The sequence below is a fragment of the Hirsutella rhossiliensis genome, assembly GCF_020360975.1.
Source record: "Hirsutella rhossiliensis strain HR02 chromosome Unknown scaffold00011, whole genome shotgun sequence".
Classification (NCBI taxonomy): domain Eukaryota; kingdom Fungi; phylum Ascomycota; class Sordariomycetes; order Hypocreales; family Ophiocordycipitaceae; genus Hirsutella; species Hirsutella rhossiliensis.
Genome location: NW_025408677.1, coordinates 1,271,527 through 1,343,615, shown reverse-complemented (window position 1 = coordinate 1,343,615; position 72,089 = coordinate 1,271,527). Strand labels below are relative to the sequence as shown.

At 46.6% G+C, this 72,089-nt stretch overlaps 3 protein-coding genes across 3 annotated transcripts; 2 read left to right on the top strand and 1 right to left on the bottom strand.

The window, feature by feature from the left end:
* Positions 1 to 20,964: 20,964 nt before the first annotated feature.
* Positions 20,965 to 22,014, top strand: HRG_08927 (Pol; the record flags this gene model as incomplete). Its single annotated transcript, XM_044867398.1, has 1 exon — positions 20,965 to 22,014. One exon carries the CDS (start codon positions 20,965 to 20,967, stop codon positions 22,012 to 22,014), a length of 1,050 nt encoding a protein of 349 aa, XP_044717419.1.
* A 4,072-nt stretch (positions 22,015 to 26,086) lies between these two features.
* On the bottom strand, positions 26,087 to 26,974 carry HRG_08926 (uncharacterized protein; the record flags this gene model as incomplete). The annotated part of the gene is made up of 1 exon (XM_044867397.1): positions 26,087 to 26,974. The coding sequence occupies one exon, from the start codon at positions 26,972 to 26,974 to the stop codon at positions 26,087 to 26,089; it is 888 nt and encodes a 295-aa protein (XP_044717418.1).
* Positions 26,975 to 29,570: 2,596 nt separating this feature from the next.
* HRG_08925 (putative dead deah box helicase protein) lies at positions 29,571 to 35,408 on the top strand (the record flags this gene model as incomplete). Its single annotated transcript, XM_044867396.1, has 14 exons — positions 29,571 to 29,733; positions 29,843 to 30,282; positions 30,370 to 31,445; positions 31,526 to 31,680; positions 31,745 to 31,794; positions 32,061 to 32,189; positions 32,242 to 32,416; positions 32,586 to 32,781; positions 32,840 to 33,264; positions 33,332 to 33,689; positions 33,772 to 33,985; positions 34,129 to 34,925; positions 34,974 to 35,136; positions 35,370 to 35,408. The coding sequence occupies 14 exons, from the start codon at positions 29,571 to 29,573 to the stop codon at positions 35,406 to 35,408; spliced, it is 4,380 nt and encodes a 1,459-aa protein (XP_044717417.1).
* Between the last annotated feature and the right edge of the window lie 36,681 nt (positions 35,409 to 72,089).

The window sequence follows — 72,089 nt, the reverse complement described above, 5'->3', positions numbered from 1 at the left end:
AAGCTAATATAGTAGCCCTAAATCCTAATCGTTAAGTTAGTCGGGTAGGAACCGGGTAGGCTATAGGGTAGAATCTAGGGATATATAAGATTCTCGCCGTAAGCGCAGCGCCTTATACTAACCTATATAATAACTAAACCCTGCTTAGTAAAGCTAGGATTCTAGCGGAAAAGGACGTTAAGTATACTATACGCGATAAGCGCGGCGATAGCCGCGTAAATAAAGAGATTCCGATGCATTGCTTAAATCTATAGACGATACTAACGAGCAGCTTATAGGGGAGTATTTAACCGCTTACGCCCTCCGCTTAACCTTATTATTAATATTAGTACTTCTTAATTTAGCCACGCGGAGCACCGAGAGGCAGGTAGTTCTATTTTTCTCGGCGCGAGAGACTAGTAGCAAATGGCCGCTCCCTACGCCCGTTGCGGCCCTCTATCGGGAGACCTAGATACCGCTTATAATGCTGCTGCTTATAGACGCCCTAAGGCGTGCCGCTGTCCGCTTACGCTCCCTAGATGCCTATACCCTATAACTTCCCGTATAAGCATCCTCCTAACGCCTAGTCGGCAGTTAATATAGGAGTATAGTATACGACCGTCCCGCGTGGTCCGGAAGCAGCAGGTCTCGCGACTGCTACGTCTTTACTAAATAACGGCCTAAGCCCCGTATTACGCGCCTAAAGTACTTAACTATAGTAGATAGCTAGTTAATTCTAACTACTAGCTAGAGTGACTTTTCTAGAGAAAAGCACGGGGCTAGGGGGCATCTCGTAGTTATAAAAGTAAGGTCGCATAGCCCCTAAAGGAGCTCGTTAGAGATTAATTAATTGCATTACTAGCCCCTGTTCTTTACTCTCTGTTTCGTTGTGTGTGCGCGCCTTACACCCTAAGACTCCGGTCTAACCCCTAGCCCCTCCGTAGCCCGACCTAATAGGAGGCTTAGATAAGACTTAGGAGGCGAGGGAGTTTCGTAAGTAGCTCTAGGCATGCCCTAAAGATACGCTTATCGTCTATACTAATAGCTCAAAGAGCGAGGACAACGCCTACTAGTATAGGTACTCGTTATAGCTAGGTCCCGATAAAGCCGCCTACGGTAGCGGTTAGATTCTACTTGCCGAGGTATACGACGTAGAAGTCGAGAGCGCCCCCGAAGGACTCCGAGTAGCGCTCGCATAGTCCCCGATTACTCCGGAGCTATATACTAGATAATAGCATCTCTACTACCTACTTACCGTAAGGAGCGGATATAGTAACTTTACCGACTACTATAAAAGGTTCGAGTATAAAGAGGCCCGCATCGAATGCTCGTGCGGGAGGATAAAATCACCCCTATACTACTTCTACTACTAGAGGGTAGGCGTCCGACACCACCTAAGGTTAGCTCCGACGGCGGATAAGGCTATTAACTAAGCACTAGGATCGGGCTTTAATCGGTTCCTCGGGCTAGTAACGGGGGCAGAGTTCTTTAATCGGATCTACTATCGCTATTAGCTCTAGGCAGCCCTTAACTAATATATACTCTCTTTTATTTCCCTTTATTTTCTATTCGTAAGCTTTCGAGGGGGCTTATAGTCTATCTAACTACGCGGGCTTTCTTAGTTACCTAGCTATAACTAAAGACTAACTACTATTACGGCTTTGCTACTATATATAGACCCCGCTAATAGGGGAAGGGATACGAGCATCCGAGCGGCCGTAGAGCCTAAGAATTACTAGATAGATAGGTAGAAGTAGGGAACGCGGGACGGGTTCCCTACGAGCACTCTTATCTTATACTATACCTAGCCTAGCATGTCTTTTACCCTTATAGGGATGTCCTAGACGGTAATTAATACTACTACTACTACTACTACTATAAATAGCCGTACCTCCGGCCGCCGGTAGGTCTATTAGTCTTAGTATAGTCGTCGGCTCTCGAGGAAAAGGGTATTAAGATAATACTAAGGAGTTTAATCTTATTAAGCGATAGGCTTCTTTTACTATAAGCTTCGATATTCCTTTTAACTGTCCTATAAGCGGTAGATTAAGACGGTTAATAGGCCTATACTCTATATAACTAGCTATATAGTTCCTCTACTAAGTTAATCTAGAAGGTAGTAAGAGAATAGCACTAAACTAACTAAGCGCCTGCTAGAAGAAGATTTATAATAATAATTACGCTTTAAACTAGACTATATATATTCCCTTACTCCTTAGGCACGGAAGTTACCTAATTTCGTTAAAATCGTAAATTTCCGGGAAGTAGCCTAACTATTTAGGCGAAGTCGGTGCCTACCTAGGCGGAGATAGAACGTTGTTACCGGTAATATCGGGGACCTATATATCTTTATATAAATCTACCGTTAGCTCGTTGCTATCGCTTAATATAGAAAAGTCCTCTAAGATCTACTTAGGAGGACTAGCTTTCTAATTGCTTAGAGGCTATAGTATTTTATCGCCTAAATCTTACTCCGACTTAGGAAGTATATTAAAGCTCGTTTCTACTAGCGGAATACGAGAAGTAGACTACGTAATAGGCTAATCTATATACCGTAAGATTGCTTTAGCTGTTCGAAGATTATAAGCAATATTAGTTATAAAGAAGCCTTAGCCTTCGTTCGTCGTAGATAACGAGTCCTATTTTTACGGCCTTCTTAACGAATCTTTTAATAAGCCTTTCCGTTTTCGATTTCGGATCTAACCTTTGCGTTTTATACTTTAGGTAGGGGTTAGCTATTTAGCCGTTTTCTTATTTATCGATGATTTCGATGTAGGTGTTTTCCTTAGAGGGTTTCTTAGGGGTAGTTCTATATTATAGGTCTCTAGAGTCTTAGACGATCCTAAAGGTTGCCCGCCCTTAGTATGCGTTGCCTTTTACTATATTAATATCGTTGTTACTATATTCTATCGAGGTATAATATCTACGTTCCTTACATATCTATTAGAAATCCTAGACCGCCCCGTGGTGTCCCTTTAGGTCTACCCTAACCCTAGTATAAAACGGTGCGGGTTTATAGATAAATCTTTTAGCGAAGTTAGATTATTTCGAAGACCTACTAGAGGCACGGACTAGAGGAAAAGCTCTAAAAATTCCGGGATAGACGGTCTATTAGCGATATCCGGTACCTTAGGGTCTAAGTCTATATCCCTAGTAAGCTTAGTAGTTTCTAAGGCAAAGCTCTCGGCTATAGGAACTATATGCTCTATCCGAATTACTATAATCTTTACCGCCTACTCCTTTAGTCTCCTCTCTTTCTTCTTTTTAAAGGAAACCGCCTTAATGCTAGCTAGCCGCGACGACCTTTTTATAGGACCAGCTTTCTTTAATAGAGAACCTGTCCGTAGTCGGAAATCTTTTTTTCGCGGCGCTTTTTCTAACTAAAACACCTAATATATACTAAGTAGCTCTAACCGCGGTCTAGGTCCTACGGTCTATAGACGTTTCTAAGCTATATCTAGCTTAAGTAGCCTGCCTCGTTTCTAGCTAGCGTTTAAGAGGATATCGGTAATGCTCTTATCCGGCTATATACTAAAGAATGCTCTTAAGATGTCTCTTTAAACGTAAAGCACTAGCACGTCTTAATAGTTTTCGAAGGAATTAAGGTGCTCGAAGTAAAGTAATTACGGTAAGAAAGACCTTTAGTAAAGCTATATTAAAGCCCGAAAAGAGGGCTTTCCGCTACGCTAGAATGCTAGCTCTTCGGGCTCTAAGAAGTCCCGAGGAGCGCTCCTAATACCGGCCTTATAACCTTTTTTAACTTTTACGTTTATAAATCTAAACTTTCTAGCTGTTATGCATAGTAGCCTAAGGTAGTGTCTATTAATATATGCGCTAATGCCTTTAGTATCTTATAAAGGAGGCTCTAACGATAGAAAGGGGAAGTATCGTAAGGTAGTAATAAATAGCTATATATATGCTAATCTTATACTTATAGGCCTTTAGAGGTTTCTAAATTCTCTATAGCTCGTTTATATCTATAAAGTATCCGTCTAGTCTGCCTTAAGGCTTTTAAATAAGTATATACAGCTGCCGGATATAGTAATAACTCTCTTTGGCTTAACTTAAACGTGTTTTTTAAGAATCTTAGCTCTAATACTTAAGTACCTTATATTATCGTAGAAAGTATCGATATTCGGAATTATAACTATAATCGATAAAATATTTCCTTCTAGGCGATCTCTATCCTATTATCGAACTATTAAGGGAAATAGGGGATTCTTTTTATTTATAAAATCCTTCTTAACTTAGTCTTTATCGTAGATAGAAAGTAGTAGAACACAACGCGCAATACGTTATATACTTAGATAGTTAATTAGATAGCGTAAATCCTTAAGACCTGCTATTATATCCGACTATTAAGACCTTATATAGTTCTAATAGTTAATAATAAGATTATCGTTATAGGCTATAAGGTGCTTCGCCTAGTTGCCTATCTCGAGCCCCCCCTAGAGACCTATAAAAGGAAGCATACCGTCTATAGTATCTATAATAGGTTTTCTTCGTATAACGAGATATAATATCTTCTTCTTATACGGAGAGAGCCTATTTAGCCACGAATCTACTATAGTATATCGGCGCTCTTTTATATAGTAACGTATGTTTCGGAAGACATCGCTATTAGACAGCGCTTTAGGTTTCGCTACTTTTATTAGCAGGAGTAGTCGACACGGGGAAAGAATAGACCTACGAGGTATACAATATAGTCGCACCCTATATATATAATTATCCCTATAGATATAAATCGCTGTTCGGATCACGTCGCTTAGAGCAGAGCAGTATATTGTTATAGAGGGTTAGGGTAGCGATTAACGTAACTAACTTAACCTTAGCCCTTAGTTAAGTAAGTTAACCGATTAATAAGCTTTTCCTCCGTTAAGTTAATTAACCTTAGCCCTATATTAAGTTAGTTAACGTTACGTTAATAGTTAACTAGCTCCCTATGCCCTATCTTAGTGCTATAATCGCTACCTTAGAGTTAAACGACCTAACGTAACTCTACTCCTACCCTACCTCTTCCTCCTATATCTATATTAGTAAACCCTAAAGCTATCCTTTAACTACCTTCTCCTCGACCGGCTCCCTAGCTATTACTTTATCCGCCTTATTTAATAGTATTAGATTAACTTCCTTTATAATACCCGCTTATAACTATAACCGTAGTACCTAGTAAATAGTAATCGTACTTACCTCTAGCCGACTCTAAAAACGCGTTACTATACGACCTACCGCTAAAAATAGCCTTTTATACTCTACGCTTATCGCTTAAACCGTTATAAAGTCTATAGCTATTCGCGAAAGCCTAGGGTACTTAAACCGCTACGTATACTAATACTTACGCGGATTACGAATATCGCTATCTATAGGTAATAGGTCCTTCTACTACCTAGTATACTTATCCTTTACTTTATTAATATTGTTTTCTTTATAAGGACGTATTTAAGCTTTATCTTTATATCGTTTAAATAGAGAATAGTACTACGTCCGTTAACGCTTTATAGCTAGTTTATTATAATCCTTTATAGAGATATTTAATATCTTATATTCTTTATCTTAAATAGACTATACTATATCTTTTGCCTTAGAAACCTACGTTAGCTATCTAGACTATACTATCTTAAAATAACCCTATCGATAAGTAAGGTATAGTGCTAGTACTATATAATATATCGGAGTCTTATCTAGCTTATTATAGTATTTATTAAGCTTCTTTTAGCTAAGATTAATATTAGCCCTAAAATACTTAGGGTTAAGATACTTATCGATCTTAGCTTTAGCCTTCTTTAATTCCGCTAGTAAGAATTTATATCTTATAATTATATCTTATATATTACTATAGGACTTAAAATATCCTTACTTACGCTTCTATTAAATCCTATTACCTTTAAGCGCTTTAACTATATCCTTAAAGCTCTATAAAATATCTATAAACGCCTTTAAAACGGACTAGTCCTTATTATTTAGTTTATTCTCGCCTCGATATATAGTAGGTATAACTATACTTACTTTAAGCCTCTTTAACTACTTCGACGTATTATCCTTTTTCTATTCTTACTTATACTTTAGGACTAGCGTCTTAAGATAAGGTCGAAGCCTTAAGGCCCGCCGGATTATATATAGCTACGATAGCTAGCGCGTTTCGTTATCGATAACTACCTTAAGGGGCTTCTAAATTCTTATACTTAGATCCTTAGATATATTAAACTCTAGCCGCTAAATACTATAGAGAAGTATAGTAAGTATATTAGATTAGTCGATTATAACTATAAGGTTATAGAGCTTACTAACTAGGCCTCTCTTTCGCTAAAGCTTATACTCGGTTATAGCTAAGACGTCTCTATATTATAGCCGGGACTTAAATATATCGATATCCTTTTTAAAGAGAATAGCTTTAACTATAAGGTTAATTATATAGCTAAAGTAATAGCCCCGTTATTCCTTACTAAAGAACCTAAATCTCTCCTTAATAGTATCTATTATAGTATTATTATTTAGTATATTATTAAGCGTAAAGTACCTTATTTTCTTATCTAGGATCTTATATAACTTAAGTATTTCGATAATCTTATATTTAATATTAGCCCCTAAGTATTAAACTATTAGCTTAGGCACTCTAAGAATAAGCTTATAGGACTTACTATCCTTATTTTAAAAGAAGTATATAACGCTATATAGAGCGTGCTAGTTCCGCGACCCCTAACTATTAAACGAGATATATATTAACCTAGGTAAACGCCTTAATACCTTAATAACCTTCCCCTTATACTTCTTAAATTCGGTAACGGCGCGCTTATAAACTATATTATAACTAATATAAGTATCCGCGCTTATAATAAATAGGTTAAGGTACTCGAAAATAGCTTATAGCTTTATATTTTTAGGTTCTTAAAATAATAGGTTGCTCTCGATAATCTATTCGACTACTAAGCGTTAAAAGATATTCCTATTAAAGCTCTTAATAAGGTAATTCGTAATAGCTTGCTCTTAAGGCGTATTTAGATTAAAGTTAAAGGTATCCGTTATCGTTTAATATCCTATAGACGGTTTCTTTTAAGACGCTAGTATAGAACGTTTTTTAAAGGGATCTTAGAGCTTATAATAGTCCTAGAGATACCGCTTAGCATTTTAGGTACTAATCGAAATAATAATACTAGGCTTTAGCCTATTTTATTCGATATAAACCTTATAAACCTATCGCCGATTTAAGCCCTTCTTAATATTAAAGCCGTATTCCTATACCTATAATTTTATACTTCGGCTTTACTAGGCCTATATATAACTATAGAAATACCGTAATAATCGATCTTTATCTCGTTAAGCGGCGCGGGCCTTAGCTAGCGTAGACGGCTTAGGTATAGATAGAGCTAGCGTTAAGGGAGCTAGTAAGAAAGAGGGAGGTAATACGAAATCTATAGCCTCGAAATCTAAACTTTTTAAATATATTAAGCGGAAGAAGTAAGGGTCTAGAGAAGCGAGTAGTAAAGGGAGGCTAGGCTAACGCTAGTACTAGAATAATAGGACGCGAGCGAATCGTATCGGACGCGTTAACGTATCGAGCCTATAACTAGTTAATATATTATATATAATATATATATTTACGATATACCTAGGTATATATAGAAGTACTCCTTAATAAGCACTAACCTTAAGGTATAGTTCGGGCTAAGCTACCCGGTACTAAAATTTCCGAATATCGCGGCGATACCTAATTAACCTTTGCTAACGTAACTAACTTAATATCGTAATAATATTAAGTTAGTTAATTAGTAATAATTAGCTCCGTTAAGTTAGGTTAAGTTAGTTAACATTAACCTAGTTAATAACCTCGTAATTGACGTTGCGTTGATCGCCACCCTGACCGTCACGTTGCGTTTGTTCGACAACTTGGACTTACCTGTCTTGCAAACACCTGATCCTGCATTCCAACTTCAGGCATTCGATCTTGTTTTCATCTAGCCATGTCTGGCTACGGGGGGGTGTTGGAGGACTCCAGTGGGATCTGGAAGGTTCCATGGATATGGCGACTCCGTCGCCTGAGTCTATATAGACTCGGATCATCATCATATCTATAGCTAGATAGACAAGCATCAATAGATTGCTCACTCATCCTTTCCAATCCGCAGGTGCGGACAACAGATCCCTTCGACCTGGGTGCTCATACCCCCCCGCCTAACCTCGCCACACTAGCCCGTGCGGCTCAGCTCCGAACCAGCTCCCCGGCACTGATCCGCCCGATCGGTGTCTCACCGAGTATCGGCTCCGATTCTCACTTCTATCGAGCCCCGTGAACTTTGCCAGAGCCATGATCCCATGGCAGTGAACATGGACCAACCTGAAGACGGCACGGCCTGGATAAGAGACTGTCAGAGGGAGCAGACTGACGGTCTAATCCGCACACGTATAAACTCCGGTGAAAGAGGCAGGTCAGACACAAGGACTTGAGTCAGGTATCGATACAGTAGAGGAACATTGCCCTAATCGGGATACACGGGAATTGGCACTGATTCAGGGCCACCACGGGTCCCAGATTGGTATCTATTCGTATAAATACCCCCTCAATGTCGCACAGATAGATAGAAAACATGCATCATCGTTTGGACTCAATTGTGCCTGCCCTTATCCTTCCGCCCGCGCTCTCAGCTTGCTGAGAGAGACACATCATGGGCGGATTTGAACACAAGCTACCTAGATAATATATTTACAGGCGACAATACGGCAGGAAGGCGGTCCGTCATTGACGGATCATGTCACCGACATCACCAAGACATCTCTATCTGGCAGATGCAGCACAGCCGCTGTCAGGTCTGACGACGGTATCGGGACCTGCTCCGAGTCGATGTCCTTCCGTATCCAAAGCATGCTCCTGACCGGCCATCCCGCCTCGTTGGTCTGCGTCGGAAGTATCCTTGACCAACTGCTATGGCCTATCGGGGCCGTCACGATCATCCCGTCCTTCTTGCGCGCGTAGGGCTCTGCAATCGCTAGCACCGCGCAGTCCTTTAATTCCTCGTCGTTCATAACACTGAGCTGTACCGTGTCTCGCTTGCGTACGTTAAGCTGGAAGATACCTAGCTTTCTATGCATGGCGTGGTGGGTTGCGCAATCGACAATTCTGGCTGAGCGACTCGTGCGGTCCTCCGTAGGGCACGCACTTTGGCTCCGCCGCAATGCACTCCCTATGGTGGTGCCCCGGCTTCGCGCATCTACCGTAGGTCTGCGGTTTCTTATATAAGAAGGCCTTGTGACCGATTTCTTGGCAGTTGTAGCATTGCACTGGTCCTTTGCGCGGCTCGAAGATACTCGTGCACGCCGATTCCCTAGCCAGGTCAAAGTATTGGCCATCCAGTAGTTTCTTCGCATCGCTCCCCTTTATAACGTAAATAACTATTAACCTATACGCTTTTCCTATCTCTTTATTGCTTAACCACGAAATCTTGGCAATAGTGACGTTGTTCTCCACGCCAAGTGCCTCGGCTGCACCCGTTAAGACGTAGCCTTCTGCGTCTAACACTGCCGTGCGATTGGCATTGTCGACCTTGACTGGGTAGAGTTGATCCCTTATGACCCGCGCTCCTATGACCGCCGTCTTCTGCGCAGCGTCTTTGACTCTCTGAAGTTCTGTTTCATTCCTGCATATGATCTTAACACGTTCTGCGTTCCGCGCGTCTTTCACGACTGCCGCGCATCGCCACCCTTCATGACCCTCCTTCGCCCTCATCTCGGCCTCGACGGCTTGCCGGATTTCTCCCACCTGCGCTCTGCCTCTGTTCTAATCTTCGACTCGTCATAGGTCGATTGTGCAATAGAGCGTGTCGCTGAACGACGATGGTGTCATGCGCGTTGATGGGCTGCTCAATGGTGGATCTGTCATGCGGCAGACTACCCAGTTCTGTCGCAAATGGCTTTCGACTTGTTCACTTGTCCAGCAATGAGTGCTGAATGTGAGCGGGTTTTCTCTCAGACCAAAAAGGTCATCACGGATGAGCGGAATCGCCTCAGCTCCAACACCGTGGCAGCTATCGAATGCCAAAAGCACCTACTTCGATCTGGCATGCTATCGTAGTCATGCTCGAGGAGCACTTTTTTTCCCCTCGTCCCAAGGTCACAGGCGGACAAGATATAGAGATCACTTAAGCAAATCGGCTCCCGGAGTCAAGTAATGTCAACCAACCAAGTAAAGCACAGCCATTTCTTCGAGTAAACCAAGTCGAGTAAACGGATCCTTCAACCAAGTCAAGTAAGGGTGTCATTTTCTGCTTTACTTGGTTGATGGACACACTGGGCGCAGTTGGTTCGTCCTCTATTCCTCTGGACTTGATCCAGGCTAAGTATTCGGTTTGAAGTGCGCGGTTATTATCTCTATGGATAACGCAGATCGAGAGATTGAACTGCCGTTGGACGTAGACTTCAAAAGATGTCAATGCGCCGAGAACGCTTTCTTTGGTCTGATTATCCAGGAGATAGATGTAGACCATGTCGGTGTAGTCGTCCTTGATTAGCATTGCAGATCGCTTGCCGTTGTAACCGACTTTTAAGGCGAACACATCAATGTAGATGTGCTAGAATGGTCGAGATGCTTTCCTCTGTGGGATTCGCCGCGAGATAGTGCGTCTTGCCTTTGCGATAGCGCAGTCTTTGCATTCGACCGTGATCGGGCCTTTGATCTTGGCTCCGATTGTTTGTTGAACTAGGTGCACGAGGGCTTCCGACCTAAGATGACCTAGGCGTTGGTGCCACCGTATGGCTTCTGCAGCGGACTCGGGTCTCTGCTGCGCGGATGAAGTGAAGGCAGTTGCCGACTAGGTGTGCGATTCGTAATTGACTTGGTTGTATTCGATGATAGGCTGGCGAAATCGCCTCTCTGTGCGAAAGATCGTCTTTCCGTCTCTTGAGACAGCGCCTGTTGCAGGGTTCTAATTGTATCCTTTTTTGAGAAAGAGATCAAGAGATGCAACGTTTGTGTGGAAGTTTGGGATATAGGCGACGTTCTGCAATCTGAACTTATCTAAGCTTCCGATGCGGATAAGAACGTCTCCGTATCCGTGGATCTTAAGCAGTGTGTCTGCCGAGAAGGCTGCTTTAGGCTTATCGCAGGACTTATACGTGCCTTCCGTAAAGCGTACCGAATTGTTGCAAATATAGAAGTCCGATCCGGAATCTATGATAAACGAGTCACGGAGCGGATAGACTGGTGATGTTGAGAAGGCTGACTTGATCTGTGGATCGGGTGACTGCTCTTGCTCCTGGTCCTTCTCGCCTTGGTTCTCTTTGTCCTTGGCTCTGAGTCTAGCGAAGGTAGTACCTCGGAATTCCGGTGATTCTTATCGAGACTCTTCCTTCCTCTTACGATTCCTAATAGACCGTTCGATTTTGCCCTTAGTAGTAGGGTCTTTGAGCTTCTGATCGATTTCTTCCTGGACTTTGCTGTCCGGAGACCATCCTTCAGGTCGTACCGAGTTAGAGAGATATGGACATTCTGAGTAGAAATGCCTGTGACCGCAGAGGCACGGTGGCTTTCCTCCTTGGTTTCTGTTGGGTTTTAATGCCCGGGTTATACCGGATATATCGGGCTCCCCTTTACCTTAGAAGGTGGAAAATGCACCTTTAGTGTCTGAGTTGCTGGTGGTTGATCGATATGATCGCTCGAAGATCTCACTAATCTTGATTCCGTTAGGGAAAGTCTTTTGCTAGTCGTCGTCCGGATTAGACAGGGCATTTGCTTCTATCTGATTGATCTAGACTTTAGAGAAGGTCGAGTCGATTGCGTTTATAGCTTTAAGGAAATGGCGAGTTGGTCGCAGGTCTTTTACGTCGGGTAGGTCGAGATTCTCGGCTTCGTTTAGGACGACTTGCCACTTCGAGATCCACTCCTCGATTTTGAACCGGCTGACTGCCTTAAGCGTAGCGTAGTATCGATCTGTGACTTTACTCTCCCGAGCCTAGTCGGTTAGTTTGACTCGGTTTTTGAGGATTGTGAGTTCCTTTGCCACATTATCTTCCTTGGCGATAATATTGTAGTATTTGCCAACGGTCTTTACGATGTGTTCTTGTAATTTTGCGAGGGCCTTCGTTTTATCCTTGTAAGTCTAGAGCTGGCTTCGATGTCGCGCCTTAAGGATCTGAAACTTAGTAAGGCTGTCCCCTTGCAGTTGGTGTATGCCAGTGGCATTTTCCTGGACTTCTCCTGGCGTTGGTTCGACTGGCAGTCTGGCGGCGTCAGAGCCGGCTTGCGCGCAACGGCAGGGTCAATGAAATCCCAGATTTGTTGATTCTTCGCAAATTTGCGAACAATGCTGATCTATAGATCCCAATTACTGGGGCCTTTGAGGGTGACCCGGGAAGAGACTTCGAGGTCGTCAGCGGCCATTTTAATGTGCTTACTGTTGGTGAGGCAAACGCGGCGGAAGCAACGTGAGTAGTTGAAACCCGGCTTAGCAGACCGGGCTCATAACTGTCACACAACAAGAGGCACGGATAGTATGGATGACTAAGCAACGATCGGGAAGGAGATCCCCTGTGCATCGGGCAACGAAAGACTCTTGATTCTCTATCTAAGTGATGGTGAAAAGTTGGCTTCTTATACTTGTGGTTTTGGGCTGAGTGGCGATGTTGCCACCCAGGCAGCATAGATGACGACGTCACCTAGAAGGTTCGAATCCATCACTAATATGGCATTACGAACTGCTTGCTGCCTGTTAGGCAGCACAGTGAATGAGCGTTCCGATCTTGACATGTCGTCAAAGTCTAAAACCGGCCTATATTCCGGGGATGCCGCAACTTTGTCTTCTTGGATCTCAGGATTACCCGACGCCTTGAATCGCGAAATTGGCCAATTTCCAGTGGTTCTCCAACCGGACAAGATGTTTCTTGTTGTCAGTCTCGTTTGACGTGCCGTGGCATACGCACGTATAAAGTTGACCTTGTCAACAGGCGTGGAATTCGTCAAAGACGCCAGTCCGTTAAGCTCCTTCCTGTAGGCTGCCTTTACAGCATTTAAAACTCCATTGTCTAATGGCTGGAGGCCATGAGAACAGTAAGATGAAAGATAACAACTCAGAAAGCACGTAGCCATCCACTTATTCTATCGTTAATCAGCAGGGCCTCAATGCCATAAATATAAAGGACGAACAGTTGCATGACTCCTATATCCATCCAGAATAACAAGCATGGCCTTAGAGTCGTCTTAAGGTCGCGTCTGAGGCAAATAAACTTCATCAAGCCATTCAACGGCAATGCGGTTGTCCGTCCATCCACTTGGTGAAGTTATGTAGTGCCAGTCCGCAAATCTCCGAAACTCCTCCTTAAACCACTGTTTCTGGAGGCTTCTATCCTTAAATATGATGCCTGGAGTCAAGGTGCGCCCGTTGGCGGTGATGGCCTGTAGAAAAGTGGTCTAACCGCGGGACTGGGGTCCATTGAGAAGAGTCTTCCGTTTGGGGTCCGAACTTCTAACCACCAGACTGTCTAGACTTAGCAAAGAAATCGGGTTAACTTATATCGCTTATGGAGAGTCCATTGCAAACCAAAGCCCGACATAATCCCCCATTCATCAATGTTCACGGTGTTCTCTAGCTTGATCCACCCGTACTCTTTCTCCCTGATGTTAAAGTACCAGTGCACTGCTTTAGGAGTAAATAAGTCGAATCGATTAGCTTCATAATGCCTACCGACCTTGCTTCTAAGTTTTGGATGACGTTAAATGAGCTTTTCTACCCGATGACGTCCCAATTTTGAGTCGCAGCCTTGCTTTTTTAGAACGGCAACTACGTAGGCGCGAATTTGACTCTAGGACGGAAAATAACCCAGAGATTCTTGGCGAAGAGTCCAGGCATCCAAGTTAGCCCCCTGGTCTCTGGATAAGTACTTTCCAGGCTGATTCTGGTCAGTTAATGCCGACTGACTCCGCATTCTGTTGGAAATAGTCCTCTGGGGTATCCCTTATTTCTGACAAGCCCGGCGCTGCGACAGACCTTTATCAGTGACATCGAGGATTGCCTCAGCTATCATGACCTCTATATAGATCGAACAAGGCCTTTTTGGATGCATTAATGACGGGTGGTAGAGGATGAGCAAGAGTGGAAAGCAAAGGAGGCAGGAGGAGATTATGGGTCGAAATTGCCATTTTGCGATGCCAGGGTCTCACGGACCACGACACCTAGGGTCATCAGCTGACTTCAAAAAATGTAGGTACAGTCATTTCTATACCTGCTACAGGTGACGGCTCATGAAAAGCTTTAAGATTGAGTAGATTCTGTATAAGTGAAGTTGGTCTAATTGGTATAGAGCGGCAACATTTTGGCGGAGCATAAGGGGGGGTGAGCAGAGGGGGTGAGCAGAGGGGGTGTAAGCATGGTACCCTTAAAAGTGTCTGTCGACTAGAGAGAGTTTAGTCCCTCGACAGCAACCCAATTGCACTCTATATGCACCATCTGTCGCGAAGACCATTGCGCCACGCAGGCAAAAGTGGAACGCGCGCTCCGACAGGTGCGCTGCAATTGATACATATGACTGACAACTGCGTTTTCCGACATGTCGAGAAGAAGGTCCGAACGAGTTGAGGTCTCTAGGTATCTCTAGGTCATATAGCTTGAAACCAGGTAAGAAGGGAGGTCTGCAGACTGTTATCTCTTCTTCCTAGACCACTGAGGGGTCCGGAGGATCTCCTATTCGAACGGGGACCTTTTTAGGAGTCCGGTATATCTCTTACTGGCTCGAGGACCTTAAGAGACTGAACTATCGACCTAATAGCTTAGAAAGCTATTGATCGGGGAGATCGAGCTAAAAGTGCTGACGTAGATGACTTACGCGGCCTTTAGTAAGAGGCAAGAAGTGCCCTCTTCCTGATAGAATGTATATTCTACCTGAACACGGGATATGAATATAGGGAAGGCATAGAGGGATATAAAAGGGGAGGGTTAGACGGATATAGGGCAACTAAAAGAAGAGCAATCAACACACGGATTCTCGCATACCATCTGATTATATGAATCATAATACTCGACTTTCGAAAAGTCCCTTTATCTACTTTTATGCCTACTTTTGCTCTCTCCTTCGCGAGAACGTGCGACCTTATGCTTACCTGAGCGCTGCTGAGGTAACCTCGTGCATATGCATATAAGGGCCAGCTCGGTCGTATAGTCTAGTCTTTCTTTCTTAATCCTTAGCTTTGAGTCTTCGTTCATAGTGCTAATATATCTTTATAGCCGCTAAGGCTCGTATGTGCCTAGCCGTAATAATAGAAACCTAAGTTTCTAATAGCTACCTACTAGGCCCCGCCGCCCTATAGCTTAAGCTAATTTAACTAACTAAGTCACTATAGTATATAGCGCCGCGCTAAGCTCGTCTAGCTAGCGCTAAGGCCCTCTATAAGAAGGAAAATAAAGTCGTAAAAGTATAGAAAATTTCCTTTTCGAACTAAATAGTAGTTTATAAAAGACATTTACTATAGAAGTTAAAGGGTACTATTTACCTTAGGGATAACATCCGCTATATTCGGCACTTTCGAAATATCTACTATTATATAGGGTGCCCGGTTAATTATATTACGAACCTATTAGTTTTTAAGAAATATAGTTAAATTAACGTAAAAGATCTCTAAGCCTACTATAGAAATTTTCGGACGCGCCGTTATTCCTATATAGACCTTTACGATATATCCTATAGGGAGAGTTTTAATCCCTACGATTCTTTAGGTAGTTCTTTCTAATCTTTTACTTAAGGAGGTAGGCTTAGCCTAGATTAGTGCTACGGCTAAGTCCGGCGCGGCGACCTTAATAGGGGTAGGGATAGAGCCAACTAGCCCGTCGCTATCGACGCGTCCGACACGGCCTGACCTAGAACGACGTGCTAAGACGCGGCCAAGAGGTATAATAACAATATACGGAAATAGAAAAAGGCCCTCTAGGATAACTTTATAGCCGCCGAGATAAATACTAGAAAGTAGTTAAATACCTAAGACTCTATAAGGATACTATAGATAATAAGGTGCCCTATCGGAGGAGAGTAGATAGATCTATAACTAAGGGGCAAGGTAGAATAAACCGAGGAGCTTCTACGTATTTTCGGTCCGCCTCTACTAGCAAGAATCAAAGCCCTTTATAGGTTTTATATACGAGCAGTCCGTATTAAAGTCTAAATATAAGCTACTCCGAAAATATACCTTTCCGTTTTAGGTGTAAGAGTCTTAGCCCTAGAAGGGCTAGAGTAGTAGGCGCGCTATAGAGGCTCGTATTTACGGATGTGGCAAATAGGCCGGAATAAACTAAGCGATAGTATTATTAATTAACTAATTACGGGCTATATATAAGAACGTTTAGTTTAATAGCTAAACTATCTACTAGAGGGTAGAGATGAGACGACCTATAATGACCTTACTAAGGCGACCTATGCTCCACCTTTATAAGATTCGAAGTCTAATAAATAAAGACACTAACGTAGGGCCTAATGTATTTAGTCCGTACTGTAAGGGGCTACGCCCCGATGTGTAGATCTGGCATGGCCAGACTAGTCACGTGCGAGCGCCACGGACACGACTCCTAAAGGGAGCGATGTAGACACGTCTCCCCTTTACACTCTTTGTAGCTCAATTTACATCAATTACGCCCAGCACCTGTGCTAACAGTGCTGACCCTGTAACATATTGAGCTACCAGTTAACAAAAGACAGGACAGACAGAAGGACAGACAGCAGGACAGACAGCAGGACAGACAGCAGGACAGACAGCAGGACAGACAGCAGGACAGTCAGCAGGACAGACAGCAAGACAGGCGATAGGCTAAACGACGAGACGGACGATCGATCGGACGACGAGACGGACGAACAAGATGGAGGACAATAGTAGTTATGCAGGGCACCGCGACCGGCGGCGCAACGAGCCGATGGAGGAAGGAGCAAGAGCTCTTGCAGATCTTATCTGGGATCGCGGGAGACGAAGAACTGCGGAAGATGTTCACCGGGCTAGGCCTAGCAGCGCCACCGTTGACACCCAGCCCGGGGGTGCTCAGTACCCCGGCGATCTTACCCGTCGAACCGAGGCCGGAAGCAGCCCAGGAAATGGACCGTGGCAAGAAGCGCAAGCCGATGACTTGGCCGAAGTGGAACGGTCAACCCGAGTCCTTCCACTTCTACCTCGACCGTCTGGTATTTAAGTACAATACCGACGAAGAGGAGGGCCTAAACGGCAATAACAACGTCGTGTGGTACGAGATCCTGCAGACCTTGCCGGATCAGATGATGAGGAGAGTCGAGGGTTTTTGGAGGCAAGAGAGCGCGAAGGGCAACCCAGACCCCCGGAAATTCTTCTCGCACCTAGCCCAGACGTTCGGCAGCGTGCAGCAGACAGAGAGGGCGCAGGACAGGCTGCACCCTCATTCAACGAGACAGCCAAGAGTTTGGGAAGTTCCTCCTGAATTCGAGGAAACATTGACCAAAGCGGGCGGCGCGAGCTGGGATAATGCTTCCAAGCTCGCATGGCTACGGAACTCGATCTCTCCTGCTCTCCGTGAGCAACTAGTCCCGGTTATCATGCCGAAGGACTACAACGAGTACATCCAACGTCTACACCCGATTGCTTGGGCGTTCGAGCACACCGCGAAGTTTAAGGCGTTGCAGAGGAAGCAGGGCTCCCGCGGGCAACGTGACCAAGGGCAGGCATCAGGCATCGGCAACATCCAGGTCGCCGGTAACGACAACACCCCGGCACCGTCAGCAACGTTACCCGCCGAGCAGAACGCACGTGACGCACGCGACCATGACGGCGACGTAATAATGACGGTTACACGCACTCAGGGCAGGGTCAGAGGACGGGCGAACGGCCAGGGGTCAAGTGGAACGAGCAAGACGGTTCGCTTCCAGCCTAGGTCAGGACGGAAGCAACGGGCGAGGTGGGTATCCGAGGACGAACGGAATAAACGCCGTGACGAGGGTCGTTGTCTCCGCTGCGGCGACAACACCCATTTCATTGCCGCTTGCCCCTACTCGCCAGGACAGGACCCTAGCCGGTCGAGGGATGTAAAGTCCGCACCGCTAGGATCATGCCCTTGCTGGAAGATGATGGTAACGACTCTAGTGAGGAAGAGTCAGGACTTAGCGAGACCCCATCCCTCTCGGAAATGCGTAGCCTCGAAACAAAGACGGGTCTCGAGGCCAAAGAACGGAGCAGTGGCAAAAGAAGAGAAGTTCTCAGGAAAATGGAAGTTGGTCCTACAATAATTCGAAGCATTATCAATAGGACCAATCTCTTCTCCTCACTCGTAGACGAGGGATGCCAGTGCTACGCCGCGGTTGACGAAGAAGTCGTCGAAAAGTTGGAAGTTCCTATAGTGGAAATAGCACCGCGAGCTATTACAGGAGCATCAGGGGCAATGGAAGGAGCAACGATTAGGGGCCTCGTGTGGCTATCAATGGAGGTCAACGGCCACATACAGACGATCTGTGCCTACGTGGTGCCCCGATTGGAATTCCCCCTAATCCTAGGAAAACCCTGGTTATGCCACACAAAGTCGTACTCAGTGCCCCACGAGAAACGACTATGGCATGAACCTACACAAGACTGGGTAGATCACCTCGGAGAAGGAGAATATTCTGCGAAAGCCAAGGAGTTCGAAGAAGCAAAGCACGTACTAGCCAGTACCTTTGTGGGTTACTTTGAAAGGATCCGCAAGCAGGAAGGAAGAGAGGCAGCTGCCACGGCGATTTTCGCTATCAGCATGAAGGATATCGAAAGGGCGTTATCACCAAAGAAACCCATGTCAGAAGCAGAGCTACGCCGAACGATACCCCAGCGGTTCCACGATTTACTGCCTCTATTTATGAAGAAGGAAGCTGATAAGCTGAATCCTCATAAGCCAGGCATAGACCACGAAATCAGAATCAAGGAGGACCCGAATGGCCAGCAGTTACCACTACCGTATGGAGCACTATACGGTATGTCACGAGAGGAACTCCTGGTTCTTAAGAAGACTCTACGAGACCTAGTGGATAAAGGATTTATCCGTGCAAGCAGTTCAGAAGCAGCAGCTCCAGTCCTGTTTGTGAGGAAACCAGGTGGCGGGCTGCGATTCTGTTGTGACTACAGAGCGTTGAACGCAATCACTAAGTCGGACCGTTACCCCTTCCTCTAATAGGGACACACTTCGCAACCTAAAAGATGCGAAGTGGTTCACTAAGGTCGACGTGGTACAAGCGTTCCATAAAGTACGGGTTGCAGAAGGAGACGAGTGGAAGACAGCGTTCCGCACCCGGTACGGTCTCTTCGAATGGATGGTTACCCCGTTCGGGCTAAGTGGCGCGCCAGCAACCTTCCAGCGGTATATTAACGGTATCCTACGAGACTACCTCGACGAGTTCGCCTCTGCTTATATGGACGATATACTTATCTATTCGAGCGGGAGCAGAGAAGACCATTTCCGGAAGGTACGGTTAGTTTTAGAACGCCTCGCCGAGCATGGACTACACCTAGACCCGGAGAAATGCGAATTTGGAGTCAAGCGGATTAAGTACCTAGGATTCATTATTCACGCAGGAATTGGCATTCAGGCAGATCCCGACAAGATACGAGCAATAGTCGAGTGGGCAGTCCCCGTTACCCAGAAGGGGTGCGCAGTTTTCTAGGATTCGTTAACTACTACCGGATATTTATACCGCAAGCCTCGGAAATAACTGCACCCTAACAGCACTAACAGGAAGGGGACTAAGTTCAAGTGGACGGACGAGCACGATATGGCGTTCCAGACACTAAAGACGCTATTTACGAACGCCCTATTCTTACTCAATGGGATTTCGAGAGGCCAACCTTCGTAGAAGCAGACTGTAGCGGCTGGGCGCTTGGGGCACACTTACGCAGGAAGTCGACGGACAACGCAAGCCAGTAGCGTTCCACTCGCAGAAGCTATCACCGGCTGAGCGCAACTACCCAATCCATGATAAGGAAATGCTCGCTATTATTCGTTGTCTCGAACAATGGTCAGCCGAGCTACGAAGCTGTGATAACTTCGTTATCCTTACCGACCATAAGAACCTCGAGTATTTCATGACGCGCCAACAGCTCTCGGAAGGCAGGCACGTTGGGCTGAATATCTCTCGCGTTTTAACTTCCAGCTCCAGTACCGTCCGGGACGGAAGCAGTGGTGCCAGACGCGCTCTCTCGCCGCGAACAGGACCGACCAAACGAAGCGGATCACGAAGCACGAGATATGCAGCTTATTCCAGAAGCAGCCCTACGTACCTACGTCGGAGTAACGTCGACTCAAGCGGGAGAAGGCGAAGAAGAACACACGGTTTTCCACGACCCAGAGCTACAACAATTATGGCAGCAAACGGCAAACCAGGATCCAGTCTTTACAAGCGTTTATAACGCGGTACGAAACGGATCTCGGTCCCTCGACCCCAAGCTTAAGCTGAAGGTACAAGTCGCCGAGTGCTTTATTGATCCTCGGGGGCACCTACGACTACGTGGCCGCTTATGGGTGCCAGGCGCACCGATCACGACAGAAGCAGCAGCCAAGGCAGCACCGCTAGAGCAGGAGTCGCTAAACGAATTACGGGGCTCCTTAATCCAGAAGGTTCATGACTCCCATGTAGTAGGCCACCCGGGACGGAAGGGACGATAGAAGCCGTATCCAGGGACTTCTACTGGCCGCTAATGCAACAGCATATCCGACGTTTCTTGCGTAACTGCGATGTCTGCGGCCGTACGAAGATATGGCGCGAGCATAAAGGGGTCTACTTAGACCGCTACCCGTACCGGACCGCTTCTTCCGCCAGATACAGATGGACTTTATTACGGACCTCCCTTGCGAACGGTAACCGCTGCCTCTGGGTTATCAAGGACCGGCTAAGTAAGGAAGTTATACTCGAACCGATGCCAACGATGGAAGCGGAAGCATGTGCAGAGCGTTTTCTATGGTGCTTCGCCCGCTACCACTGGTGGCCCGACGCTATAACGAGCGATAGGGGCTCGAATTGGGTAGGCCGCTTTGGAGGCACATGTGCAAGTTACTGGGGATCGACCAGCAGCTAAGCACGGCGTACCACCCCCAAACCGACGGAGGCCCTGAGAGGATGAACCAAGAAGTACAGGCATACCTCCGCGCCGTGATTAACCAGAACCAGAACGACTGGGATAAGTGGGTTCCCGCGGCTCAGATGGCGTTAAACGGTCGGGTCAATACCTCTATAGGGATGTCCCCATTCTTCGCTATACACGGCTATGAGCCGAAGTCACCAGTTCCCCTCGTTACGGAAGCATATGCGGAAGAGTATCCTCAGCATTCGCCAGAAACCAGGGCAAAGAAATTTGTTACCAAACTACAACAGATTACGGACCTCTGCCAAGCATCAATGGCGACAGCTACGCAGCAACAAGAACGCTTCGCTAACAGACGACGGAACGCGGCAGAACGCTTCGAAGTAGGCGATAAGGTTTGGCTTGACTTACGGAACTACGCGTCAGAGCGACCTAAGAAGAAGTTCGACTGGCTGCACGCTAAGTATACGATAAGCAAGGTACTCGACCCGTACACGGTTGAACTAGCAGACCTCCCGAGGGCTGCTATAATAGGTTCCACGTCGACCAACTCCGGAGAGCGGGGACGGACCCAATGCCTGGTCAGCAACGCACAGACGCTCAACCCCATCTATCCAAGTAGACGGGAGGCTCACCAAGTAGTAGAGGAAATACTATGCGCTAGGTGGAAGAGAACCGGCCGCGGCCGTAGGCGGGAAGTCCTTGTACGCTGGCAAGGTTGGCAAGACCCGACCTGGACCTCTTTAGACAATATGCAACAGACAGCGGCCTTGGATAAGTACGAACAGAGATACGGCCCGGCTCTCGAAAACGATGGACCATACCAGCACCGACGAGTGGCAACGGAAGCACAGCCGGCCCAAATCCAGGGGCAAGTCGAAGGAATACAACCACAGCTGCAGATACAGGGCAAGAGAATACGCGGACCACTACGGGCTAGGACTAATGGCGACGCCCCGTCGATAGTAACGGCACCAGACCCTATAGACGACGGCCTACGATCGTTGTAGGGGACCAGGAACAGGAAAAGGGCACCAGCGCCAGAGAGGAGTAGGGGCTAATGTGGGGCTACGCCCCGATGTGTAGATCTGGCATGGCCAGACTAGTCACGTGCGAGCGCCACGGACACGACTCCTAAAGGGAGCGATGTAGACACGTCTCCCCTTTACACTCTTTGTAGCTCAATTTACATCAATTACGCCCAGCACCTGTGCCAACAGTGCTGACCCCGTAACACGTACAGCTATAAAGGAACGACCTTGTCTATATATTAGGGCCGTGCATAAGCTAGGGGGTATATTAGATGCCACTAGCACCTCTATAAGTTATAGGATCCACGTGCAGTACACTTGCTGGAGTAAACACTTTACTTTTAGTTGCACGCTATATTAGTGGTCTTCTTCTTAAGCAATTAACTCGAGTCTCAGCGGTGGAAGATCCTGGCCTACATGCATTCATGGATCGATACACAATGTATTGTTGCCCCTTGAGTTGTGATAATAAGTGGCGCTATTTGGCATGGTTTACAAAGCATTTGCTGCGTCATCACTCCGAAATACAGTAGCTGAAACAGATGACTCTTTTGGTTTGAAATCGGTCTAGTTGTCTAAAACCGGGTTTTGAGCACACACTGCTACACTTACATTTATCGAGGTTCTTTGCTGTAAGGAGCACAATCACAACAAAACAGAGAGTGAAGAACGGGGGCTAGTAATGCAATTGTTGATCTCTAAAGAAATCCTCCAGCGGGCTGTGGTTATCCCCGCATCCTTATAGGTCCTACCGCGCGTCGCGATCCCCACTTCGGTTTCAGATGACGCAACCCAGGTCTCTAAGCGCGTGACACAGTCCACCCACGTATAGGCCCGCATTTGCGCTAATATCCTCTAGTTCTTTTTTTATTTCGTCAGTTATTTTGCCATAGGGAAGCGGGACTGGTAAAATAATGCGACGTAGTCTAGTCGGAAATAATAGAGTTAGGTTTATAAGCTTAGATCCTATCGTAGATATAACGGAGTCGTCTTCCTATTCCTATTCGTTATAATCGTCTAAATTAGCTATTAGGGTAAGAAGCTTAATACTTAGAGAGAGCGAATCCTATAGTCTTATTAACGAGGATTCTAAGTATCCTATAAGGAAGACCTACGGGATATATAGTCTTATTAGCTTACCTAAGGAAGCTATAGCTTTTAAAGATCCCCGAATTTCTAGCAAAGGGGGGTTATAATCCCCGACTAGTAAGTTAGGCCAGGTTTCCGCCTTAATAGTTAAGTCCGTAAGTATATCACGAACTTAATTTAGTGCTTTAGCTATTGTATTAAGTTTAACAATAGCCGTACTAACGGTATCGTTAAGGCCCGGCTAATAAAACCAGTGCCAATGTAGTGTCTAGAGTCTCTAGAGAACCGAGAGGAGTAGATTAGCCCGCGCTTTACGTAGTCTATAAATTTCTAACGATGTTAGCAATAACGGGTTTAGCGTATGCGTAGGCTAGGCGAATTTAGTTAGATTATTAATTGAGAGCGAGAGGCGCTGAATTTTCGGGAGGTAGAATAATAGGAGGATATCGGCCGCGTTGTTAACGTTAGGGTGGCGGTATTCTTATGCCCTAGGGGATAAGGTGGCATGGCGGAGGTGTCGGAACGTAGGTAGCTTATATTCTTCTAATAGCTCGCATAAGGCATACGTGAGCAGTTTCCCTATAAGTTAAGTCTTAATAGTAAAATTAGGACCTAGATATAGCGATGCTAAATTAGGTAGCATTGTTAAGAGGACTGCCACGACGGCGTCGACTATGCTAGATTGCAGCTCGTTTATCTAAAGCCTAGCATATAGTACCCCGGTAGATAGTATGAGTTTAGATGCCTTGCTTATCGAGAGTGTAGGAAGAGGGAATGCGGGTGGCTCCTTGATTTTAGGATTCTCTTTAAATCCCCGACCTATAAGACGTAGAGTGCGAATAAGGCTACGCAGCTCGGGCCTATCGAGAATGCTTCGCAGCAGTAGCGTAACCGGCGGCGTTTGATATAACGCCTAGGCCGTCTCGATAGCTAAGTAGAGATAAGGCTTAGTAAGAGCGCGGATACGTTTGTTAACTATGCTAATAGAGCGCAAGTCGGCGAATAGGACTAAATCTAGAGCAGAGAGGAATAAGTCACTTGGCAAGTCTATAAGGGACTTTGCTACTATCTTTTCTGCTATCTTTTCTCGTCCTATAGAGCGAATTAGTGACCTTCCCTCCTATGCTTAGCCATAAAGCGGCTCATAGGTTAGGAGGAAGAAGGAAAGTTAAGAGAGGTGGCTTGTCGATATGCGGCGATTCGTGCTAGATGGGAAGGTTAAATAGGTACTAGCACGGATTAACTAAGTGAGGATATAGAGGATAGTGATCGAGGTCGCCCTTTGAGCCCTTTATTATGCACACGCCGGAATGACGCTAGTAGCATGATAATACCTTTGCCTAATACGGTTAGACAGGGAAAATTCAATCGTGCGCTGCTCCGGATGTACCGAGAGAAAGGCCGAAAGGGTAAGTGATCCACCAGATCTGCTGATTCGCCGGATTTTGGTCTCTGTCAGAACCAGAGGTTCTAGGTGATCCTAAAATAGGAAAGGCACGACTGTGATGCAGTGGATCAATCGTATTAGGGAAGGCAGGCCTCTTAGGCTTGCAGAGATGTGTGTATTGCGTGTGTGTGTGTGTGTGTGTGTGTGTGTGTGTGTGTGTGTGTCTCACTCAGGGGCGCCCCCGGGGCCCCTTTTTGGGGTCTCTCAGGCTCTCTTGCAATGAGTCATCTTCTTATCTCCCTATCGCACGTGACCCCTGCTCCCGTTGTTCTGACAGTCTCCTTGCATTCCATAAAAAGGCAGGCAGGGGGGCCAACGGGGCCAATGAGGAGGCCGACCGCTACTCCACCAACTACCAACTGCTCCCAAAACGGAAAAGACGGAAGGGGGGGGGGGGGCCAAACGGATGACCTGCCGGGCTCAAGGGAAGAGCGAGCAAAGGCTGGGGGCCGGGGTCCACGTTGATAAGTCCTCTCATCTCTTCGTTCGTTCCTCACCTCGTTCCTCTAGGCAAAACGGGATTTCGGGGGTGAAAAATCAGGCAGTTTTTTTTCCTTTTCCGCGTGCGCTAATAAGTCCTTTTATTCCTCAAGGCATTGTCTTCAGCCACGCAATAATTTCTCGGGCAGGGGGGGTGCTATAACGTTCTTGCATTCTATCTGGAGTTCTATGGCATTGCGTTTTGCAAGAACAAACTAATAAGATGACGGGCCTGCCGTGAAGAGGTCCTGGTCATCGCGTCCACCTGCAAATAGATCCGGGGTCAGATCCGGATGACACGCGGAGGCCCAGGCCCTATGGACAGGCTATTTTCACGGTCCAGAACACTCCGTCTTTTCGTTAGTTACCCAAGTTACATTCGCACATGGATACAATCGCCGCGGTTTTCCTTGCTACCAGAACTTGATAGGACTGAGGGCGCTGTGTGGCAGGCCGCATACGGGAACTTTGCCGTCTTCGCTTCGGCTAAGCTTCCTGCCTCTCTTTATCAGAGATGATCTCCTATTCTGACCGTCGCCTCCGTACGCTAGGTTGCCTCCTGCAGCCCGCTTGTCGCACGCCTGTCTGCTTGCCCGGCCCAAGGATAGCTGACTTACGAGTGGGCTTTCTGCCTGGCCCAGCCTTGCCCACTGCTGCTCGATTACGGCTGGACGGCCGAATTTCCATGATCTCAGGGACAGGCTGTGTCGCATTCTTCGGTCGGCCTCGGAGACATTCTGCGATCATAGGGTCGAGGATTTGGCGGTAGGGATTGTGCGAAGTTGGCTCCCTAAGGTGCCAACGAGGGTGAACGTCCCATTTCGTCAAGGGTGTTGCGATTGAACTTACTTCTATTCAATTCTGTCTGACAGCTCTCAACATACATATATACATAGTGGCACGTCCGTGCCACTATCCAGTGACTTACCACTTGTAACTGCTGCCTAAACATGTCTTGGTCCATGTCTCATATCAAGTCAACAAAGGGCATGCCCGCTTCTAATTTGTTGTAAATTGTATGGCAGCAAGGAATCCCTAGCTGTGCTGAAGGTCGGCAAACGCCTGCAGAGTCCACATGTAGTCATTTCGTTCCAGGGCCTCCGCAATGACCTTCCACTTACATCCACACTTGCGCGATCGTCTTTGGCGGAGACCTGCGCCTCTTGGCATACGAGGTTCGCCGTACCGGTCGCACTGAAACACATATCTCGTCTTCCTGGCTTGGTTGCCGGAGCCATTGCGTCTGATAACACCAAATCCATTATCCTTCGCGAATTCGTTGACATGGAATTGAAAAGCATCGACCGATACCGCGGCAGGGCCAGGGATTGACGGGTTGGGGATAGGAATCCAGGCATCTTGACTGGTAGACGCTGTATCTGACAGGCCGTCCCAGTCCTCGTACTCGTAATCCTCTTGTTCCCGGCTTGGCGGCGGCGAGGGTGACGTTGGTAAGACCGGCGGTGATGATGGGTCTAGGGCTCCTGGAGCAACTCGGAGCGCAGCAGGTGCCGGGCAATGTTGAGCCAATTCGCGAGCTAGTAAATTGTCGAACTGGGCTTGCTCTTGGGCAAAATCTAGGGCAGACCGAAAACGGACCGTGCTTCTCGTACGTTGCTCGGCATCCCCTGAAGTTGCTTGCTCCCGAAGGCGCTCTCTCTCAAGCCTGTCGGGGCCCGGAACCACAGGGGTGAATAACCGCTGCATGCCACCGCCGCGGAAGCAGTCGTCCAGAAAGATTCGCGACTGCCGAAATTCCCAATAGGGCTCATCGACTCCGCGATTACCATGCGGTTTAGGAAGGCTGCTGAAATAGCTCTCCGGCCATGTCGCAAATAAGTTGTATAGGGCGTTGTCGTCGCCATCGCCGTAGTGAAGCTCGGGGTCAAACAAAGGATGGGGTGAGGGTGCCGCGATTGTCATGTCGCTGCTACTATGGTCGCTGAAACGGGCTGCCTGCTAGAGAAGAGTCTTTGCTGTACTGGCGACGGTAAATTTAATGACCACGATACAAACGGCGATGCCGTTAGAATGCCGCCGTGTTTTAACGATTCATACAGTTAAAGACAGGTCATTATTGAGATCTCTGAAAATGGGGAGTCGGCCACTGCCATCGAGGCTATTTCAGCAGGTGCTAAGTTCATCCCGGCCTTCTCACTTCTGTCTGGACATATGTACATAAATTCATGAAAACAGATACGTACCTGGATTAGGCTCTGACGTGGCTATGCGACCTACTTCCACCGGTTACTCAAACGACGCAATTGATCCAGAATGGCTTCAACCTTTTATAAGAGTCGTCAAAGACTCCGAGAAGCTCAAAAAGCCCCTTAATTCTCGATGACCACGGCTCTCAGAATACAAGACAGTCCGTTTCTTACTTCAACAAACATGACACAATTTCCTCTAGTAGGCCTCCGAATTTCACGTATGTGCGGTACCAACCTTAGATGTTATAGTTCTCAGGCAGTGAAGCGCTACCACGCCAAAGCGGTAGATTTTATCATCCGAGACCACCTTGTAAATACAGGCAAACTCGAATTCCTTTCATACATCCTGCGAGTACGACCACAAGCCTTCAAACAGAGTACCCTATTCCCTGGGTGGGTTATAGCTTGTTCACTGATTTCTCCGTGAAGAGTGCTCCCTGTGTCTGTGGTAACCGAACTCCTGGTGAACAACCCGTGTCCTAGGCGGGTTGCGTTTGTTCGGCCTTTACGTGATTGAGGCCTATCCTGCGGCCTGTAGCCTGGGCCGCCCTGTAATAGTGAGTCTATTCCTAACCAATTTACTCTTTAAAAACATAGGGGCTTCTTCACCAACTTGCTTCAAGTAGCTCAAATGGGCAGGTTTAATAATAGGCACTACAATGAACCCCGGGGAAAGTGTTAAGCGGGGCAGCGTAGTTATTAGCACCCCTGGCATAGATTCTAGATTATTAACAAAAGGAGAACTGTTGGTCTACACTGTACTTCGTAGTCCATCCCAAGGTCTAGTGAGACTCGACTAGACTGACCGGTTGTCCTGTACGAGGGTCGCAGACTAACAGTCGAACTATTGGTGGTCCAAAGACTTATTGACATCAAGTTTACTTGGCATCAGGTCTCCAAACTATCGCAACGCCATCGGTGCGTGGACCGATTTCTTACCTCAGGGGACCAGATCAGCGTCCTCTATAAGCCGGGTGTCGAGCAACAATGGTCAAGTAAGCCGATAACTATCCACCTAAGAACATATGTGCGGGGATTTTCGTTATTTGCCTGGACTAAAACCACGACCATGACACATGTGAGACTCGCCCACATTTAAACACGGTTTGCTGGGGGGCTACTAAACATGACAGTGGATCCAGCCGATTGTCGGTAGAGGTCCCACGCAACGTTCTGGGACATTTGTATCGATGTCTTCAAAAGTGTGCAACCTCTCAAGAACAGACTCATTAGCGCGGTTTAATTAATCAACTTGTGGCAGGCTGACCCCCGATCATGCCCATGATTGCTTTGAGAGATCCCTAGAATCAGGGCAATTGGCCGTCGGAATCGCATCTTGAGTCAGGTTCGGCGCGATACCAAACAAACTGCAAAGCCAACAATGGGTCGTGATAGGGGAGTAGATGGTCTTTCCACTTACGTGGATACTCATCGAAAGAACGTGAGCGGAATGTCAAACTCCTCAATTGTCCTTCACGCTCGATCCTGCCAGAAGTCAACCTGGTTTCCCCTGAAGACGTAGAGGGCGGTCATCTGTGGTATATCATCCAAGAGTGGCTCGCTGGAATACGTTTGCCATTTCCAAGCGTTAAAAACGCTCACTGGATCGTCGATATTACGTGCTGTATGCGTAGCTGGCGTTTGTGCTTAGAAATTCAGCCACTAATCGATCTTGAAAACTGAGGGGCTGTCCGAAACTCTATCTGCGAACTTGCGCCAGCGGAATTTTTTTTTCCGCCGAATCGCGCGACGATGAGGCCAAGGGGTAAGGACATCTAAATGTAACCAGGCACTGCCCTTCATCTCGCAGACTTCGCGACGGAAAATACCCAACGCAGTGAAAACCCCAAAAATTCGATCGTGTTGGCCTTCACGACCACCATGACGGCTATAGAGCCGTATTGTCCACGCCGGGGATGGCTAGGGATGGCAAACGGATCGGCTGGTAAACAGAATGCCTCAGATCGACGTCTATTGGACGGCTTTGCTTGTCCCCGTAGGGCTGCAAACGAGAAATGGCAAACGAAGCTCAATGACGAGGGTGAGGCGAGCAATGGCGTCCCCGCTATGTCGGCGAAATGGTTGGCTGGGAGGCGTGCTCGCTTAAGAGCACACCTCCAGTCATCCCGTAAATCCGCCAGGCCCGGACGTCTTTGTCATCTTCACATCACCCCGAAATACAACACCTTTCTTTATCCTCTACGGCCGCCTTCACCATGGTCTGACCCTGCGCCATATATCTCCCCCTACTCGTCCCAGAGCAGCTGCAAGATCGAGGCTTCCAACGCAGCCTGTCGCAGCCCATCACAATGGCACAGAACGGAGGCGAGGCAGAGCTTCGGGCCTGGTATCAAGCCATTTCGCCACTGCGCGTCGACCTTGTCGGAGATTTTGCTGGCAAGGAGCTGTTTGCCATCCATGGCGATTCTCTCTTGCTTCATTGTCTCACCGAAGCGAGGGTCGACTTCACCAGTATGTTGACGTCCGCGATCGCTCTTTTCCTCGTCCTCTTGCGCAATCCACCAGCGTGACAGCTAAGAAACATATGTCGAGGCATATGCAGGCCGCTGACAATGATCAGACGGATTCCAGCTTCTCCACGCCATTCATGCAGTCGAGAGCTTCTTAGCCCGTCTAGAGCAACGTGGATGCAACTTCCACATCCTCTGGTTTCGCGATCACGAGCACCTGTGCGTCCCTGAGGGTGTTTCTGGGGATGCCGCGTCCAACTGCCTTCGTCTGTCGCGCATCATCCTGATCAAGCACCTGGAGCACTACGCCCAATACTCTCGCAAGCCGGCTGGCGACCCGCTCGTGTTTGAATACGACAATGTCGACAGTAATGCGTTCCAGCAGTACCTCGCTCAGAATGCCGTGCAATTCTTTCTGTGTCTCGACGGCTGCGCCCTGGATGGATGCGCGTCACCTACCGGTGTCCAGTATCTCGAGTTCATTCACCACATTGCCTTTCACGGCTACAGCGTCGCTCTTATGAACAGCCTCGATTTTGTGAGCTCCAAGGTCGCTCACCTTCTCCTTCTTTTACGGCACCGTTCTTCCGGCTGGTCCATCTATCCTAATCCCTCCGTGTCCGCTAACGCACCCTAGGTTCTGGTATCGGCCTTTTCACCCTCTTCCTGTGGCAACGAGATTCGAATTGAAAAACCCCGACCGAGTCCAAGGACACAAATCCTGGCCGTCTCCGAACTTGAGCTTGACCTGGGGCTCGAGCCTGGAAGCTGGTCCCCTTGGGCCGATGGGAAGCCGCTCTCGGTCAAGGACGCAATCTCCTTCACTGCTCTCTGCAACATGCTCTTGGTTAACTCCAAAAGGGGCATCAGAGCTTGCGCCGCCGCCTACGTCCTTCACCTCTCTGCCCTGCGACACTGCAGTCTCTCGCAGAGGTCCTGCATGGTGACGACTCTCGACACGCATGAGCAAGAATGTCTCGACGATTTCTTTGCATTCTTCGCCGACATCTGCATCAGCATCGTCGAGAGCCTTCCAATCCAGCAGAGATGGGATGCCTTCGATCTTCTAGACGGTCGAGTCATGCGGCAAATTTTCAAGAACTTGGGATCCCTTGCGCCATCTCCGGGCATAGTCGGCGAGGCACGTAGCTTCGCAGAGCGAATCTATCTCCTAACCCAGGTTGACATCTCCGACTTGATCCCACCAAGCTCTGTCGATAAAGCAGCCGAGACAACGAGCCGAGCTTTCATTCAGTCGGAGAACGGGTCAAACTCGCATGTCATGCCTTTCACTCACCCCGTCCTCGACAAATTCCTAGAGCCTGTTCGTCTCGTCACCGAAGACTCGGTGAAGCCTACCGGAAATCCAAAGGTATTCCAGGAACTTTCTCACTGGCACAACGCAAAGACTCCCATCGATCCTAAACATGAACATCGAAGACCCCCAGGTTTCTTCGCCCAGAGAAGAAACCAGAGATGGATGGCCGATATGATTGCATACTCGGCCAGTTTGACAAATGCGTCGGGCAAAATTATTAACCCGGAGACCATTGTGGCTCGTTCTGACGCAGACACCATTCCCGTCAAGCCTGGCAAAAAGGCACGCTCCGGGGAGGAAAAGTTACCAAAACAGGCGGCTCACCAGCCCCGGGCCAGGAACAAAAATCATCCTGTCAAGGGCGGTCGAGAAAGCGCCGGGCAGAAGCTCAGAGAGTACAGGAGAGAAGATGATCAACAAACTGGACGCAGTGATGGTCTTTGGGACGAGCGCTGCCACGAAATCAAGCCGAGAGGAACCTGATCAAGCGCTTCCTCAAGGCCGACAAGTATCTCGCTTGTTTATCCAAGGAAGATACAGCCATCATCGGAGCCGAAGTGACCCTGTATACCTGCAATATTCTCGCGTCACTGATTCTCGACGAGAAACGAAGAGGCGCTGGGCCATCTGGTAAGCCAAGTCGTGTGGGGATTGCAGACCGAAGCGTTTGCCTGCTTACTGACTTGCATACCAGTGATGAGTTTGTTTGCCATGATGTGGTCGAGGACACTCGAGATTGGCCTTGTACAGCTATCCCCACAGTGTCTCTCGCAGCTCGAGAGTTTCTCAAGGCACTTCACATACCACTTCCGACCACAGTGGCTGCGACTTCTTCAAGGAGCGGGCGCAAACTGCCTTTCCAAGATATTCTGGCAGCGTCGGCGACCGAGACTGAGCTTTCACTCCAACCTTTCGAATTCCAGCTGAAACACTGCGGTCCCTACCTTGAGAGAAGTTTTGATCCGTCTATAGACCCTCGCGTTCCAAACTTTCGACCGGACGCATGGCAGAGAAAGGTTTTAGATGCCATCGATGCCGACAAAAGCCTCCTCGTCGTCGCGCCTACTTCGGCTGGAAAGACTTTCATCTCGTTTTACGCAATGAAAAGGTCCTGCAATCGAGCGACGACGGCATTCTGTGTACGTAGCACCTACCAAGGCTCTTGTCAACCAAATCGCCGCGGAGATCCAGGCGCGGTTCTCCAAGTCGTACACGAATAATGGCAGGTCGGTCTGGGCTATCCATACGAGGGATTACCGCATAAACAACCCAACCGGCTGTCAAATCCTCGTCACCGTCCCGCACATTCTGCAGATCATGCTCCTGGCGCCGTCCAACGCAGAGGGCCACGTCGTGGTCCCGAAGGGTGAGGAGGATTATCTTTGATGAGGTGCACTGCATCGGCCAGGCGGATGACGGCGTGGTATGGGAGCAGTTGCTGTTGCTTGCTCCGTGCCCCATCATTGCGTTGTCGGCAACTGTCGGCAACCCGTTGGAGTTCAAGGCTTGGCTGGAGGCATCCGAAAAAGTCAAAGGCGTCGAGTTGGAGATGATTGTGCACTCCTTGCGCTATTCGGACCTACGCAAGTTTACTTACAGTCCGCCTAACGAGAACTACATCTTTAGGGGGCTTATGGCCGCCGAGGGACTCCAGATTCCGGGACTGGACGAAGGAGATGGGGGACCGTCGCCCTTCTCATTTATCCACCCCGTCGTGGGCCTTGTCAATCGGTATGACTCTCGAGCTGGCGCTTATGTCTTTGTGGGTCGTGCTAATGAGTATTATCAGCAACCGCGGAACTCTTGAGGATATTACTCTTGAACCGAGGGACTGTCTTGCTTTGTGGCGATGCATGTCAAAGCACCAGACGACAAGCTATCCAATGGACGAGGCCCTATCTCCCTTACGTGTCTTTCCAGCCATTGCGAAAAAGCCAGATGTTGTCAGATGGGAAGAGGGTCTGAAAAGGATCCTGGAGGCATGGATGCAAGATCCCCGATCACCGTTCTCTGCTGTGCGAAGCGAACTTGGGTCGGCCTTCTTGGAGCCGGACTCACCTTCTCCAGATGGGGCGTCAGTCGACTCAAGCAGTTTTGGCGTCAACTTCGAGGTCAAGAAGAACATTCTTGACTCGACAGCGCTGCCGCTTTTGACCGACCTTCACCGCCGTGGTGCGCTTCCGGCAATTCTCTTCAATTACGATCGAGATCACTGCGAGAGAACACTTCACACTCTTCAAGATCAGCTCATGCATGCCGAGAGTACCTGGAAGGATTCAAGTCCAGAATGGAAGAAAGCTTGCCGAATATGAGAAATGGAAGAAGGCAAACTCGCAGGCGAATCGGGGTAAGGACAAGACGAACAGTGCTGCCAAGGGCCGTTCTCGAGACGAACCTGAGCTTTCTAAAATCGATTTGATTCGTGAGTCGAGCACAGAAGCCAGCAGGTGGGAGAGCTTTGATCCGGAAGCACCACTTGACTTATTCTCATTTGCGAATCGGACGAGTCTGCTTGACTCTGAGCTTGCGACCTTGGTCGGACGCCTCAGAGACGCAAACTTGGACCCCGGAATCATCAGCGCTCTTCGACGCGGCATCGCCGTGCACCATGCGGGCATGAACCGAGGATATCGGCAAACGTAAGTCATCAGTATCGTCATTGCGAGCCTCTCCAACCGGCCGGCCCTCCATTGAAAGTATAAACTGACCAGGCTTTTGCAGGGTTGAAATGCTCTTCCGCAAAGGATTCTTAACAGTCGTCATTGCAACCGGAACATTAGCCTTGGGGCTCAACATGCCGTGTAAGACGGTTGTCTTCTTCGGCGACTCGATCTTTCTGACCGCGCTCAACTATCTCCAAGGAGCCGGGCGAGCTGGTCGCCGTGGCTTTGACCTTCTCGGAAACGTCGTTTTTACTGGGATGCCACCTAAGCGAGCATTCGAAATCATGTCGTCGAGACTGCCGGACCTTCGCGGCCATTTTCCCATGTCAACAACCTTAGTTCTGCGACTCCTGGGGCTACTACACCATACAGGGAACTCTGAGTATGCCGCGAGCGATGCGCTCTCCTCTCGCAGACACGCTTATACCTAGGTGGGCCGTCGGACCAGATGGCAATTCAGCACCACCTGCGATTTTCAATTGAGTATCTCCGACGACAGCACCTCCTGTCTCGCGACGGCACCCCTCTCAACTTTTCTGGCCTGGTTGGCCACCTCTACTTCACTGAAAATGCCGTCTTTGCGTTCCACTCCCTGTTGAAGGAGGGTTATTTCCATCAGATCTGCAGAGCTATTTATAGCAATCCTGAGGGCGTTCTCCTCAAACTGGTGCTTGTTCTGGCACACTTATTCTGCCGGATACCAGTTCGCAACAGTAGCGATGAATGGATTGCCAGCATCGTCCACAAATCCCCTTCAGTTGTTCTGCTGCCATCGTTGCCGGGCGAGGCGGAAGAGCTTCTCCGTGACCATAATCGAGAAACCCTCGAAATTTTCCGAGCATACGTCAGCACCTTTGTCGAGCAGCACCTCAGTGGATCGCCGGACACGCAGCTCCCTTTCACCGGTTACGAGATCCAGCAGCAGCAACACGAGCAAGATGCGCCCTCGATAATACAAAGCCTGCCACCGACGAAGATTCGATCGTCGTTCGCCGCGCTCTCGGGCTTTACGGATGACTTCAACACGATCCATGAGCTCTGTACAACAGTCCGCAGCGGCGTGTTTCTCGAGGAGTCGGCAATACCGTACATTCGCATTTTTCCCGACGATACCGCAGGTGTCCCATGGAACGCCTACCTCTATGACTTCTTCAAGCACGGCGATCTGACAGCGTTGGTGCGAGACAACGGCATCAAGCGCGGCGATGTTTGGTTTCGTCTTAAGGATTTTTCGCTTATTCTTGCAACCGTTGTCACAAGCCTCACCAACTTTTTAAGTCTCGATCCAGCTGTCGACGATGCCATGATGGTGGATGTGCAAGGCATCGACGACATCATCCAGGAGGACCATGACGAGTTACATAGCTCAACGCCTGGCAATACGGCGAGCAACGCAGTCCCGGACCCGGCCCCCTCTGTCACGGTGAAGAAGACGAGCAAAAGAAACCTGTGTTGGACTCCTGGGAAGATGACAATAGCGACGAGGAGGCGACGAGGGAGCTCCAAAGGCGAGGAGACTTGCACTTGCCGACGGGCAACCCAATCAAATCTACGAATGACTCTTCAGATAGTCCACAGCCACCATCGGAGCCAGCTTGGCAAAGCGATGATGAAGACAGCCTGGTGCGGGTATTGGCAGCATTCCGTAAACTGCAGGAAGAGTTTGACGAAAAGTTCCGGAAGGTGTGGGCATGAGCAGTGGCGACGCATCTCAACCAGTGTAGCAAGCATGTTCGATCGGAACTTGGTGCGGTGAGTCTACCGTATTTAAGGCGATTCGATAGCCTGATTCTATTATTGCATTGAGTCCAAACGCGGAGGTTTATAGCTATAATACCACCCTCTCCATTCGTGTTTACAGTCTTCTATTGGAACAGTGCGTGGGCCGACTCAAACCAGTCTCGTCAGGTCTTTATGCTACTTCGCTTTCCGAAGCCATTTCGGTTTGCTTACCCTTCTGCCCTTCGACAGTCCCTGTTTCTCTGGCCGCAAGACCCAGATAATGGCGCAGCCGACAGGGCTCGCGATCCTCCAAGGGACACTTATAAAGCTTAAGGGAAGCAAGGGTGGGTGAATCAGAGAGGGAGCAGCCTATAAATCTCCAGTTTGGCGGTGTCGATCGCCAGCGATTCTAGTTCGAGCCCCTGCGAGGCATCGACTTGGATGAATATCTCGGGAGAAAATACTGGGTAGTCGGCCCGCAGATCGGAATGTCGAGGTGGCAGCTCGTCCAAGGCCAATTTCTCGGTAAAAACCATGGGTTACAACGCCAGGTGTCGTCAGGTCGTCAATCCAGTCCCGGAGAAAAGCAACCTCGCAGTCAGTAAAGGCACCAAACATAGACACGCCCCATGAAAGCAGATGAATGAGAAAACTGCGTCCGCTTTCGCCTTTGCACACCCATGGCCTGGCGTCTCTTAGGCGCCGCAGGAAGTCCACCTGCCATTCGGTCCGAGAGAACATTGAATGTTTCAGAGTTAAGCCCCGTGCCGAGCAATCAGCCGCCGAATTTTATGGAGCGATCATCATAGATCTGGTTAGGAGCAGTAGCCTGGCTTGAAAGATGGCTAGGACGTCAGCAACAAGCGGGGAGCCGGCTGGTGAGCTTATGTCGGAGGGCAAGTTCTAGGACAGGGTGAACTCGGCCTGCACACGCTTCCACGCTCGGGATTCCGCGGCATCCCTCTACCGGGCCGCGACGGAGAGTAGATACTCTGTGACGATGCGATTCGCCATCGTGGTGTGGCCGGTGTCGGCATTGTCGATGGCGATTGACGCGCGAAAGCCTCACAGTGCTAGCTCACCCCGGCAAAGGTCTTGTCGCAGCCCCTAGGTAGGACTTACGGCGAAATTCTAGGTAAGTACTGAGATGCACGTGCCAATAGTGCACCTGCTACGTGCAGAGCAAAGTAGTAAGGGTCGAACTCAATCTCACGCAGTCGCAGTTCCTTGGCATCCAATAGGCTAGAGTGACGGCCCTGAGAAAGGACAGAAAAAGACATCATGACATCTATCTCCCATCGCCATTTTGGCGTCTCCGTCTCTGTCATGCACCTTTTCGTTCTCGCCATCGTGATTATTCCAGGAAGCAGTCAGGAAGAAGACTGAAAAGATGGTCAATCTAAGCTACTTCGTACTATGTAATTGTAAAGAAACGGTCTCCTCGCCTAGAAATGCCTTGACTTGTCTCCTCGAGGAGCTCGGCCTGCTTTCGGTCTACGAACCGCCTATCGACACAAAACTTATCCTGCTCCAACATTTCGTTTGTATGTTTGGCCTATGGCGGATCCTCACTTGTCTTCGTGTCATACCTACCTGCGCCTGGCATTGCGGATAGCCGTATCGGCCTATTCGTGACATTGACTCTAGTCAGCGATGTCATAGTCAGCCTTATCTCCGGTATCATTAGCAGTGGCTTCAGGCGCAGAAGAATGCTCAGTTAAGAGCCCATTTTGATGTCTATCAGCGGCGTTTTGTTTGTAACCACCGAAATATTACCAGGTTTTGCTCAGAGCCGCAACCATAGGCATCATCAGCCCGTCTGGAACGAGATTGAGCTGTTCGGGGCAATCAAAGGCCAATCCTGGTACACCTTTTGTTGTCGGGGGTACAGATTAGTATATTTGCACATTATTCCATGACTGGCATAATTATAATTACTTTTAGGATGACCAGCTGCAGATGGACTGAGAGCGCTTCTGCGATCAAGCGACGATGGGGCCGCATTGACGCGTACTGCGCCGTGATATTCGTCTGTGGAGGAATAGGCGTCGTACAACTTCTTCTTACGACGTTAGCCAGAGATGCGAGCTCCACGGAGAGACCCAGCCGGCGCCGTGCTCTGGGGAAACCATCCCCTTGTGAAGCGGCCGGGACCCTAATCTAATGAAGAAAACGCCAACAATTCCGTCTGCTCGCTCGGAGTGTCGTCGTCTGGCCGTTACGCTCGCGCTCCTTTTTGGGTTGGATGCATCTGCCACCAGTCTAGTAACCCTTTTATGGACAGCCAATTGCTTCCAACGCAAATTTTTTTTTGCCAGCCGGAGATCTCGGTTCTCTCATCTTTACAACGTTTATTATTTCTACCATCTCTATTCTTTTGGCGGCCAGTTTGGCGCGCTGGTTCGGCAACTTCAACACTATGGTCTACACTCATCTGCCCTCCGCGGTTGACTTCGCCTTCCTCGAAATACTAGGACCCCATATGGCCATAGCTCTTATTTGTCGTTCGTGAGAGTTCCCAGTACATGGAAGGTGCCCGCGAGGCTCATTCCTGGGTGGCATCCTCTTGCCCGATGAGATAACTGCAATCATGGGCGTCATCGACGCGGTCAAACCCAGGGCGTCGAGCTTCGGCTCTATAATTATTCATTACCTTGTAGAGCGAATTCTTGTTTGAGTCGCTTTCATGAAGGCTGGGATCTTGAAGGCTGAATATGACTTTGGCTTGCTGGGGGCATTTTTCAATCAAAAACTAGCGGGGAGCAGGGCAAAGCCTACAGGGTGTTTTAATGTTGCATACAAAACTACTTCTCAAGCGTCTTTAATTGTCCTTTGCAGCTGCTCCCCGATGACGTCTTCCCCTGTGTCTGATCGTCAGAATTCAAGCCGTTGTCGGCCTGGCCATGGGCATCATGTATCGGGCTCTTGGCACGATGAGGGCTGTGATTGAAGAGAGGCTGCAGAGGCTGGAGAGAAGCATGAATGAGCTAACTAGGAGGGAGAGGATTCCTCGCGACTAGTAGACTCCTAAATAAGTGTTGTGTGGGGCTGGCTAAGAGAGGGGGGGAACCCTCACAACAGGAATATATTGTTGACATCCAGCTTCTGCACCTCACTAGTGCCCAGAGGCTTATTATGAAAAATTCGATTGGTTTTAATTCCCGGCCTCCGCTTTTTAACTTACGGATCCTCAACCTTGAGGGCGTGCATTCGTCCAGAAATAAATAACACTCATTTGCCACGTGCCCCTGAGTGCGGACACGGATCTTCGTCTTCAGCTCTCAAGCCGCTACCGACTCCTCAGAAAAATCTCGAAAATATCTTGAACGCACTCAAAAGCAGGAGAGGTTGCCTGTCTTTCGGGTAAATCGGCAATCCACGCAAAACTGGCCACGATCATGATGAGGATGGGACCGGGCGACAGAGACCCGATTGGATGCTGGCTTTTGTAGATGAAGCATTCGCCATCTCACTGGGCATAAAGATGGCACGTTGCTAGAATGCCCAATGAGCCGTCTTCGCCGTTCCCTCGATGTTATCCAGGCAGATAACGACAATGGTCTTCAGTCCTTGATCTTTGGTTGTTCCTTATTAGTTCTTCTTGGCTCGTCCTCATGACTTTGGTTTCTTATAGGCCCAAGTTATCTATCCACCCACTTTCATTAACTGTACACCCAAAAAGTGGATTAACTGTGGCTGACGGCCGAAGAGGGCCGATACCGCCAATTTGTATGCACACATTCTCTACGATAAGTAGAGCCAGGTAGTAACAGTTCTCCTTCAACGATAAGGCACCCAAAATTGAAGCTATTCGTACTGCGCTTTCTATGCTGATGAGACTATTCTTTGGTGTTTACAACAGGCCTCCTTCTTCGAGTGCACTACGTGCCTGATCCGCTTCATCTAACTGTGATTCCAATTGATCCCATACATCCTCAAGGGCGGCATCGTCCGTGAGGCCGGCGACGAAGATGCAGTCTTGGGTCTCCCGCCGTACCGGCTGATCGTCATCATCAGAGACTGGCGTTTGACGCCCGGCGTTGATACGCCCGTTGCATCCGTGTGCCTGCCTCGTACGTATCGCCGTTTTCCTCGATGTGCCGCAGCCCTCGTTCCGTTGAAGTCATCGCGGCCGTTACCGTACCCGTCATCGCCGCTGGTGCCGTTGAGGAGGAGGCAGTCGTATAGCCTCAGCCCGCTCATGCCGTTCAGCGATCTCGTGATGTGACGGATCCCGCCGCGTTGATCTTGACCGCCGTGACTCTTCGAGGTTGAGTGAGCCCTTGGGGCGGCCCTTAGCCCTGATAACTTGTGGCTCGTATGGTGCCCGAGTAGGGCTTGTGCCCTGAGCGCTTGTATCGATCGGAATATACCAAAATGGGTCGAAGTCGTCGAGTGTAAGGGAGGTATTGGTGTTGATAGACTCGAAGATTCGATGGCAGCACGGTAGCCCTCGACTAGTAGCCCAATTACAAGGACATTGACCTGGCGGCGGTTTGGCCCGTTGACTTCGGGGTCTAGAGGATCTTGCGATGCTCATCTATTAGTAGCTTTAACGCATATGACGATACTCGCTCGCGGATCGGCATATACGGCGCCTGTAGGAGAACGTTGATATCTTGTGGAGGTTTCGATTCTCTATCGCTGTGATCTGAGCAGCCTGATGGCCAGAAGCGTTCGAATCGTTGGAAAACGGTCGTCAAATCGCCCGTACAGGACCAAAGGAACTTCTTCATATGAGTGAAGTCCCTCGACGATCGAGGTCGTTGTACGCCCGAAGTGGCGATATTGATTAACGAAACAAGATACAAACTTCTCCTTCCAAGGCGTTAGCCACGTATTGCAACAGTATTGTATAGCTGCAAGCGGGTGGCGGCCTGGTGTCTCAAATTGGCGTAAACGTTCGTTGAAGCTATTCACATCTTGTGACTTGACGATCTCGTTCCACTCTTGTAGAAACGCTTGGAATGCCGGGGCCCGTACGACTCGATTGCCGATTTTTGATGCCTTAGGGAAAAATTGCTTGCATTTCGCAACGACATTCTGGTTAATATGCCACGTGCAGAGAAGGTTAGTACTGTTTTGAAGCTCGCGAAAGCTATCTAACGCCTTAAGCAACGCAGTATCTCGGTCCGTGACAGTGACCCTTGGAAATGGGATCGACTCCTTCTCGCAAAGGACTAGCAGCAACGAGATAGCCCAATAGTAATGGGACTCGGTCTCGCCGTTCAAGAAGATAGAGGCAATAGAGAACGTTTTGTTATCTCGAGTGGCCGCGCAGATATTCAATAACGGCATATTGAATCGGTTCGTCTTGTAGGTACAGTCGAGGACGAGGACATCGTGATGCTGACGCCATCGATGGAAGGTAGCACGAGGCGCGAGAAATAGCCCAGTTAGCCGGCCCTGGGGATCACGACTATCTCGATGAAAGAAGTCGGACTTATCTAGCCGGTCGTAGAGAAACTGAAGAGGCGTACGGCCAGCTAGTTCTTCCTGACGGTGCCTAGCCAAGGCGTTACTCACGTCTTGAGCCGTGATACCGGCTAAACGAGGATCGTCGTGAACCAGGTCACGAAGCTCGCCAGCAATATCGGTCGGCCGGGTATTGTTATTAAACTTCCGGATAATGTCGTCGCGATACTTCTGGATAACAAGCGCCCGGTACTTCGGAAAGACCATCGGGTCATCAACAAGGCGATGATTGTGAACATCGTGAAGATAAGAGATAGTCCAGTAACCGCGTTTTTCCTTCAACGAGAGGCGAAATTCACAGTCTGTTTTCTGGGTTGCTGTATTGAGGCGACGACGAGAGATATGAGCAGCTTTATCCTTCCGATTTTCGTAGGCCGGCCTTGATACAACGAACAAGTGCAGACTTGCGTTGGCCAGCGTTATCCCGCTTCGATGTTCGAATGTGTAGGGCGTAGCCCTCAGCCTCAACAACGGTATCGGCGGCTTCCATCGCGGCCTGGAAGGTCGGGAATAGTGTCTTCGTAAGCGACTCCATGATTCGGGCTCGTAAGGGCAGAAAACGCGGTGCGAATAGCTTCAGTTTTGATGGTATTGCTGATAGTTACGGTTACAGGATGTTGTTACGCAAGCATCACGAACTGGCCAGCTGGCCGGCCGGGAATGGGCGCACCAAAATTAGCGGCATCGGCACTGCGCCTGACCCAGCCACAGTTGATCCACTTTTTGGTGTACAGTTAATAAAAGGAGGTGTATAGATAATTGGGCCCTACAGTTATTACAGATGGCTGGGAGAAGACACAGGAACGACAACCAGCCATCTGTTGGAAGGGGCAAGAGTCTTGCCCCTTCCAACAGATGGCGTGGAAGACAAAAGGAGAAGAGAATTCCCATCTCGCCTAGATTGTGTAGGAGGTTATAGACGGCTGGATGGCTCACGAGAAGACTGAAGACTCCCACTAAGGCCCTAATCTACAACGCCTCGTATAAATCGAGGCGGACGTGCAAAGAGACTTAGGGCCTGATCCACGACAGCTGAATAGGGAAAAGGCGGACGGGCATACCGGCTAGAACAGTAACTCCACTCGAGTTAGCCGTATATTTCGGTTTAATTAAGAGGACGTATCCTCCTCCTTCTATAGTTGTATGTCGACCCCTGCTTATAATATATCGAGCTAGCAGGGGCCGCGTAAATGCCTGCAATACGAAAAGATACCTAGAAAGACGTCTCTTTTTGCAATTTTTCGCCTGAAATTAATTTAGGCGGTTCCGAAGCTGTTTCCCGTTTAGGCGGCGCAAGCGGCGTAATGTGTAGCATTTTAGGCGTCCTTCTAGGCGCTCTACTAAGCGACTTCTATCTACACGACGATAAAGCTAACGATAATTATAGCAGTCTTTAGCTTGCATGCTAAAGGCGGCGTTTTCGAGCTTTTTAGATAACTTCGAATTTACGTCTATATAGCTTTTTATTAAGATATTAGACGGCCGAGTTAAAAGTGCTAGTTATTAGTGTTCCTGCGGATTTATTATGCAACGGGCGGACTAGTAGGGTGTAGGACGGTATAAGAGAGCGTACCTACTAAATTTTAGTAGGCTAAGTCTCTCCCTACGTCTGTCGAGAAGAAGGTCCGAACGAGTTGAGGTCTCTAGGTATCTCTAGGTAATACAGCTTGAAACCAGGTAAGAAGGGAGGTCTGCAGACTATTATCTCTTCTTCCTAGACCACTGAGGGGTCCGGAGGATCTCCTATTCGAACGGGGACCTTTTTAGGAGTCCGGTATATCTCTTACTAGCTCGGGGACCTTAAGAGACTGAACTATCGACCTAATAGCTTAGAAAGCTATTGATCGGGGAGATAGAGCTGATGTTGCTGACGTAGATGACTTACGTGGCCTTTAGTAAGTGGCAAGAAGTGCCCTCTTTCTGATAGAATGTATACTATACCTGAAAACGGGATATCAACTTGGGAGAAGCTTGGAGGGATATAAAAGAGGCCGTTTAGACGGGAAAAGGGCAACCGGGGGCAGAGCAATCATCATATGCATTCTCGCATACCACCTGATCATATGATACTCGACCTTCGAAAAGTCCCTTTATCTACTTCTATGCCCACTTTTGCTCTCTCCCTCGCGAGAACGTCCGCCTTTTTCCAGTTCAGCTGTCGTAGATCAGGCTCTTACTCTATATTAATTTAGCGCGCAAATCCATTTATACCGTCTTACACCCTTATTAGGTCGGTTTCTTACTGCCTTTAGCGCTAGAATGTACTCTCGTAGCGACCGTGGCAGTATTTCTATACAGTTAAAGGCATCGTAAGTTATAACTATGCCTCAATCGTTAGAGATTAAGCTAACCGGCTAGCGTTAGAAGAGTAAATAGACCTTACGCCTAGCCTCGATTTATACGAGGCGTTGTGGATCAGGGCCTAAGTCTAGGCTAGGCGGGTACGAGTAATCTGTCTTACGAGCAATTTCCCTACCTAGGCTACTATCGGTCCTTTTCCTTCCGCAAAGGCTAACTGACCTTGCTAAACGGCATACGAGAGCTAGTATATCTTAAAATAAGGCGTGTGTATAAATATAAATTTTACGCGGGTATAAGTATATATATATTTAGTTAACATCGTTAACCACGGAACTTACGTTAAAATATAAGGTATCTATTAGTCGTTTACTCGATGTTTAGCGTCTAGATCCACGAGCTAACCCGGCTCTACTATCGTATATTGGATTTTCTACTCTATAAGCTAGCGCGTAATTATAGCTAATATAAAAAGCATTAGTAAAGTAGCAAAAAAATATCGAAGTTAGGGATCCCCTATATACACATTAGCAGGGTTTTCGACCGAGTTATATCTAATACTATAAGGACTTATAAAATTTTTTAAAGCATCGCTTTAAGGCTTTAATCTTAGCAAAGTTTGCGCCTATCTAGCACTAGCCTACCGATATATAACCTAATCTTAGTCTTTTAATAGTATAAAGGGCTCTCTATTAACGACTATAAGGAGCTCGCTCTAGTCTATTAGCATATATATTAAATTAGCATAAAAATCGTCATCGTTCGTTTAATTCGCGACTTAATGCTTTTCGTTTAACCCTACTATATATAGCATCCCGCTCTCGGTACTTTTAAGCATATTGCTTTGCCTCTAGCAAGCTAGGGGTAAGGATTTAGGTAGTAAAGTCTCGGCTAATAGCTACCTTAGTTCGGATACTATCGGTCCCTTTACTCGTGTTAATAGTGCTATAATCAACAACTACGCGAGCAGCGATATTACTCTAGGCAGTCTAAGTAACGGTATTATTAATATACTATTGCATGGCAAAAATATCGGAAAGCTAAAATTTAATAAAAGATAATATCGGCATTAATAAGGGGCTTCGTCGTCGAGGCACCGACTAAGCCGAACTAGTACTGCAAAACATTAATGCTTTCGTCGCCTGGCTAATGCAGACACCGCGTATCGCTCGAAACGACTGTTTCTTCGTCATAACTGCCCAGCTCCTTAACACAACGGTGCAGGATATTTCGGAACGCACTAGAATTCCAGCGCCTCTACCGGGCGAGCCGGGCGGTATCTCGATTAAAGACATGGTCGAGGCCTTGACCAGGCTCGGTCTGTGTTTCCGCGTATGGCAGAGCCAGCCACATAGCGGGGGAGGTCCGATTAGGCACCGACCTCGACCGTAATAGGATCCGGGCGTGACTAAGTCTTAAGCCTTTGTGCAAGGCGCGCCCCGGGTTGTTGGCGTGGCGTATATCCGCACTAATAGGACCGGATATATTATTGTTGGTCGGTGATTGGAAGCATACAACAACATTTTATTCTTCAATGATAATTTGCTAATAAGGCTATTCTATTAAAGAAACCCTGGCCGCCCTTACAGCCGCTATACCGACTACCAAGCTTACCCGAATGGCGTAGACGTGACTTAAGAAGTACGCGCCTTAAGGATTCACGGCGTCTTCTATATCGATACTTAAGCCTCTACGCTTAAGTTCATCGATGCTTATAGACCAGCAGTAGAGCGAATGGAGATCGACGAGGAGCAAGCTTACATAGGATAGTCTAGTTTAAACGGTGGCGTTAAGCTAATAGAGGTCGACGACGATAGAATCGCCGCTGAAAATAAGGAGACCGCCTCTAGCTTAAACGTCGCCGGCCTATAACCGGATTTAATAAGCCGCATTTAAGCAAATCTACTCTCTAAATCTATATGTCGCAATGTTATTATTGCCATAGCGTTTCTCTTTTACAACGGCTAGAGTAAGCATCCTAGGGCACTACGTGATATTAAGCCGATTATAAATAACTAAATTTATAGTAAGGAACCCTAGAACCTTAATATAAAGCTTTAAATGCTAAGTTGCTATAGCTTTATCGAAGCGAAGCGAATATGCTAAGTTGCGATCCTATCTTATATCCTATCTTGCACCTCGAAAGCCCGCTGCACCGCTAATTCCTATCACTGCGGAACGTGTTTCTGCGGACGAGTTTCGCTAGAATAGTCTAACTTACGTTAAACTCAAGGAGCAGATAGGCAATAATTCGGGAAATTTAGGTTCCGGCGCCGCCGGCCTATCGCAAGTCGAATTAAACAAGCTAAGGGAGGGCGAATTTAATGGCCTCAACTGCACGGATATTCTGCAAAAAGTGGCGAAACAGGCACTCGATAGCAAGGAGGTACAGTCAACTAGGGCTATAACGATTACGTGTTATAGCGATAGTCTAGCCTTAGCAATAAGATATATATATATAAGCTAAAATACTGCGCCATACCTTACACTTTAGTCTTTAGGGCTGTGGTGCAAGGCGTATAATCAGCCGAAGGCTGCGAGTCTAGCTACCAGTCAAGCAGTCACCGAACAATCAGTTTAATCCGTCTAAAAGTCACGGCAGGACAGATCCGTCACGATCATGTCTTCGGTGATGCTCTGCGACTTATGAACTATAATGGCGTAGCATACGATTAGGGGAAACTGCGTACGAGGGCAGAGCGTGGGCCCGACGAGGAAGTCCCTGTCTACCGGCCGAATCGGGACAATCTTCCTGCTATTTGCGGTGGTTAGGAATACCGGCCCCGGGTACTTATTAAACTCCATTATGATCACGCAGGGAGGGTCTTGAATGGGGTCAGCTCCAGGCGCCCAGGCGATATCGTATACTATAACGTTACTACGTGCGTCGTTGCAGAGGCCGACTAGCTGCCAAAGGTTAGACGTCAGCAACAGACGGGCGCTAATGCATACGGGAATCTATTTCGTAAGGTTGCCTGCCTTATCGTTAGGAGCAGCAGCAGCGCTAGAGCCAACGATCTTAGCTATTACCTAGGATAATAGGCCGGCCTAGGCGGTCGGTAGTGGTTATATTTGTTCTCCCTGTCTTTCGTGGCGTATACTCGTAGGGAATTGACGAACCTGGCAAGCTCCTGGTTGTCCAGCTTCGCCTGCACACGGCTGGAGAGGAGCTTCTAGGACTCCTGGGATAGATAGTGCAGTCGCCTCGGTAGATACCTTCTCCAGCAGCCTCCGAACCTTGAAAGTTGCCCAGCTAAGATATTATATGCGTTAGTAATATAGTTTCCCCTGCACGGCGTCCTGAACGATGGTCGCGCTGGATAGTGGCGATCTTGACCCTCGCCCCGGCTGTGAAGGGCTATCTTGTGAGTCCTTCCCCATCGGATGGGTCGTTCGCTGCACGGGAGGTGAGGGAGCTATTGTTCGGAAGAGCCCTGAGCTTCGTTGGGTTGGCGACAATGGCGTCTCCAGCAATACACGCGGTTGGCTAATCGAGGATTTAAATAACATCCTCGCTGTATGACATTGCCGTACCCTCCAGTGTTCGGAATGGTCCGGTATAGTATGGTATAGAGGTCAAACTATACTATACTATACTATAATACTCTTATACTATACTATACCGGTAAGACTAGCAATACCGCTAAGGCCGTTATAAACGAGGCGGATCTTAGAAAGAGGGAAAGTTAAGTATGCTATTATCTACCGATTTATTCGCTTTTATTCCTACTATCCTCGCTATCCTTACTATCGTTAGCCTAAGGCTTTCTATACTAGGCTCGTAGATACTTATAGGCCTCTAGTATATCTTCCTTAAGCCTACCCCGATAATTAACTATACCGAGCTTCGCGCTACTAAAAAGTCGCTCGCACTTATCTAATATTAGTAAAACCGCTAAAAGATTAAGAGTAAATTAGGCGAGATCCCTCTATAAGTCGTAATAGGATAGTTAGTAGGCGATAACCTTATTATAGCCTACCTCCTTATCGTAGAGTTAATTAGTAGAGATATACTACTTATATAAATCTATAGTAGCGGCCGGGCTATTTATACGAATCCGCTTATATTCCCTCTACTAATTAAATACTAGGTCTAGGACTCTATCCTTCCTAACTAGTAGTAATAGTACCTTAATAAAGGATCTTCCTTTATACTCTATCTCCTAGAGCTCCTTAACTGCTAGTTATATATAATTATATTACCTTTATCTTTCTTTATCGCTTTAAAGAACCTATTCTTATCTAAACTATACCTACTTTTAATATAGATCGAGTACTTAAGCTATATAGTATACTAGTAGAAGATTAATATCTTTAGGAAATTAATATTACTAATTCTATTATCGGTTACTATAGTACTCCTTATACTTTAACTACGTAGTATCTATATAGCCCTATAGATATTCCTACGTAAAGTTACTATCGTCTACCTTATAGATATTATAGTAATAGTCCTTAGTCTTATTAATCTTATAAAGAAGATAGTTTAGCGTTAAAAACTAATTAGCGAGGGATATCTTATTTCCTTTAATAAGTATAGTCGCCGTATAGAAGTCCTTTAAAGCGAGCTCGATCTTTTTAAGCTTAAACTAGTACTATCTATTTAGCTTAAAGTTTAATATCCCTTAAGACCCTTTCCTTAGTATATAACGAGCTAAGAAGATCTTTAATTATTCTTAAATATTTAATGCCCGCGTAATAAAATAAAACTATAAGTTCTAGCGCGTAGAGTTATTCTAGATAAGCTTAAGCCTATCGAAGTTAGAGAGATCGCCGCCGATAATAATTATAGTAAACTCCTTATACCTTTATAGAGTAAGCCGGATATACTATATAAGGTTATAAAGCCGGCCTAAATATCTAAACTTTTTCTATAACTCTTTAACCTTTATATAATTACCGCGCTAGTAATACTTTTTAAGCTTTACTAGATACTTCTTATAGTTTCGACCTATAAGGAACGCTTAGTAATAGAGATTAATAATATAACCTAAGTAGCGTAATCGGCGATAGCGACGCTATTATAGCGTTATCTATAGGTAGAGCTCCTTAAGTATAAACTTAATAGCGGTATTATTTAATAAAGCGTTATCTAGTATAAAGTATCTAATTTAATCTCCGTTAATATTATATTCCTTTAGTAATCTAAGAATAGCTAATCTAAGGTTCTCGCTACTATACTCGCCTTATACGCGCCGTATTCTTAGAATAGTACTATATCGCTTACCGGTAGTATTAATCTATATAGCGACTATACCTAAGATCGCGTATAGATTCGGCGAGGTCTAGAGGTTAAAGGAGACTAAGATTCTACTCTACGAACGCTAAAGATCTTCTTTTAGCTATTACTTTTTTATTAAGAACGTATTTATAACCTAGCCTTTAAAGGTTTTCGCTGCCTTTAGGAGATAATTAAGAAGTATAGGGTTAAGGAAGAAGAGTAGCTCTTAGAAGTACTAGTTCTCTAACTAGAAGAAAGCGATATAGTAGTATATAACCTAGCGAATTAAGAGCTCCTTAAACTTATTAACGGTATCTTTCTAAAAGAAAGTACTAGTAGCGGCCGCGCTCTTTTATTACTTTAATATAGACGCCCGTAACGTAACGTATCTCCTTATACTACTTTATAGGTTAATTTAGTGCCTTTATTTAAGATAATTCCTTACTCTAGATATACTATTAATAACGAATAACTCTTACTTATACTTTCCGATCGCGTACTTATAATAGTAATATACCTTTTTCTTATCGCTATCTCGGATATAATAAGTACTATACTTTTATATATATAAGCTAAGGCGAGCTACCTTCTTTATTATCTTTATACGATATAAGTATATAATATAATCTTATATAAACTCGTCTAGAGGCTTAGGATAACGGATAGAAGTAGATAGGGGCGTCGAAGTAGGAAAAGATAGCGTAGGATACGATATTAGAGATCTAGAGCGTATTAATACTAAATATATTATAAACGAAGATAGCGATATTAGCGCTAGAGATTCTATAATTATAATAAATACTAGCTAAAGTATAGTAGCTCTTAATTAGTCGATCTTAGTTTATCGTATAACTAGCCTAACGTAAAATATTTTAGGACTAATACTATAGAAGTAATTTAATTAGAAGGATTATTTAAGCTTTTCTTATCCCGATAGCGTAATCGATAAATCTAGCTAGCAATACGTTAAGCTATACTTTACTCTATAAGAAAGAGCCTATAGAGTTATATATAATTATAAGTACTTTCTAGTACGTACTAATACTAGCCTTAACCCTTTTATACCTACTCTAGGATAGCTACCTAGTAGTAAAGTCGAAAGCTATCTATTCTATATTAGAACGACCTAATAAAGGAAGCTAGGTCGATAATATAAAAATAATAGTATTTATAGCTTTTATAATTAAGTAGAGTAAAATAACTAGTAGGAAAACTAGTTAATAGGCCCGTATAGATAATATAGAAGTTATTATTATAATATTATCTAAATTCTACCTCGTCTCTTACTAGCGGGTTACCGTAGTAAGCCTCTAGCCTAGATCTATTTTTAGTATTACCGGTATAATCTAGTATACCGGTAATACTATAGTATCGAGATTTTATTAAACTATACTAGGTCTTAGCGGTATTTACTATACTAATACTAACTTATACCGGACTATTCCGATTACTGCACTCTTCTACGGCCGGTCGCTTGCTCCTCCGAAATTTCTAAGCACGCTGCCTCTTATACCTTTGCCTAGGAGCTTGCTACCTTTGCTTAGGCGATCGAAGCTATGCATCCTTCCTCCTAGTAATTTTATTATAGCTCCTCCGCTCGCGCTGTCTTATATATCGTAACGAGCCTAGAGGCGAACACTTAGAGAACCTTAAGGTAATTTAAATAGGCTTACGAAGAGGGAAGCCGAACTCTAGTTTAATTTATTCGTGTTATCTACTATCGATAGAACCGTTAACCTCTACCCGATAGTAAGTATCGGATACGGCGACCTAAAATATAGGTCTAGGAAGACGATTCTCCTTCCCGTCGCTATAAGAAGAAGAGTTATAAAGATAACTAGGTGCGAGTAGCGGATATGCCTCTACCGTAGGTAACTCTATAATCTCGCCTTGCGCCTATTCGTCGCGACGGCCTACGCCGTTATATTAAGTTTCGGTGTCCTAAACCTCCGAGGTTAGCGAGGTAGGACGTAGAATCCTATCGAGGGCACGGAGATAACTAATTTATCTATAGGCAACCGACTTAGTATAAAAGGGACTTATATCTTCCCGAGTCGTCGAGGTAGAGTTAGTCGATATAGCGGGCGAAGGGCCTTCGTTAGATCGTCCGCCGCTCGTTGGCTCTTAGAGAGCTATAAGAATAAGGAGAGTAATAGGGAAGAAAAAAAATAGGTAGGTTGGTGTCTATGCTCCTTTGCTTTCCGCACGAGTATAGAACGGGCTTCCTAGGTTAAGCTTATCTATAACCCTTAATATAAGCTCTAGTAAATTATCCCGTAAGTCCTTTATAATGCGACCTTAACTACTTCGTGCTAACTTTTAGCCGTGTTAGCTTATATACCTTCCTCTTATTTCGGGGTTATAGTCCGCTATTGCTTAGCTAATACCTATAAGCTACCCCTTAGGGGGGGACGTCTACTAGTTAGCCTAAGCCTTTAACTATCCCTTATATTAAATAGCTCGTATACCCCTAACTAGGACACCTCTAGCTTCTATATCTACGCGTTGATTATATTCTAAATCTACTAGCAGCTAACTTATAAATAGGCACTAGGACGAATCTCTAGAGTAACTAGGCGGACCGGCTCTCCCGAATTATAAAGACTAGCCCGTAGCTCCCCTATAGTAGGAGTCAGGGGGTGATTATAACGTAGGATTCTACCTATTAAGATTCTGCCTATTAATTTCTCTTCCCTTGTCTTAGTATAGGAAGTACTAGGGGGTAGCGAAGCTCGTAGGGAAGGAAGCCTCGTAATAAGGGAAGGGCTACTACGTCGGTATCTACTTTAGAAGAAGGAGGTAGCCTCTATAAGACCTACGTCTACGGCTACCGAGGTACGAATATTTTACGATACTAGTTAGATATAATAGTTATAAAATATTAGTAAATAAGTAGGGGGTCTAAAGTAAGCGGCTCTTAAGACTCGGTTAAGCTAACTAACCGACTTATTACGTTAACTTAGGGGTAGGTGTTCTAGTTCTTACTAACACGGGGTAAATGCAACCCGTAAAATATAAATCCGACTATCCTTTATCTAAGCCCCTAGGAAGACTATAAGGGCTACGCTATAACTAGCACGCGGCTAGGTAAAGAAGGCGTAAAGCTACTATAGCTATCTTACTTATTCTTTCCCTAAATACTTCCTTTACTAGAGATCTAATAAGTTTTATTTATTTCCTCGTTTTTCCTTTTACTAACCCTTATTCTTTCCCGATACCTAGTATTAGGCCGATACTTTACTTAAGGGACTATTTACCTAATTTTTATTTTTATTTTACTTTCCTCCTTTACTAGCTAAGAAGAGTCTATAAATAAGCCTTAAAGCTAAATATTAGCCCTTATAGTAAGTAATATAAACCTAGGTAATGCTATCGATAGGAATAGCCTTTTTTAATACGAAACTCCGTCTCTCTTTCTCTGCTCTAGTAGAAGAATAGCTTAGTCTAAATTCGAGATAACTAAAGGAGATCGCGCGCCCGACGGAGAGAGTATGTTTAGAACTCGAACAGCGACTTAGGGTATACAAGCTCTAGGGCATCGAGGCTTCGACCGAGATCTAGATAGCCGCGAGGATAGTAGCTAAGGAGAATAAGTAGCTATAGGAGCTTCTAAATAAGCATAGCTTTAGTAACGGCTATATTGCCTATTTCTTATAGTCGGGGAGTTTCGTGCTACTTAATACCGACTAAGGCTATCCTTTTCGCGCGGGCGACCCTAGGGCCGCCGTCTAGTTACTAGAACAGCTCCTAGTGCTATATCGACTAGTAAGTCTAGATTAAGACTTCTCCCTCTCCTTGCCGAGATAGTTATATCGGGAGCCCTCTACTACTAGCGGGTTAACGATAAGGTCGTCTATCTAGGAGTTGTCGTAGCTTACGACGTCCTCCTTATTAAAAGGAAATAAGAGATACTATATATATAACGGTTATAGAGAGTCTATTAGCCTTAACTACTGCCTAAGTTAAGGGGACGAAGGTCCTAGTTATATATATAAGAACGGTGCCTATATAGGTCGGGACACCTCCTTAACTAGGGCGGAATATCGTTTAATATACTAGACGGGGAGAAGATATAGAGGAATAGCCTAGAGGCTAGGCGTTTATATAGTAGAGAGATAAAGTTCTAGTTATACTAGTCTTTCCCGTTTATATCCTAACGCCTAGAGTTAATATAAGGGGATTATAGCTCCTATCGCCGCTAGCTTCGATTATAAGGACGCTTATACTCGCGTCTTCGCTTAAGCTAGACGCAACTAAAAAGCTAGCGGTGCCGCTACTAATAACGATATAATTATAGTTTTCTATTTATAGCTCGTTAATAGATATATTTTAAAGTAGTCTAATTAAATCGAAAGGATTTAAGGGACTAAGTAGATAAGGCTAGGGAGAATCGAGGCTTAAAGCCGTACCCCGACTAAGTTTATAAGGTTAGTAAAGCATAATTGCTTAAAGTATACCGGTATGCCGATAGCGACTATAGTAGCCTCCCCCTCTCTAAACTTCTTTTATATGCCTTTAATCGGGCCGCGTATTTTTAGCTAGGGCCCGTAATAGGCGTATAGCCTCGGTCGGGCCTAAAGAAGGATAGTATAGCCGCGTTTTATATAGGCTACGCCGCACTTTACTAAATGCCTAATTATATTAATACTAATAAGGCGCTAGGCTCTAAGCTAGTAAACCCCGGTTCGCCCGTTGCCTTAAGCTAATAAGCTAACACGCTAAAGCTATAGAGTTAACGTAGGGTCTTATATATATACGCTAACTACTAACGCGGGCTTCTTTTGCCTTAAATTATTTGCTGCCTGCTTAACGGCCGTAGTAAGGGTGCCCTTATAGTAAAACTCTCCCCCTTTTTAATTCGGTGACTTATTTAGTAACTATAGTGCCCGCATTATATCCTAGCTTAATAATAGCTAACGTCTTACTATAGCTAATATATAGCTTAGCTATCCTACTTACCTAGGCTTACCGACCGTAGCTAGCTATAGTAAGGCACCTTTAGGTTTTATACCTCTTAACTAGACTATAATTATTAGCTTTTCTAAACGAGTCGCGCTAGTTTCTAAGATAGAAATTGCATACTATACTATAAAGCTTAAACTATAGGTGTTAGTAAATCTTATTGCTAATTTAGTTATAGTTCTAATCGCCTAGGTAATTATAGCCCTACGGCTAGCCTCGCGTAGGATATCGAGAGCGGGGTAGGGAATAGACGATAGCCTTATCTTTATTACAATAGTAGGCCTTCCGGTTCCGGACTTTACCGATACTGCGCTTACTGCTAATGCTTTAAGCGCCTAGCCCTAGGGCCTTACGATACTAGGTATTTCCGCCACGTTTGCTGCCTACGGCTATAGCTACGACGTGACCGATATTATAGGAAATATCCCGTTACTTTTACGGGTAACTATATATCCTCTTATAGACGCTACCTAAAGAATCATGTTTTCGTATATAAGGACGAGCTAATAATCTATTAGTTACTTATTGCCTACGTCCTCCTCTTCGCTACCTCGACCCTAACGATAAAATTTTCTATCCTTTTCTTCTATCTTAGGACCTTCGCTATCTTATCTATAAGACGCGCCGTAAAAGCAGTTATAGTCTAGGTTGCACTTTAGAGTATAGGCGTTATTCTCTAGACTTTTTTAGTTTGCCGTCCGTTCGCGGCATTCTATAATACGAGCGTTAGCGGCAAATATAGAGATAAAAAGGCAGGTTTAATCGCGATTAATAGCTTTAACGCTATCACCGATATTATAATTATATGCTTGCCTATACCGACTATCTAGGCGTTAAGGACAAAGTCGCGAACTAAAGTTATCCTAACTACTATGTTTATAGCTAGGCTGCTATAAGTCCTATATATCTTTCTTGCCTAAGACGCTAGGATTATATCTTAGGGAATCTAATACGAGTTTTATTAGGAATATAGTTATCTCTATCTATTATATCGTTGCGCTTAACTCGTTAGCGTTCTAAGGCAACCTTACTAAGACTACTATATAGCCTAACCTGCTCTTATGCTTAGAAGTATACCTTAGTATTATTATAATAAGTATGCCTATATTAGGCCCGATCTATAGAGGATGCTTTCGCGGTATAAAAAGGAACGTAAATTCGTCTAAACTATTATACAACGCCCTAAGAACTATTAGTAGCGGCAGGACTAGGAAGATAGGGCACTGCCGCCTAGATAATATAAACACTATCGATAACTATCGACTTAAAGGACTATAAAGTAAAAGTGCTAATATAAGACACTAAGCAACCGTAGGAGCATAGGAGAACTATATATAGCAATTTAGCGGCGGCTCTAAGTTAAAACAGAGAGCAAATGCCTAGGGGCTTAGTTAATGCAGTCTATAATAGTCTATTTAGGCCATTAAAATTAAGAGGTCATAGATTATCTTAATAGACAGCCCGACTAAGGACCGGGGAACGTTATCTATAGGGCTGATCTAACCGTCTAGTCTATAGTAAGTTATAAGGCTAGGAGACTTTATACCGTTATATATATATATATATATATATATTTCACCCGGAGGATTTCTCCTATAGGGCCTAGACGTAAAAGCTACTAATATTTTAATATATTAATGCGTAATACCTTAAGCCCTATAGGTTAGCATACGCTATACTAACCTCGCCGCTACTCTCTCCGTAATAGGCCTGCTTAAAGGCTAATTTCTCTAAGTATTTAGCGTCCTACCTTTAGTAGCTAAAGCGCGGTCTATCGAAATCTAAAGTCGAATACCTATATATTAGTATTATTAAAGGTTAGTACTATAATCGATCCTAAGTAGATTCTTACTTCCGCTGCTTAGCCTAAAGGGCTAGACGCTGCCTACGTCTTATCCCTAGGGTTCCGTGCCCGATAGTTCCGGCTATACGATTCGTATAGTTTACTATAGGGCACGTACTTTAGCACTATCTCCTTATATTCTCTATAGTAATATTCTACTTTCGCGTATCTACTATATCTTTACGGCTTCTTATATAAAAACGCCTTATATCCTATCTCTTAATAGTTAAAGTACTAAATCGGTCCTACGCGGCGTTTAAAAACATTAGTATAGGCGGACTCTCCTATAATATTAAACTATACGCCGTCTAGAAGTCTTTACGCGTTACTCTCTTTAGTAATATAGATTACTATTAACCTATACGCTTTAGCTTTCTCTCTATTGCTAAGCTAGGTAATCTTAGTAATCGTAACGTAATTCTTAGCTCTAAGCGCCTTAGCTGCGCCCGGTAGAACGTTGCCTTCGGCGTCTAGTACTACGGTACGCTTAGTATTATCGACTTTAATGGGGTAAAGCTAATCTCTTAGTACCCTAGCTCCCGAAGTTACTATCTTTTACGCTGCTTCCTTAACCTACTTTAACTCGGTTTAGTCTCTATATAAAATTTTAATCCGGTTAAGGTTTCGAGCGTCTATTACGACCGCTATATATTTCTAAGTCTCCTACCTCTAACTCTTTCTTATATCGCTCTCTATAGCCTTTTAGATATTGCCGATCTACGTTTAGTACCTATTCGCTTCTTCGACTCGTAATATATCTACCGTATAGTAGAGACTATCGCTAATAGCTATTCGTGCCGATTTAGCTACTAGTACGGTACCCTAGTTTATTATCTAGATCGTCGGCGATAACCTTATAGCGCTCGTATATAATATCTACGGACTACTCTATAGAGAAGATATAGGCATAGCTAGGGTCTCTAACTACGCTTAGATATAACGAAGCTTATCTCTTATCTCTTTCCCTTATTAATCTATTTCCTAGATTATCTACTATTACTTAGATATAATCTCGTTTTACGTATCTATCGCTTAGCTAAGCTTTTATATTTCTTAACGTAACTCGCTTAAGAGTTCGAGAACTTTCTAAAGCATAGCTCGGCCTTCGTTCGCGCTACTACTACTACTAGCAACTTTACGCCGCTTAGTCGCGTTACTAATAGCGATATCGTCTAAGGCAATACGCGTTACAAGCCTAGTTACGCGTGTTGTCTTCTCCGCTAGATCGTTGGGCTATCGCGCGGCTTCTCGAATTTTAGTGCTTAGCCTTACGACGCGTATCGATCTTTTCGCGGGTGTCGACGTAGGCGACGCGCTTCGCCCTACTATAATCACGGCCTTAGCCGGCGTCTCTATAATAAGGCCCCTTAATGCCTAGCTGGCCGTTTTCTTAGTATTTATAAAGGTGATCTTAGGTACTATTAAAGCCTCGGTTCTCTACGTGTGTTTTATACCGTTATGTCGCGGGCTATGCCCGGCATTATAGACCCGGTAGACTCTAGCCTTACTATACGAAGCCGGCTATAACGATAACATTCTATCGTTATAGTTATAAGTTTATACTTAAAGCGAAGCCTTAAGTTTACCTTTACTTTCTTTTAGCTCTAGATAGATAACGTCTAGGTACCTACTTATTAAATAAACTCTACGTAAGCCTCTTATACGTTATGCCTATTATTTATTAAAGGCGGCTATAATTAACTCGGACTTAGGAACATCGCTCTCGTCGTCGCTATAAAGCTTATAATAATATTATAATAGGTAGTAATAATAGCTTTTTTAATAAGAGAGTAAAACCTTTTCTCTTCTACGGGCTATTAGTAGCCTATTAGTAGAGAAGAAACTTTTTAGGCTACCCGACTATACGTCTGCCTCTCTAGCCCTAATAGCGCTCTAGCAGACACCGAAGGCAGACTTTAAAGAGTTCGTCTCCTCTTAGGAGCTTATCTCGAATCACGCTATGCCTCGCGCTGCCTCGCCCTCTGCCGCCTCGTGGTATCGCCTCCTTCTACTGCCTTTACTAGCTGGCGTCGACTTCTGCCGCCTCGTAGCCCCGACCTCTGCTGCCGCCTAACGGCCCTGACTTCTTCTGCCGCCTCGCGGCTCGACTTCTTCTCGCCCTTCCCGGCACGCCTCGCGCTGCCTCGCACCCTCTGCCGCCTTACTGGCTGGCCTCGCCTTCTGCCGCCTTGCGGCCCTAACTCCTTTAGCCGCTAGCGGCCACGACTTTATTTAGACTAGTAGGCGGCAGGGGGCCCCGAGGAGCTATATAAGCCTAGAGCTTAAGGCCTAACCCGGGTGCCCCCCGGAGCTGCACACCAATTAATAACACCTCTACCTGCTTACTATAAGGAGTAGGCACGGGGACTTCGCCGACTGCCATAACTACGAAAGTGGCCCGGATCGAATGCTCCTATAGGAGCAGACAATCGCTATCGGGGCGAACCCCCGACTAATATACCTATACTCTCTGCTTCCTTTTCTTCTTTTTCTTTCTGCCTATAGGCCCTCGAGAGGGCTTACGGCCGGCCTATAACTTCGTAGGCTTTCTTAGTTACCCGGCCTCGGCTAAAGACTAACTACTATTACGGCTTTACTACCGTGCCTAGAACCCGCTAACGGGGGAAGGGCCCCGAATTTCCGACCGGCCTCGGAGCCTTAGAATTACTAGATAGAGTAGTTAGGTGCTATACACGGTCCTTAGTCTAGGTACTCGGGATATTCTATATATCTAGTCTTCTCTAGCCTAGCACGTCTTTTGCCCTTATAGGGATGTCCTAGACGGTAATTAATACTACTACTACTACTAGTAGACACTTTCCCTATCGCTGTTAGGAATTCGCTGGCCTCGATCCGGCTAAGGGCGGCGATGGCCCCTAACCCGCGGACCAGGCGCGACTGTCGCCCTAGGAATAAGAGCCGATGACTCCCACGAACACCCTAAGAGCTAGAGAATCACTCCTTCGGCAGGCCCTACCGAGGGCCTTGCTAAATTGCAGGTGCGAAGATACGCACAGTAACCCGACGACTCTCTATCGGCTCCACGAGCAGCGACAGCGCCGACGCTAACACCGACCGGCGAAATGTTATAATAGGAGACGCAGCAGATGAAACCGAGACCGACGAACCGAACCACCTGCCCGAGGCTAAAGGCCTAGCCGTAACGGTTGCCTACGCGGTAGAGAAACTCATCGCTAGCTAAAGGGAAGCACGCAGGCAAAGCTAGCCGTCTTCCGCGCATTCTATATAACTTTCGACCAGACGGCTGCCTAGTTTACCTTAGGCGACACGCTTAGCTTCGCTAAGGACTTCTCGCGCGACTTTATTACGGTACCGGCAACTAATGTCGAGGGAGAGCCGCCTTAGCATACGGAGGAAGATACTATCTCTTATCGTGAGGCACGGGGTGCCGGCCATCTAGTTCACGCTAAACCCGAACGATATTACGAACCTAGTAAAGTTACGGCTGGCGGCGTACCGTGCCCGCGACCCCGATAAGGCCGAGGCCTTCCTTAGAGACCTAGGGACCGCGTATAATTAGACGCGGCTAGCTATATCGGACCCGATAAGCTCGGCCATCTTCTTCTACCAGGAGATAACGCTCTTCTTCGAGCACTACGTTAACGTCGGGGAGGAGTCGGTATTCGGGCACGTTAGCGCGTACTACGGCGCGGTAGAGACTAACGAGCGAAGCGCCCTCTATATCTACGGGCTCCTCTAGCTTAAAGGCAACGCGGGTCTCGGCGAGGCGCTAGCCGGCCCCGATACGGAGGAGCAGGCGGCGTACCGGGAGTATATTATCCGCTACGTAGACAGCGTCTTCTCCGAGGTAAGGCGGCCGCCTTAAGACGAAACCCCCCCCCTAAGCCCCTATCCGGGGCAGACGGAGGGGCTATAGCTAAACCGAGCCCGTAGGAGCTAGACGTAGAAGGTTACTGCGCCGTATAGGCGGAGCGGTCGGCTACGGCGGATATATCCTCGCGGCTTAATAACGTCGCGGGCTTTATAGACACCTTCGACGAGGAGGCTAATTTCTACGCGGGCGCGACGTAGATCTATACGTATAGCGCGACCTACGTAAAATACTCGCTCGGCGTGGGGGCGCGGAAGGGGGACCTCTGCCGGTTTAAGGCGCCGTAGAGGCTGGTAGAGAGGACGGCGCTAACGGCGGACGGGTGCTCGAGATCCGGCGGACGCATAGCATGGTAAACCGGTAGAATAGGGCGATAGCAGTAGGGCTACGGCATAACCACGATATCTCGTTTATCGCGACGCAGCGTAAGACCATGGCCCTAATCTACTATATTACGAACTATACGATAAAGGTCGAGGACCCGGTATAGAAGCGGGTAGCCGCCGCGGCCGAGTTCCTTCCTACGCTAGAGCCGACGGGAGAAGGCAACAGAAGTGGCGCCGACGGTGGCGCCGACGGCGACGCAGACGTAGGCACGGCGGCGAGGATACGCGTGCGGCTCGGCCCGTCGAACTCGTTCGTCGCCGCCGGCAGGGAGCTAGCGGGGCATCTAACGCGTAACGAGAAGCGCGGTAGGGCGACGGGGCAGGCAACGGGGCAGGCGAGGGCGGCTAGCTCTACCTATTTATCGGCGGTAAGGGCGGCACCGGTAAGTCGCGCGTTATCGAGGCGCTCGTCGAGCTACTCGCTTAGAGGGACCTATCGAGCCGGCTGCTGGTTACGGCGACGTCGGGGACGGCGGCGGCGCGGATTAACGGCATTACCCGTTGATCTTGGTGTGGGGCCACAGCAGCCCAACTAAGTGTCTTCGCCACTTAGTTGGCCCAAAAAATCCGGCACAGCCCAAAAAATCCGGCACAGCAGCCCACCTCCAAAACGTCAACCCTATGCATCTCAACCGCGTTTTCTCGCGCAACTTGACTTTATTTACGTATCTTTTTGCCGGAATACATTATGACAGATAACATGGCTACCCTGGAGGCAGCAAAAGCCGTTCTGGCGTCTCGTCGCGACCCCAGAGCCGATGTTCGTCGCTCAACAACACCAAAAGAACGCCTCTTTCCGTGCGAGATGCGGCCATCCGTTACAATGTGAAGAGCTCATCCGTACAGAGAGCCATTAATTTCATAAGAAACCCCTTTTCCCGTGCTCCAGGGCGTCCATTGGCGCTGACGGAGGACGAAGACGACGCCCTGGTTGCGTATGTACAGTGGATGGAACGCACCGGCATGCCCGCCACGAGAGAGCAACTTGAAGCTGTTGCAAATGCAATAAGAATGCGTCGAGATCCCAATGCCCGCCCGGTCTCGTCAAGTTGGCTTGACAATTGGCGTGGAAGTCATCCTGCGATCGCGAAGACGTATCTCAAAGCAGTTGAACGAGCGGAAGTCCTTTGAAGCCCACGGGGTAGAAGAAGTCGAATTTTCTACTCAAAGCTTCGAGAAATCATCACCAGCTACCGTATTGGCAGTTCAGAGATCTGGAATGAAGACGAGGCCGGAATACGCATTGGGTGCCTGCGAGAACGCATCCAAGTTCTCATCACGCGCACCACTAGAGTCAAGAGCACCCGGCCCCGAGTTTTAGACCCAGCAAACCGAGAATCCTGCACGGTAATTGCCTCAGTTAACGCAGTGGGGGACTCTCTTCCACCCTGGCTTGTTTTCCAACATTACCCTACCACCAACTGGGCCGGCATCGACATCATGACAGGCGTACGGTTTGCCCAGTCGCCAACTGGCTTTTCCAACGCAGAGATACACCTTGAGTGGGCAAGGCATTTCAACTGCTGGTCTTGGGCATCGTCAGCGCAAGCAAAACAGTCAGGAAATTCGCTGGAAGAGTGGTTCGGCTGTGACGAGCATCTTCGGCGCCCCAACATGGGGATGAGTCGCGTGGAGGCGCCGCCAAACCAACGGCCTGACGACGAGAAGATCTACCGATTGCTTGTTGTGGATGGCTTTACAGGGCATACCACCCTTGACTTTGCTGAGTATTGTATCAAGTTTGATATCATCATTGCTATTTTCCTCCACATTCCACCCACCTCATGCAGCCGCTTGATGTTGGGGTATTCCAGCCACTAAAGTCAGCACATCAGAAAGCGCTTCGAAGTCGCTCGCAGAAGGCAACATATCATTTTCGCGGGTCAACTTCCTCACAGCTTTTCAGGACGTATATGAGGCTGGCTTCACGCGGCATAACATTATGGCGGCATTTGAAAAAACAGGCCTCTTTCCTGTCGACCCAGCGCCGGTGATCACCAAGATCCTCCACGAGCAGCTACGACAACAGCAGCCGATCAATCCTGCATACGCCTCGCTCCTACCCTCGGAGACGCGTTTCCAAGTCGCCGCGGATGCCCTCAATGATATCCGGCAACGGTATGGGCCCCTCATGAGCTCGCCATCACGAGAAAACTTGCGGGTTCTTGCGAAAGTGAACACCGAGTCTATCGCGATGGCGTCACATTCAGGGCATAGTCAGCGATAAGAATAGCCGAACCCAGGCGTATGCGAATCGAATGAAGAGAGGCAAGATTGTCAGGCCGCGCGGAGAGTTTATCACGAGCTCCAGCATGGCCGACATCACCCGGGAGTATGAGGAGCTCCAGGCAAAGCAAACCCGGCTTCAAACGCGCCAGGAGATAAGGATGCATCTTAAACGAGTTCGTGGAGAGATGCAGAAGATCCGAGAAGACTATAAAGTCGGGAAGAAGCAGTTAGTCAATGGCAGAGTCAAGACATTGAACTTTAAGCCCTGGCTAGAGTTTACGGGACGAGACGTTGAGTTCTACACTCTGGAGCAAAGTTGCGATACCCTCATGCGGGAGCTCAAAGAGCCATCCAAGGAATCCTTTTCTATGATACCACGAGAGAAATAACTCCGCCAGAGATGTCAGGGCGCGCGCAGCGACCCGACCTCGCCCACTTACAGATATGTCGTCGTTGCCCGGCAGTGACGATACCGTCTATTTCACAGGCCTCGATCTTGACAAACATAGTGAGGATGGCGCCGACGATGAAGACGAGGACAATTTACTCGACACGCAAGAGAATATACCCTCATCGCCGCCGTTAGCAGCGGTTGAAGCGGTAGTCGATACACCATGCCCTCGACCGCGCACCCGATCGTCCAACAAGATACAGCAGACGCTCCAGGAACACAGGTATGGATAAAATAGCTCTCAGAGACGCACAACAGGCGAAATTACTACATAATACGTCTATTTGGACTCACAAACGCGGTCTTCCTATCTCTTCGACTGGAAGGCGGCAGCTCTAAATAGGCCCAAAGACGTGATTTTTCACTTTTCGTTGTTACTTGCGTCTTTAGGTGATCCGCAGCTATTGATCACATGTATATTTTAGCTATTTGAAGTCGCATTGACGGCACCATGAAGCGAAGCGTAGAATTTCCCTTGATTTTGCACCCCAAATTGAGGACCCTGCTGTGCCGGATTTTTTGGGCTGTGCCGGATTTTTTGGGCCAACTAAGTGGCGAAGACACTTAGTTGGGCTGCTGTGGCCCCACACCAAGATCAACGGGTACACTATACTCGGCCTACGGCCTCGCGATAGGCTAGGGCGGCTAGGCGGGAAGGGCGACGAGGGAGGTAGACGGGATGCGGCTGCCGGGCTAGGGGGAGCGCTTCGTCGATGGCCGGTCGCGGATGGACTAGTAGGAGAAGGAGGTGCTAGTGATCGACGAGGTTAGCATGCTCGGGGCGCGGACGCTGCACGCCGCTAACGAGCAGCTCTCCCGGCTACGGGGGTCGACTCGAGACTTCGGCGGGATCCCGGTGGTGATCTTCTACGGCGACTTCTACTAGTTCCGGCCGGTGTAGGAGCGGTCGATCCTGCTACCGAGCGCGGCGGTGCCGTAGGACGAGGACGGGGCGTTCGCGGCCGAGCAGTAGCGGTAGCACGATAAGGCGCACGCGCTATAGCGGCGGTTTACGACGGTTATTATGCTAAACGAGTAGATGCGGGCCGCCGGTGACCCGGAGCTACGGCGGCTACTCGGGCGGATCCGCCGGGGGGAGCAGGACCGGTCGGACCTAGAGCTATTTAACTCGAGGTGCTACCGGCCGGGTAGGCGGATTCCGTGAGAGACGGGCCTAACGGTGGTAACGCCGCTTAACCGGAACTACTAGAACCTTAACCTCGAGGCGTCGCTCGCGTTTCGGGCGCGGTAGTAGACGGCGGCGCGCGTCTTCCTCTCCGAGTATAAGTAGAAGGAGGGCGTGCCGACTAAGGAGGCGGCGCTAATACTAGGCTACGGCGACGATAGCGCGACCCCGGTGCCGGCGGTCTTTATCTTCGTGCCGGGCATGCCGGTTATCGTAAACTAGAACACGTACTAGGGGCTAAAGCTAGTAAACGGGGCCGGGTATACGGCGGTAGAGGTTATCCCTGACCGGGCCTTCCCCGGCCACCGGGTATCGGCGGAGCTAACGATATACTTCGGGCCGCCGGCGGGCATTATACTAGCCTCGGAGACGACTAAGGACTTTAACTTCGTCGGGATACTTACCGGGACGATCCTACTAACGCCTATTAGCGTTAAGATCGACGCGTAGCGGCCTTTACCTATACCGACTATAAGGTATAGGGCCGAACGCTAGAGCGCGTAGCGCTATAGCTTAATATAACGTGCGGTATAGTCTAAGTAGTTCCGAAATCGATAAGCTTCTTATCTTAGTAATTATCTTCTTTTATATTACGGATAAATACCCCGATTAAGTATAAAGAACGTAGATCTTATACGTTACGCGGTAAGCTTTTAGCATTAACCCCGGAGCTTATACTTATAAGATCTTTAATAATAGTATAGATCGGACGGATTAGTGCTTCTAAGGCATCGTCCTATTTAATACTAAAATTAAAGTTCTACTTATCCTTTAGTTTTTAGATATCTTATTCCTCTACGCGAATATACCTATAGCATAGAACCGCGACTTAATACGGTAGTAATTACTTATCTTACGCCTACTTAATTCGACCGTATATATAGCATTCTAAGTAAAAGGGTATAATATACTAACCTAACTTTTCTTTAGTACGGCGGATACCTATAGTATAAAAATAGTACTAGTTATACGAAGTATTATACGGTATAAACCTCTCGAGTTACTATAGCTCCTTACTACTACCTACTACCTTTAAAGCCTAGTACTTAGACTTAATCTTAACCTTAAAAATATATACTATAATCTTAGAGTAGCTTAAATATAGTTCTAAGTAGTTATTAAGTATCTCTTTCTAGGTAACTAATACGTTAGCGAGTATAGAGGGATGCAATTTCGGACTATAGTAAGGCGGAAGACCGTTTAGAACGTCTATGTCCTCGTTAAATAGACTATTAGTATATCGAGAGGTGCCTATAGTCTTCCCGGGAGCTTTATTTTAAGAAGATTTACTACGCGTCCGCTTAACTTTTCCCTATTATTTTATTATCGCTATCTTTATCGTGCTATATTATTATTATATATTACTTAAAGGATAGAGCATATAGTAGAATGAAATTTAAAGAAAACGAAGGCGGTAAAAGAAACCTATAATCGATAGCGGGTAGATAAGAATAGAGCTAGCGAGGCAATGCTTCCCCCCCTAACTTTAAGAGAACCACGGTTATATTATAGTGCGCGCGTTACGGTCGTTAGGGGCTAGCTAGATAATTAGGGTAACTAATAACTCTAACCGTTATGCCTAGTTCTTATCCTAATTATAACGTATGTCTTACTAAGGTACTACTTCTTACTCCCGTAGTTATTATAGCGATATAGGCAACCCGGTTCCCGTCGTAGCTATCCTTCCCTATTAATTTCGCACTTTCTAGCTTCTTTATACGTCTCTTCTTATTTAGCCGTATAGGATATAACTCGCTAATACTATAGGCTAGAGAAATAAGGCAATATAAGGTGCACTAAGAGGCTAGAATCCAGCCTTATCGTCTTACACCTCTCCTATGCCCCCTATTGCAAACCTTCTCCTTACACCCTATTCTTCCCGGCGTGAAATATCCTAGCCAACGACACCACGGAGTAGGTAGGTAGGTCGGCTCTAGCCTAGTCGAGACCGCTACTTAGACTGCCCTCTAGTTATACCGGCTTCCCCGGGCACGACCCTAGGGCCGACTTTCCTTCCTACGAATCGTCTCTAGGACGCGGCCGACCATGCCTTATAGATTAGAGACGCATATAGCTACTATATCTTACAACCACCTACGCTTTGTTTACTAACTTAACCCGCTTCTTAAAGCTATTACGGTAATCCCGACCTAAGCATCCCGCCCCTTACTATGCAGGCAGCCTTACTACACCCACTGACCCTTACTATAGGGGATCCTACGGGCTAGTCTGCCTAATTCGGGCCTGTCCTTGCTCCTACTTAATAGTTGGCTGCTGATGACGTTAGAAAGGGGGCGACTAGCGTAAGCTAACGGTATTCTAGCCAAGGATATATATATCATTTAATAGAAGGATAGCTAAAGAGTAAGGCCAACCGTTAGGCATTCCCTCTTAGGGGTGGCTCGTAGAGCACTAGTAGATCATAGTTCCGAAAGAGGAGGAGGGCATATAAGTTAACCGGGCAGATATATACCACTAGACGGCTAGAGTTGCACTGCTATAACTTACGGGATAATTCGCTAGAGCTCTTATTAGGGGTTATAACGAAGCTTAATAGGGAAGTCCGTTCTACTCTTATATAAAAGATACTAGAAGACTTAAGTAAATTAGTAAGGGCCTCGATTAACGGTGCTGATCTTTAATATATATTCTAACAACCTATTAAATTAGCGATAAGCCCCTGCTAGCCCTTAGCAACGCGTGTTAGTAGGTGCTCCCTAGGTAATTACAATATAGTATCACTACGTTTAGATAATTCGGCATAGAATAATATAAGTGCATTACCGTAGGCCGCCGGGAGACATAGCCGATGTTGGTACCATGGCTTAGCGGGGACTATCGAGCATCGACGGGGACGGTTGCCCGCTATAGGCGCGGCCTTGTCGCGTGGTTCTCGCGCGGCTTAATAGGGTGGTCGGTGGATACGGAAAATAAATAGCTGATCCTATAACTGCGGTAGCCACGCCTATGTGATGTTTATAGCCGTACGACGTCGCGAGCTACGACGGCTCCTAGATAGACGAACTCGTGGTCGACCCGCTAGTAGTAGAGGGGTCCCGGATCGACTATCTCGGTAAAGATAGGGAGAAGTCTTAATCTAGACTAGCTAGTTATCGCGGTATTAGGAGCTATTACAGCGATTAGATAGCGGCCCTAGGGTTATCGGCGTAAAAGGGTTAGCCTTAGTTAGAATTAAGTAGTAAGGTGCCCGACTATAAGAAATAGGCGATATAGTCGTCGCTAATGCTATGCCTATTAAGGAGCTCCTAGAGCTGCTTATTCTCCTCGGCTACTCTTATCGCGGCTATCTAGACCTCGGTAGAGGCCTCGATGCCCTGAGTCTCGTATATTCTAAGTCGCTATTTAAGATCCTCGATATACTCTCTCTGTCGGGCGCGCGATCTCTTTTAGTTATCTCGAATTCGGGCTAATTTATTCTTACGCTAGAGCAGAGAAAGAGAGAAAGACTCTGCTATTAGTTAAGGCCTTTCCTATCTATAATATTACCGGGATTAATATTACTTACTACGAGGATCGATATTTAGCTTAATATTCCTTTATTTTAGAATGCTCTCTTTAAGCAAAGAAAGGGGAAAGGAATATAAAAAAAGGGGGGGATAATCGCCTAAGTAGAATATTAGTAAGCGTATAAGAGAACGAGAAATAAGAAAATAGATAGATTTTAGAAGACTAGCAAGGAGAGCTCTAGAGGGGAGAGCTAGAAGAATTGCCCTAGTAGCTCTAATCCTTTTATAATCTAGACGGATATAAATATAGCGTAGCCCTTATAGCCTTCTCGGCGATTCGGATAGGGGACGGTTAGATATATATATTAGCGTCTTAAATAGTTATTTTACCGTAATAGCGATATAGAACGCGCGACCCTACGTAAAAGTTTTTAGTCGTACTTAATTAAGTTACCCTCGTTACGGCTTAGTAAATCTTTAAGCTATAGAAGGTTAAAGTTTATAAGATACTTCCTCCGGTTAAATTAGCGTCGCGCTTCTAGGAGGCGGAAGTCTATGCTAAGCCGGTACTAGAGCTAGTTTTAGAAGGCGAGTTTATATTATTATATGCTCGTTCTTACCGTAGTATCTTTATTTATATCTCTTAGGCTTTTACTTATATATCTCTTCTGTTTTTTATAGTCTATTCCCTGTCTTCTTAATAGCTTAAAAAAGCCGTCGCTGCTTAAGTTAGTTCCTAATTAGGGTTGCTTCTAAGAGAACTTATAAATACGTTCTCCGTCCCCTCGCGATCGAAACAGCCGTCTTCGTAGAGGATAAATCTCTATATTCTCGGCTATAGGGTATAGAGGGTCTCCTCTAAGTATATTTAGGGATTTAAGCTATCCTTAGAATTATGCAATCGCTTAGAGATCCTAAGCTAATAATATTAATAAGCACTCTTACGTAAATACGCGTGCTCTCTCCGAATTCCCTTTAATCTCTTTAAATAGTTACCGTATAATACTAAAGATAATTATTTAGAAGGCGATAGTAGGGACCTCCGTATATATACCGGGTAAACGACTAGACATCTAACGGAGGCCCTCGGATTAAGATTTTATAGCCTCTTCGATTCGTGCCGTCTTAGGCCTGCGCTTACCCGTATTATTTAACTCGCCCGCGGCGTTACCTAAGTCCCCTATATCATTCACGTTAGTTAAAGGTTCGCTACCGCTATAATATATCACGAAGCCGTTCTTACTATCGGCCTAGCGCTCGGGCTTTAGAGCAGCTGTCGTAGCTTCGGCGTATAGGTTAGGTTATTACTAGAGGGCCGGAGAGCCTTTCGTATATACGTAGGAGTCGAAAAGAGGACGCCGAGCTTATAATATTATCTCGATTAGATTCGCTACTATAAGCTCTCGCCTATGCCTATAGGTAGCGTATAAGACGTTAGTGCCGTAAGATACCTACGACCTAGAAGTCGAGTATTAAGTTAAGGTATAGATAGAAGACGGAGTTAGTAGCAGAGCTAGGAAATACGATATAAAAGCCGGACAGGTTAATATATAAACTAGTAGCCTATAGTAGCGTCTAATAAGCGGAGCGTGTAAGTATCGCGATATCTCGTTTTCCTACCCTAAGGGGTGTCCCTAAGGGCTATCTAGAGCCGCTCCTTTAGAGCACCAGCTAATCTTTATATATTGCGAAGTATTGCTATCTCGTTAGCCGCGAATATAGGTCTCGCGAAGGTCGCTGTCTTCTTCCCGAAGTTAATACCGACGTAGGCAGCCCTCCCCTTATTACGAGGCTCCCTCCGCTATAAGCTTCGCTAGCCCCTAATACTTCCTAGGCATATATATATATATTGGCTATACTTTAGGCTAAGATAACGGAAGAGAAATTAACGGATAAAGTCCTGCCTTACGTCCTCTTCCTAAACCCCGACGTAGGGAGGCCGCGGACTAGTCTATACGATTCGGTTCGCCCCCCTACGCCTATAGAGAGGTTAGCTACTCGTAACTTTATAGTATTAGTAAATAGGATCGACGTATAGATATAGAAGCTAAAGATTTCCTAGTTAAAGATATATAAACTATTATAGGGGTGGCCGGCAGGCGTTAGCGAAGCAATAACGGACTATAGCCCGGAAGTAGAGGTAGGCGTATAATCCCGCCCGACGATATATATAATAAAATAGCTAAAGCTGCGCATTAAGGGGAGGTAATTACTACCCCCTTTGTCCTAGTTTCTATATCTCCTATTTTCTTATAACTCTCTAAAAGCTAATAAGTCCCTCCTTACCGCTATCTCGACTAAATCTACCTCGACAATATATAGGAATATAAGTTCTACCGAATCGATTGCCTATAGATAAACTAGTTATCTTCGTGCTCTCGATATACTTCTTTATCCTACCTCGCCTATATTAGAATTCTAGGATACCGAAAGTTAATTTAACGGTATAAACTATCGAGATAAATATACGTAAGACGAGATTATAGGGTTATTTATACGAAAGATATAACCTATATTTACACCTAGCGATCTTAAAGAGAGTGATTATTCTTCCTCTTACGGCGATAATAAGGAGAATCGTCCTCCTACTAGGCTTGTTTTTCAAGTTACTATATCCGATACTTATTATTAAGTAGAGGCCGGCGGTACCGTTAATAATAGATAAGATAAATAGGTTAAGATAGAATTTAACCTCCCTCTCTATAAGCCTATTAGAATTACTATTAGCCTTTCCTAGTCTTCTCCTTCGGGCTCGTTACGACATATTAGGCAATACGAGCGGAGAGACCATAACGTGATATCCGGAAGTGTGGATATAGAATGTCGAGCGCCTAAACGAAGATAGCAAAGCTATAGGCAAGGGCATAAGCGACAGCGGATTCATAAATTTCGGAGGAGCAAGCGACCGGCCGTAGAGGAGTATTGAATTCTTATGTTTTTACCGGCCCTTACCCTAGATATACCCTCTAAGAAACGTTGGTTCTATAAGCTAGCATTCGCATCCTCGCTCGCCTTTGTATATGCCCTCGTTTAGTGCTCGCAATCTCGCGATAGCTGCTAGTATACTATTTCGTTAATAGACTTAGTATAGGCTGCTCCTTCTAGTTACGCAGAAATTCTTAACCACGTCGACGGCATAGCTAAATAAGCACGTAGAAGAACGACTCCAGATCATGCCGGTAGGTATAAGAGATCCCTTGCAGGACCTTAATTGCTATAAACTCCATCGTTCTAGTGCGACAGCGCGCCCCGCTGCGCCCGCTGCCTAGCTCTTTAGTAAGGTCTAGGTCGATCAGCATACCTACGTAGCTAGTTGCTTTGCGGTCGGTTATAATAATATTATTCTCGGAATATCCCGGTATAGGATGTTATCTTTTAAGGTATAAGGACTTATGTGCCTTAATAGCGTCGCGGAGCGCCTCTAGGAGCTCCGATTTCTTATTATACTTATAGGTCGCTAGGCTAGCTAGGGAGATTACTAGACATCGAAAGACTCGATTATTATAGGGTCCGTTGTTAGGAGCGAGCAGACTCGCCCCTTAAGTTTTCTAAACATCGTACGCAATCTCGTTTTGCTTTTAGCTCGACCTTTAACTATTGGATTTTAATAGCTTAGAGGATTTCTAATTAATATTAACTAACTTACGCTTTCTTAACGGCTTATAAGCGATGCTTGTCTCTAAAGGACGGAATCAGGTGTATATAGACGGAGTTAACGTCTATTTAGTAGGGCGATAGCATTATACGATAGCACTTACTTAGATAAAGTGTTTACCTAGGGCTTAAACTTATTTAACTTCTAAAAACTCTCTAATCTTACCGATCGCCTATTTATCTCCTTCTATTATATTCGCTAACTCTATATCTACCTAGCTATTAGTCTAGCCTCCCCTAAAGTTAATTAGCTAAGCATCGTCCCGTTCGTCGATAATAACGTTGCTGGCCTTTCTATTACCCTATATTGTCCCTCTAGCGTGTAAGACGTGGACTGCCTCGCGGATCTGCCTAATCTACTTTTGCCTCCGCTAGGCTAGTATCGTAGGAACGTCTATGTCCCTAAGCCGACGTCCCGGGACCTATTCCCGAAGGAATCCGATAACACGGCCCGTATCTACGTGCCGAATATAGCCTAGAAGCTGCGGGATACGTACTAAACTATCGCGGTTAGGTGGTAGAAACTTACGCACTTCCTATAGGCATTCTAGCTCTCGCCCTACGCTAGTGCTAATCAATCCTCTTATACCTCCGCGAGCCTTATAGAACATCTCGTTGCTATCGGCCAGGACCTAATAAGCAGCGTGCCTACCGCCTTATGCGAACATCTCCGTAGTAAGGATTGCCTTCGTCGAGTAGCAAGGAAGAATAATATCGATGCCTAACTTATCGTCCTCGGTGCTATTATAGCCTGTTTTATACGTAGAAAGGGTATAAGCCTCGCTTAGTTCGATAGGGACAATAACAGCCTTGCCGTAAGTGTCTAGAAGCTGGAAATTAAGTGTCGTAGGGTAAATGGTCGAGTATAGATCTCGCGCTAAATTAAGCTTTATATATAGCGCCGCTTAAACTTTAAAGATCGGCCGGCCTATATCTAAAATAACTCCTAGTATCTAGTCCTTAAGCTCCTCGTACTCGTTATCGTCTACGTCGTCGGAGGCAGCGCGACCTAGAAGATAGATAATGCGGTCTTAGGTCGAGCATAGATTTCGATTACCGGTTAGAGAGCTAGGAAAGATAGATACGGCGATTCGCTGGCTATTAAAGTTAAAAATAATTTCTATACTATCTCTATCGCCCCTATAGATCTAAAGAACGGCGACCCTGCAATGGTTAGCAATTTCGTCTATTATAAGTGTCTCTCTCTCTAAAATCATAGCGAAGCGTTAGAAGACTTAAGAGTTAGGTTTATCGGCTTTGCAATAGCTTACTAATGAGGGATAATAGCTAAAGTTATAGAGGAAGCGGCAATGTAAAGTGAGGGGAAAGTGCTTTGGTGCCCGCGCTTTTTGATTCGGAACACGGAAGAGCTGTAAACCGGCTTAAAGCGCGCGGCTAGAAGGTCCTACCTTCGCCCGCTCCCTGGCAGCTAATTGATGTCTACCTCGCAGAATATAACGTAAGTGGTTGAACTAGCTAGCGCCGTGGCTAGGGCGGAATAGACGGATACGGACTAGAGCTTAGAGTATCTATAATAGAGGCGGATTCTTTATTTATAGAGCTATAGTAGATAGTGACTAACGCGACCGTTTGTGCGACCGAGATTATAAGGAGCTAACAGTACCTCCC